Here is a 51552-nt window from a genome sequence, read left to right as displayed (position 1 = left end):
GAAGGCTATCCGCAAAATGACAGTTTTATGCATAAAGTTCGGGGAAATTTTAGCTTATATCTCCTACACCTCTACGATGACATCAATTTTTTGTTTTGAAATTGGTTTATTGAACAAGTTTTGAATGCGAAAAAGATCCCACGAACTCTTGGTTTTGAGATAGATGAAGATAATCTATGCACAATTTCGCGGAAATTTTCACAACTGCAGGAAAAAATCAGATCATTCTGACTCAAAATTTCGTTAGCCCGTCTTTAGGATACTATAATCCTGGTTATAAAAATTTGTTTTAATAATATTTCTTTTTTTTAATTCTAAAATTACTTGCTTAAAATAATTCTTTGTTGTGCAAGAAATGCAAAATGTCCGATCCATAGTTTTTCAAAAATTTTTCTCAGAGAAAGGCCTCGAACAAGCTTTTTCGACAATTTAAAAAGAAGGAATTGCGAAAAATTCGAAGGGAAACTGCAGAACGAGGAAAAATTCCTATAACATTTTTGACTGATTTTTTGTTTGCTTCCAATTATCCCTTGACATGACCTAAAAAAGGTCACCTTTGATCACTAAAAACTACATCCACCTAAATGTATGACCCTTGGAATAGTCATTGAATAAACTTAGAACGCTCGTATGCACCTACTTACATTTGCATTACTATCAAAGTTCACCATTGTCTGCCATGTGATGGAAAAGGAGTTTGGACCAACTGTCTTAAAAAACAGACTCTGTAAACACTACGACTAGAATGACCAAAACTCTAGGGAAATTTACCAAGCTATTCTTTTTCAAATTTTAGAAATCAGTCAAATTTGAACTAATTTTTTCATTTTAGCTTGTGTGAAAAAAAAATTCTCCATGAAAAAAGTTGCCGTCAGCAGCAAAGTCCCCAGCAGAAAAAGTTTCCCTCACCCCAAACTCTCCCAAGTAAGCTTCGCGGGGTGGTTTGCCTGTGAAAGCAGCCCAGTCTGTCCTCCCAAGTTTTCTGGGTCCCCCCAAGTTTTCTTTCCCCCCAAGTTTCCATCGTCTTAATTTCTTATTAAGTGGCAAAACAACATACACCAGCAAACTAACAATCCCCACAGAATTGCACAGATTTTTAACGGCTCTTTCGGTGAGGTTGTCGGAGGAATCGGCCTTCCCCGGGAAAACGCCCCACTAAAGAAAGCAGTCCATGAGGCCAGTGTCTTGCAAATTGCAACAAAAATTGCACCCATTGCTTCAAGTGCGATAATTGGCGACCTGTACTGAATTGACAGAAGAAAACTTTAAGTCCTAGGAAAAATCAATGGTTCCATTTGGGCCTCTGGAAATGGGCGAAGCGACGTAAAGACAACGCTAAGCGAAAATATATTTCACGAAAAAATTGAGAACCTCAAACGATTTGAAATCTCAAATTGATAAATTGATATTTTGAGACAAAAAAAGATTTCCCACAATATGAAAGATCTGAACAATAATTTGCAATCCAAAACAAATATTCAACAGAAAACTATCTCAACTTCAGACAGTAACAAATATGACAACTCTAAAACAATGCGAGAGGTAAATAAGCTAATTGTAACTGGTTAAACGGAAAAATAGACCACTAATAAGAGCCCATCCATTGATTTTGTTGACAGATACCAAAATGACAAACTAAGAGTTCCAATAATGGCAGAAACATTTTGAAAAAATGTTGCAATACAAGACGCTTTTTGTCTAGGCCAATACAGCAGCAATAATCCAAAAGAACGGCCGCTTGTTATAAATATTGCAAAGCACTGGAACTATCGCGTTTCAACGACGAACAACAACGAACATTGACGACAAACAAAAAATTGAAAGACAGTCATATTTTTGCCAAAAATTTTTTGTGCAAAGAATTATGGTTGAATAAAAAACATCTGCCTGATTATCGATACAATATTTTCGATAGTCTAAAAATAAATTGATCAGAAATAGAAATTAGACAAGGAAAATTTTTATCATAAACAGCAAGCCATTGATCTGGCTCCAGGATAAATAGTGTCTTCTCAACACTGCAGAATCCACAAATTAGACAATCATCTTAATGAGAACCATGTGATGTGATATGAAATGCAGCAATAAATTGTAGATCACATCTGATAAGGCAGAGACGAATGAAATTAGATATTCTACTAAGGAAAGTTGTTTTGGACATCATTTGTTAAACTGAAATCTGGTTTGATTCAAATGTTAACGGCAGTGAGATCTTTCTATATAGCAACTATCAATTGCAGAGAAGGACTGATAGGACGAAGTAAAAATAATCGATACTACCGAGAATTTTGTTTCAACATGCGGTTATGGTTTCAGAGATATCCTGGTCACATTGATTACAATATCCAATCCTCAAGTCAAAAGTAGCTATAGAAAAGAATTTAGTAAACGGTCTGAAACAATTGACTTTCTGATTCGGAAAATTGACCAATTTGTTGCGCAAAAAGCAAAAGTGAACCGTCTGGATGTAACTGGTGACATTAAATTCTGCAATACAAATTGGAATCAACTAACTAGCAGTAAATTCAGTGAGAAACTATTGCTCCAGAAGTTTACTCAATTAAAATCAGTGTCACTTCAAAAATAAGCTCATCGCTTGATATTTCTCTCTGCAAGAACTTGAGTACATTGAGTATGTGCTCTGAGTTCTCGGAAGAAAAAGCCTTCTCTAATCATAAACTACTCCTTGAAAAATTATGATTCAGTTTTATAAGAACGAAGCTTTATCTGTGTTTAGAAGGCTAAGTCTATAAAATTCCTATTGGAAAAATTTCAAGGAACAATTTTCCTATCCACTGAATGCAAATTCTAGTGTAAAAAAGCAACGTGAAAATTTCACAATAGTGTTTTTATCGGCGAGTAAGTCTAAAATACCGTTCAAAACTCGTCGTAGAAGTCTGGCACCTCTTTATGTGTTTTCTCAGTCCATTCAATTAGAAAACAAAATTCTGATGCCAGGCAACAATGAAACGCTATGAAACAAGGAAAAGGTAACACTTTAGCAATTTAACTCGATAGTTCTCATGAGATAGATAAACAAAATTTCGCTGAAGGATCGAAAACTTGGAATCTAAATGAAGCTTACCAAGTCTTTAGGAGCATTTCCAAGGAAAACTTAATCCCAGCAGATATAATGCATAATGAAAAACAAGTCAATTGACTCCAAAACATATGTGGAGATTTCAACGACCATTTCTCATCCGTTTGCATTCGAGATGAATCGGTACTTGAAGTCCTTAAAAAGTCGAAAAATTTAAAATCCGCGTTTGATATCAATTTTGCAAAAAGGAGGTCTAAATCGAATTGAAATTCATGACACCAGGTTTCCTCAAAAGTGCTGCACCTTCCCGAAAATCCATAGTTTTTTCTTTTTCAGTTGTTCGATGAACAAACACCAGTTCCCAGACGTATAGAAAAAAGTTCATGTAAAACCTGATTTTAAGAGTAGTAGCAAACTTAATATAAAAAACTAACAACCATTGCGATGCTTAAGTCTTTGTCATTACTGTTTGAAAGACTGGTGTATAAACGTATTAACAACTGATTCAAAACCACCTCTGCAACGAACAGCATGTTTTTTTGCATTGTTCGATCAAACCTAACTCAATCCCATGTTTATTGCGACAAACTGTTTTCTGAGCCAGAGGCCAAAGAGAAACCAATCTCTGTTTTCCTTGATTTAGCAAAAGCGTTCGACACAATTAGCTTCAAAATTATCATCCTTAAACTTTCTCAATTTGTTTTTGATGAAAATTTCCTCCCGCTTTTCAAATCGTACATTTTAGGCAGGCAACAACAATTAGTTATTTCAGACTCTGCTTCGAATTATGTGAACGTAACCAGTGGAGCACCACAAGGGACAATTTTGCAGTGTTTCTGTTCTCGGTTTATATAAATGATATACCAAAAGTTTTCTTTAATTAAAGATTTTATTTGCGGACGACACAACTTTTGTTTGTTCAGAAACTCATCAACCAGTTTTAGAAAATGCTATTTATAGTGCTGTCACGTGGAGGAAAAATACTATTTGGATTTTAATTTCACGCAGTTCAAATCTTTGAAAATTTCTTTACAAAATCGCTTTGATCAAGAAGAGCAAAAAAGCATTCATTTTCCAAGCAAGAGAAAATCAGATTGAAGGGGTCAAGTCGATAAGAGGTCTTAACATAAATTGCTCTCAAAACTTTTCTTGGGAGTTTCTCTTGGACGTTACTCCAAAAAAGGTCTTCAGAAGCCAGCTCATATTCGACGATTTTTGTCTGCTGAAACAAAAGCGAATGTTAAGTGTGTTCTGGTTAAAAGTTTTGTACTTTTTGTTTTGTACTATGGATCAAAAATTTGAGTCCCCAATAATGTTAAACTACAGCGTGTGGAGAAAGTTCAGAGCAGCTGTGTTAAGTGGATCTGTAGAAAATGGACTTTCGCCGATTCAGACTATGTATTAAGTCTGATTAGCCAAGGTCTTGTGCCCCCTCGGATCTCCTTCTTTTGAACAAAATACGTGTTGGACAGACAATTATGAATCCATGATTTCTGGGAGATCAAATCACACGACTGCAATAGAAGGTTCAGTTGCAAAGTATTGATTTATGCTAAAGAAATGAGTCAGAAGCGGTGCGAAGAATATTTTTTTGTTCCTGTAGCTAAGTATAACATTGCGCTTTCATTCACCTACAATCTTTCCCTGTACACGCCTCTGATGAATCCCAAAACTTTGCAAAGAGAAATGGCAAAATTCTTTTAGGCGGACGCAATATCTAAATTCGGTTACTACTGCTATCCTTCTGGATGGAATTAAACAGAAAACTTTAATCAAAATTGAACCTCACCTAAGTGGAGCAAAACCAAGATGCTGGAGACCATGTTTGGTTTGAATTCATTTTTTTTAATAGTAGTTTTAGTTGAAAAGTTCAGATTTCTCTGATTAGAATTATTATCTATTTGATTTCGACAGAGGTAGAGAAAGAAAAAAAATAGGAGCATAAAATAGTTCAGCAAATACGTAATTAGAGCCATCAATATCCCAAAAAAACAGTTCTTCAACTGTTGACTCAGTTAAAACAGTTGACTCCAAAGATTGGAAATTCATTTACATTCCAAGGAAGCAGTACTCTTTTATTTGTACAAAAAGAATAGCGCGACGCCCTCCAATTTGGAAAAAGGCAGATCTATGTCTACTGCATGAACTTGGCACAATAGGCATGAAAAAACTCCATCACTGCTGTATGCTCTTGTAGAACTAGGCTTAGGATGCACCAAAATTAATACCGCGCTGTTAATAAAGACTGTTTATCTCAACCACAGAGCACTAAAAACTGGAAAAAATTGTTGCCATGCGCAAATGATTTGTTTTGTTCTCTGTTTGGGCGGCTAAACTTCTATTGCCGGATGGCGTTTTACCTGACAAAAGAGACATGAAGAAAAAACTTAGAAGAGTATATTCCAGGGATAAGAGCCTGTGCTACAGACTCAAGATTGTAGCAGTCTAGCCTACAAATTTGAAAAATTAATTATTCCAATTAATTAAAATCTTTAAAAAAAATTTAATGCTGTTGGTCTCTCGACCTACATGACCTACACGTCCCTCGCGAAATGTACCACAATTGCACTCCAACTGATCAGTCTAGGTGCGCCGTGAGGAGTACAGCAAAACTTGTTAAAGCGGCTTACATGGTTCTTTTTTGGGTCGCATTTTTTGGAATGCTTCTCTTACTGAAACGATAAAATTAAAATGAGGGCTTCGACTTATCGCAGCAGGGGAAGTTTATTGCCATTCGTTAGGAAACTTCATTGTATAGGAAGCCAGTTCACAAGCTGCTGAATGGTTCTCGGTACAATACTTTGTGCGCCGTTAAGGGTGAGCCAAAAAGTATTGTGGATACCACCAAAATTACCTCTGAGAAAATTTGAGGCTCCAGAGGAACTTCGAATAAACTTCGACTAAACACCTAAAGTTGAGCAGAGACTTCAGGAAAGCATTCAATTGTATCAAGAGAAGCAAAACGTTCACCGCAAAAATGCCTTTAAGCCCCGTTTAGCTGCCCTTAAAAGATTTTTACAATCTCAGCAATTTCTTTTGTACTTCGAAAAGTTTGCTTTGAGTAGCCAGCCTTGAGTTCACCAACGCGATTTTATGGGCTTTCTTCCAACTGAAGAAAATTTTTGGACTTCTGTTTAATATTGTTGGTAGCTGGATAACGTTATAGTTGCAGGAACATAGTCAGGGTTACTTGAAACTTTGGAAAAATTAACAAATTAAGACTAGACTTGTTTCTTGGATTTAAGGATCGATGTAGGTGACCAGTGGACAAGAACAATTTAAAGCTACAGAGAAAAATATTAAAAAACAGAGAGCAACTGAGGCATTTGGGTACTCAACGCTGCAAAAAGGTGCCATACCTTTAAAAAAGTGTCCGAAAACCGGAAAAAAAAACTGTTGCCATGTGCAAATGATTTTTTGTTCTCCGTTTGGGCAGCTAAACTTCTTTTCCTGGATAATGTTTTGCCTGATAATAGAGAGATGAACAAAGAACTTAAGAAGTTGTATTCCAGGGCAAAAGAGCCTGTGCTACAGTCTCAAGTTTGTAGCAGTCTAGCCTACCAATTCAAAAAAGTATTTGTACCCAGTCAACTAAAATCATTCTCAATTTTTCATGCTCTAGGTCCCTCGAAAGTGTACCACAGTTGCTGCTCAATTGATCAGTCTAGGCGCGCCAGGAGCAGTACCACAAAAATTGTAAAAGCGCTCATAGGTTTTTTTTGGCTCCCGTTTTTGGAGTGCATCTCTTACTGAAACGATAAAGTTAAAAGGAGCGCTTCAACTTGTCGCAGTAGAGGAAGTGTATTGCCATTCAATAGCAAAGTCCATTGAAAAGGAAGGCTGTTCAGAAGCTTTCGAATGATCTCGCTAAAAATTTTTGGTGCGTCGTTAAAATTGAGGCAAAAAGTATTGTGGATACCACCAAAATTAGCTATGAGAAAATTAAGAGGTCTTAACATAAATTGCTCTCAAAACTTTTCTTGGGAGTTTCTCTTGGACGTTACTCCAAAAAAGGTCTTCAGAAGCCAGCTCATATTCGACGATTTTTGTCTGCTGAAACAAAAGCGAATGTTAAGTGTGTTCTGGTTAAAAGTTTTGTACTTTTTGTTTTGTACTATGGATCAAAAATTTGAGTCCCCAATAATGTTAAACTACAGCGTGTGGAGAAAGTTCAGAGCAGCTGTGTTAAGTGGATCTGTAGAAAATGGACTTTCGCCGATTCAGACTATGTATTAAGTCTGATTAGCCAAGGTCTTGTGCCCTCTCGGATCTCCTTCTTTTGAACAAAATACGTGTTGGACAGACAATTATGAATCCATGATTTCTGGGAGATCAAATCACACGACTGCAATAGAAGGTTCAGTTGCAAAGTATTGATTTATGCTAAAGAAATGAGTCAGAAGCGGTGCGAAGAATATTTTTTTGTTCCTGTAGCTAAGTATAACATTGCGCTTTCATTCACCTACAATCTTTCCCTGTACACGCCTCTGATGAATCCCAAAACTTTGCAAAGAGAAATGGCAAAATTCTTTTAGGCGGACGCAATATCTAAATTCGGTTACTACTGCTATCCTTCTGGATGGAATTAAACAGAAAACTTTAATCAAAATTGAACCTCACCTAAGTGGAGCAAAACCAAGATGCTGGAGACCATGTTTGGTTTGAATTCATTTTTTTATAATAGTAGTTTTAGTTGAAAAGTTCAGATTTCTCTGATTAGAATTATTATCTATTTGATTTCGACAGAGGTAGAGAAAGAAAAAAAATAGGAGCATAAAATAGTTCAGCAAATACGTAATTAGAGCCATCAATATCCCAAAAAAACAGTTCTTCAACTGTTGACTCAGTTAAAACAGTTGACTCCAAAGATTGGAAATTCATTTACATTCCAATGGAAGCAGTACTCTTTTATTTGTACAAAAAGAATAGCGCGACGCCCTCCAATTTGGAAAAAGGCAGATCTATGTCTACTGCATGAACTTGGCACAATAGGCATGAAAAAACTCCATCACTGCTGTATGCTCTTGTAGAACTAGGCTTAGGATGCACCAAAATTAATACCGCGCTGTTAATAAAGACTGTTTATCTCAACCACAGAGCACTAAAAACTGGAAAAAATTGTTGCCATGCGCAAATGATTTGTTTTGTTCTCTGTTTGGGCGGCTAAACTTCTATTGCCGGATGGCGTTTTACCTGACAAAAGAGACATGAAGAAAAAACTTAGAAGAGTATATTCCAGGGATAAGAGCCTGTGCTACAGACTCAAGATTGTAGCAGTCTAGCCTACAAATTTGAAAAATTAATTATTCCAATTAATTAAAATCTTTAAAAAAAATTTAATGCTGTTGGTCTCTCGACCTACATGACCTACACGTCCCTCGCGAAATGTACCACAATTGCACTCCAACTGATCAGTCTAGGTGCGCCGTGAGGAGTACAGCAAAACTTGTTAAAGCGGCTTCCATGGTTCTTTTTTGGGTCGCATTTTTTGGAATGCTTCTCTTACTGAAACGATAAAATTAAAATGAGGGCTTCGACTTATCGCAGCAGGGGAAGTTTATTGCCATTCGTTAGGAAACTTCATTGTATAGGAAGCCAGTTCACAAGCTGCTGAATGGTTCTCGGTACAATACTTTGTGCGCCGTTAAGGGTGAGCCAAAAAGTATTGTGGATACCACCAAAATTACCTCTGAGAAAATTTGAGGCTCCAGAGGAACTTCGAATAAACTTCGACTAAACACCTAAAGTTGAGCAGAGACTTCAGGAAAGCATTCAATTGTATCAAGAGAAGCAAAACGTTCACCGCAAAAATGCCTTTAAGCCCCGTTTAGCTGCCCTTAAAAGATTTTTACAATCTCAGCAATTTCTTTTGTACTTCGAAAAGTTTGCTTTGAGTAGCCAGCCTTGAGTTCACCAACGCGATTTTATGGGCTTTCTTCCAACTGAAGAAAATTTTTGGACTTCTGTTTAATATTGTTGGTAGCTGGATAACGTTATAGTTGCAGGAACATAGTCAGGGTTACTTGAAACTTTGGAAAAATTAACAAATTAAGACTAGACTTGTTTCTTGGATTTAAGGATCGATGTAGGTGACCAGTGGACAAGAACAATTTAAAGCTACAGAGAAAAATATTAAAAAACAGAGAGCAACTGAGGCATTTGGGTACTCAACGCTGCAAAAAGGTGCCATACCTTTAAAAAAGTGTCCGAAAACCGGAAAAAAAAACTGTTGCCATGTGCAAATGATTTTTTGTTCTCCGTTTGGGCAGCTAAACTTCTTTTCCTGGATAATGTTTTGCCTGATAATAGAGAGATGAACAAAGAACTTAAGAAGTTGTATTCCAGGGCAAAAGAGCCTGTGCTACAGTCTCAAGTTTGTAGCAGTCTAGCCTACCAATTCAAAAAAGTATTTGTACCCAGTCAACTAAAATCATTCTCAATTTTTCATGCTCTAGGTCCCTCGAAAGTGTACCACAGTTGCTGCTCAATTGATCAGTCTAGGCGCGCCAGGAGCAGTACCACAAAAATTGTAAAAGCGCTCATAGGTTTTTTTTGGCTCCCGTTTTTGGAGTGCATCTCTTACTGAAACGATAAAGTTAAAAGGAGCGCTTCAACTTGTCGCAGTAGAGGAAGTGTATTGCCATTCAATAGCAAAGTCCATTGAAAAGGAAGGCTGTTCAGAAGCTTTCGAATGATCTCGCTAAAAATTTTTGGTGCGTCGTTAAAATTGAGGCAAAAAGTATTGTGGATACCACCAAAATTAGCTATGAGAAAATTTGCAGCTCAAGAGGAACTTCGAAGAAACCTTCAAGAAACACAGGAAGTTGAGAAAGTAATTCAGACAAGCATTCAATTGTATCAAGAGGAGTAAAATTCTCAGCTCAGCAAACACCGTTAAGCCCCGTTCAGCTCGCCTTAGAAGTTCTTTACACTGTCAGCGAATTCCTTAATGTTTCATAAAGTGTGCTTTGAATAGCCAGTCCTGGGTTCACCAAAGAAATTTTATGGGCCTTTTTTCCAGCTGAAGAAAAATTGTCAAATTCTGCTGGATATTGTTGGTAGCTGGATAACGATATAGTTGCAGAAACATAGTCAAATTAATTTGAAACTTTGGAAATAATAACAAATTAAGGCCATACTTGTTTCTTGGAGTTAAAGCTGAATGAATGTGATCGCTGATCAAAGACAAACCTTGATGCTGGAGATAAAAGTGTTTAAAGAGATAGCAAATGAGGCATTGAAGTATTCACCGCTGCGAAAAGGCGCCATATCATTAAAAAAATAGTCCGACAACCGGGAAAAAACTGTCGCCATGTGAAAATGGTTTTTCTGTCCTCTGTTTGAGCAGCTGAAATTCTCATACCGCATGTTGTTTAACTGGTTTATGGAAACATTAATAAAGAACTCAAAAAGCAATATCCTAAGGCAAAAGAGCCTGTGGTACGTTCTCCAGATTGTAGCGGTCTGGCCTGCCAATTCGAAAAACTAGTTGTTTCCAGTGAACTAAAATGATTCTCAAACTTAATGCTGTGCGTCCTGAGAAAAAAGAAACTTTTACCTGAGAGAGAGAAGGAGTTTACATGAATTTGTTGTTAAAGTAAAATGCAGATTGAAGAAAAGTTCAACATCTGAACAAATCGTTTTTTTTTAAAAAGCAACTCACTATTACAATTTGCTACTACCCAATTGCATGTTGCAATGTTGCATTTTGTGCTACAAAGTGGTTTTCATGTGTGTACTTAAAAGCAACAAAAACCAATTAAAATTGTGAAGCTAGCTCTCCAATTCACTTAATTGAACTTATTTTTAGAATTGCGCAAACCAGAAATATTGCCATCTCCAGAAGTTTCACCTTTCCTAAAAGATCCAACAGATTTGTACATAGCCAACTTCAATTGTAGATAAAAAGATTTGCAGATTTCCGAAAATGTTTTTAGTGCTAACCAATTTCTGTATTTTAATGAAATTGGAATTTAAACTGTATTAAAAAACGTGCTTTCCAGATTCTTCAGTGTAAAAACTTTTGTACCTGATTTCTGCCACAATGGTCGTATTAAAAAAACGTACGAGTTTCCTAGAAACTATGATTGTCTCGTAGAACTCATCAGTTGTAAATCCAAGCTCAGCGAGAAAACAAGAACTTATATACTATTGGTAAGCAAACACAAATTCGTACAGCAATTCTTCACCTATCGGGATCTTGCAAGTCAGGGCGATAGCTTGGAAGGTTTTTGTAATCACATTTGAGCTAATTTTTTTTGCCGAGGCAACGTATGGCCCATGAATAAAAAATAAAATACGACATTGACCACATTGAAGCAAAGCAATAATTGACATATCAAACTTAAGAAATCTTTCAGTTTTTCCATCCAAACTCAACACCGGTAGATAAGCACAGTCAATATATTTATATATTTTTATATGTTTAGAGTTGATAGTCTGAATGGATTTTGACACTTAAGACTATTTGTTAGTCAGAAAATTTAGCCAGCAGGAACAGATGATTTTCACGAGTCTTGCTAAAACAGATGATTTTTACGATTTGCTAAAACCCAATTGCATGTTGCAATGTTGCATTTTGTGCTACAAAGTGGTTTTCATTTGTGTACTTAAAAGCAACAAAAACCAATTAAAATTGTAAAGCTAGCTCTCCAATTCACTTAATTGAACTTATTTAGAGAATTGGACAAACCAAAAAAATTGTCATCTCCAGAATTTTCATCTTTCCTAACAGATCCATCAGGTTTGTACATCGCCAACTTCAATTCTAGATAAAAAAGATTTTCAGATTTCAAAAATTGTTTTTAGTACTAACCAACTTCTGTATTTTAATGAAATTGGAATTTAAACTGTATTAAAAAACGTGCTTTCCAGATTTTTCAATGTAAAAACTTTTTGTAACTGATTTTCTGCCTCAATGGTCGTATTAAAAAAAAACGTACGAGTTTCCTACAAACTATGATTTTCTCGTAGAACTCATCAGTTGTAAATCCAAGCTCAGCGAGTAAACAAGAACTTATATACTATTGGTAAGCAAACACAAATGCGTACAGCAATTCTTCACCTATCAGGGTCTTGCAAGTCAGGGTGATAGCTTGGAAGGTTTCTGTAATCCCATTTGGGCTAATTTTTTTGCCGAGACAACATATGACCCATGAATAAAAATTAAAATACTACATTGACCACATTGAAGCAAAGCAATAATTGACATATCAAACTTAAGAAATCTTTCATTTTTTTCATCAAAACTCAACACCGGTAGTTAAGGACAGCCAATATATTTTTATATGTTTTGAGTTGATAGTCTGAATGGATTTTGACACTTAAGACTATTTGCTAGTCCGGAAAGTTAGCCAGCAGGAACAGATGATTTTCACGAGACTTATTATAGAAGAAAAATTCAGCATCAAAAGAAATTTTACTAGGATATGAAGTTGTTAATTGCTAAACAAAAAATTCTGTATGCCGTGTGAAAATGATTTTTCTGTTCTCTGTTTGAGCAGCTGAAATTCTCATACCGAATGTTGTTTAATTGGTTTTTTGGCGACATTAACAAAGAACTCAAAAAGCAATATCTTTAGGCAGAAGAGCCTATGGTACGTTCTCAAGATTGTAGCGGTCTGGTCTGTCAATTCGAAAAACTATTTGTTTCCAGTGAACTAACGTCATTCTCAAACTTTACTGCTGAGAACAAAGAAACTTTTATCTGACAAGAGAAGGAGTTTACATGAATTTGTTTTAACGTAAAATGCAGATTGAAGAAAAGTTCAACAACTGAACAAATCGGTTTTTTTTAAATAACAACTCACTATTACGATTTGCTACAACCCAATGGCATGTTGCAATGTTGCATTTTATGCTACAAAGTGGTTTTTTTGTGTACTTAAAAGCAACAAAAACCAATAAAAATTGTAAAGCTAGCTCTCCAATTCACTTAATTGAACTTATTTAGAGATTGGACAAACCAAAAATATTGTCATCTCCAGAATTTTCATCTTTCCTAACAGATCCATCAGGTTTGTACATCGCCAACTTCAATTCTAGATAAAAAAAGATTTTCAGATTTCAAAAATTGTTTTTAGTACTAACCAACTTCTGTATTTTAATGAAATTGGAATTTAAACTTATTAAAAAACGTGCTTTCCAGATTGTTCAGTGTAAAAACTTTTTGTACCTGACTTTCTGCATCAATGGTCGTATTAAAAAAACGTACGAGTTTCCTAGAAACTGTGATTTTCTCGCAGAACTCATCAGTTGTAAATCCAAGCTCGGCGAGAAGACAACAACTTATATACTATTGGTAAGCAAACACAAATTCGTACAGCAATTCTTCACCTATCGGGATCTTGCAAGTCAGGGCGATAGCTTGGAAGGTTTTTGTAATCACATTTGGGCTAATTTTTTTTGCCGAGGCAACGTATGGCTTATGAGTAAAAATTAAAATACGACATTGACCACATTGAAGCAAAGCAATAATTGACATATCAATTTTTAGAAATCTTTCAGTTTTTCCATCCAAACTCAACACCGGTAGGTAAGCACAGTCAATATATTTTCATATGTTTAGAGATGATAGTCTGAATGGATTTGGACACTTACGACAATTTGTTAGTCAGGAAATTTAGCTAACAGGAACAGATGATTTTCACGAGACTTATTATAGAAGAAAAATTCAGCATCAAAAGAAATTTTACTTGGATATGAAGTTAAACAAAAAATTTTGCATGCCGTGTGAAAATGATTTTTCTGTTCTCTGTTTGAGCAGCTGAAATTCTCATACCGCATGTTGTTTAAGTGGTTTATAGAGACATTAACAAAGAATTCAAAAAGCAATATCTTAAGGCAAAAGAGCCTACGGTAACTTCGCAAGATTGTAGCGGTCTGGCCTGCCAATTCGAAAAACTAGTTGTTTCTAGTCAACTAAATTGATTCTCAATTTTAATGCTGTGCGTCCTGAGAAAAAGAGAAACTTTTACCTGAGAGAGAGAGAAGGTGTTTACATGAATTTGTTGTTAAAGTAAAATGCAGATCGAAGAAAAGTTCAACATCTGAACAAATCGGTTTTTTTAACAAATAATTCACTATTACGATTTGCTACTAACCAATTGCATGTTGCAATGTTGCATTTTGTGCTACAAACTGGTTTTCATTTGTTTATTTAAACGCAACAAAAACCAATTAAAATTGTGAAGCTAGCTCTCCAATTCACTTAATTGAACTTATTTTTAGAATTGGACAAACCAGAAATATTGCTATCTCCAGAAGTTTCAACTTTCCTAAAAGATCCATCAGGTTTGTACATCGCCAACTTGATTTCTAGACAAAAAGATTTCCAGATTGCAAAAATTTGTTTTTATTGCTAACCAAGTTCTGTATTTTAATGAAATTGGAATTTAAACTGTATTAAAAAACGTGCTTTCCAGATTCTTCAGTGTAAAAAGTTTTTGTACCTGATTTACTGCCTCAATGGTCGTATTGAAAAAACGTACGAGTTTCCTAGAAACCATGATTTTCTCGTAGAACTCATCAGTTATCAGTTGTAAACCCAAGCTCGGCGAGAAAACAAGAACTTATATACTATTGGTAAGCAAACACAAATTCGTACAGCAATTCTTCACCTATCAGGATCTTGCAAGTCAGGGCGATAGCTTGGAAGGTTTTTGTAATCACATTTGGGCTAATTTTTTTGCCGAGGCAACGTATGGCCCATGAATAAAAATTAAAATACGACATTGACCACATTGAAGCAAAGCAATAATTGACATATCAATTTTTAGAAATCTTTCAGTTTTTCCATCCTAACTCAACACCGGTAGGTAAGCACAGTCAATATATTTTTATATGTTTAAAGTTGATAGTCTGAATGGATTTTGAAACTTACGACAATCTGTTAGTCAAGAAATTTAGCTAACAGGAACAGATGATTTTCACTAGACTTATTATAGAAGAAAAATTCAGCATCAAAAGAAATTTTACTTGGATATGAAGTTGTTAATTGCTAAACAAAAAATTCTGTATGCCGTGTGAAAACAATTTTTCTGTTCTCTTTTTGAGCAGCTGAAATTCCCATACCGCATGTTGTTTAACTGGTTTATGGAGACATTAACAAAGAACGCAAAAAGCAATATCTTAAGGCAAAAGAGCCTATGGTACATTCTCAAGGTGGTAGCGGTCTGGCCTGCCAATTCGAAAAACTAGTTGTTTCTAGTCAACTAAATTGATTCTCAAACTTAATGCTGTGCGTCCTGAGAAATAGAGAAACTTTTACCTGAGAGAGAGAGAGAGAGAAGGTGTTTACTTGAATTTGTTGTTAAAGTAAAATGCAGATTGAAGAAAAGTTCAGCATCTGAACAAATCGGTTTTTTTAACATATAACTCACTATTACGATATGCTACTAACGAATTGCATGTTGAAATGTTGAATTTTGTGCTACAAACTGGTTTTCATTTGTTTACTTAAACGCAACAAAACCCAATTAAAATTGTGAAGCTAGCTCTCCAATTCACTTAATTGAACTTATTTTTAGAATTGAACAAACCAGAAATATTGCCATCTCCAGAAGTTTCACCTTTCCTAAATGATCCATCAGGTTTGTACATCACCAACTTCATTTCTAGATAAAAGGATTTCCAGATTGCAAAAATTTGTTTTTATTGCTAACCAATTTCTGTATTTTAATGAAATTGGAATTTAAACTGTATTAAAAAACGTGCTTTCCAGATTTTTCAGTGTAAAAATTTTTTGTACCTGATTTTCTGCCTCAATGGTCGTATTAAAAAAACGTACCAGTTTCCTAGAAACTATGATTTTCTCGTAGAACTCATCAGTTGTAAATCCAAGCTCGGCGAGAAAACAAGAACTTATATACTATTGGTAAGCAAACACAAATTCGTACAGCAATTCTTCACCTATCAGGATCTTGCAAGTCAGGGCGATAGCTTGGAAGGTTTTTGTAATCACATTTGGGCTAATTTTTTTTGCCGAGGCAACGTATGGCTTATGAGTAAAAATTAAAATACGACATTGACCACATTGAAGCAAAGCAATAATTGACATATCAATTTTTAGAAATCTTTCAATTTTTCCATCCAAACTCAACACCAGTAGGTAAGCTTAGTCAATATTTTTTTAGATGTTTGGAGTTGATAGTCTGAATGGATTTTGACACTTACGACAATTTGGTAATCATGAAATTTAGCTAACAGGAACAGATGATTTTCACTAGACTTATTATAGAAGAAAAATTCAGCATCAAAAGAAATTTTACTTGGACATGAAGTTGTTAATTGCTAAACAAAGAATTCTGTATTGCGTTTTGTGGCTTTCACTTTGAATCTTGTTTTTTTTGCCCCAATTTGTTTTTCATTTGAGTAATTTTACGCAAAGAAACGTTTTAGACTAAAATTTTTTGCAACTCACATAAAAGAATTTTTTTAGATTGGGTCTCACCAGAAATATTGCCGCCTCCAGAAGTTTCATCTTTGCTGAACGATCACTCGGGTTTGTACATCACCATTTTCAATTCTACGTTGTTATTGCAAACAACAAGATTTTGAGATTGAGAAAAGTTTTTGGACGTAACTCAGTTTTGTTTTTGATTGATATTAGCAATAAGTTTGAGTTTAACTTGCACTTACAAAAATTGCTTTCCAAGATTCATCAATTTAAAACTTAAAGTTTCTACACCTTTTTTTCTGATTGGAAAAGTTGAAAAAACTTTACAAGCCTTTTAGAGAGGATAGTTTTCTTTAAAAGCTTGAATTTTGGAAATCAAAATTAAGTGGTTAACCTCTAAGAAAATAAGAACTTGCACGGAAATTGGTCACGTTATAGGAACCTGCAAGTCCTAGGCATAGCTTGTATGGTTCTTGTAATCACATTAAGGTTAAATTTTTCTGCGAAGCAAAGCGTGGCTCATGTATAGAATTAAAAGGACGACATTTTGTTCTTTAATTTGTAGATATTAGAATTGCATTTGTGTAGATATTAGTTTGCATTTGTGCCTTTGTTTCATTTGTTTAGTTCATTTCATTTGTGTGGTTGGTCACTGGACAGAAATTGTTTCACAAGATATAATGAGGACAATTATGAGACTTTGCAATTTTAAGAGTTTCAAATTATTGTAAAAAAACATTTCGAATTTTTGGTTTTTTTCTCTTTGCTCGGATTTTCTACATTTAAATAATTTGTATTGTTGTTCTATCAGGTGATAGTAGTTTTCTATCATGTGGTTTCTAAATCAAGCTATCGGTGTCAAATGATGTTTTATCAACAATTTTTATGGGTTTGGTAATTGTGAAAATGTTGGATTTTGCTTTTCTCATTTTTTCCTTTGCTGTTCTTTAATGAACAAAACTCAGGAGCACTGAATTAGGTTAAGCATGACAATCATTTTTTCGAAGTCAAAAACTATAATTGTGAGGTAATGTTTCATTGTTTGGTATTGTTTTTGAGGCGTCCCGGGAAAAGTAACTGGAAAATTATGAAACCCTCAGAAGTTACGGGACGTTTCCGAATCGAAACTTTCCATTCAAAAACTTTTATGTTGGTTTTGACTGGGTAATCATTTTACAAATTCTGTCCAATTCTTAGGCACAACTTTCAAATCTTGAATTAAGAATCTCCCAATACTAGAAAACTAAATAAGACGTGGAGTTTGATCCGTGTTTCAACGAAAATGCCATTGAGGGAGAAAACAACATCTGGCTTCCAAATTTTGTTTACTTTTCTCTAGGTTGCAAAGTTACAGAAGACTTAATTTTTTCTTGACATTTTTTCTTGGAGTTCTTTCTATTTTGATAGAAAAGATTCATATGCAGATGACTCAGGTAAAATTTTGTGCTTACAGAATTTTGCAGCAACTATTAATAACTAAAATATTTTTCTGCTTCGCCTGATAGCTATTAGGTATCAGGTTCACTGGTTATACTTTGTGCTGTCATAAAATACTCGCACAAAAGTAGAATCTGAGACCAACTGTTCTCCAGAGCCAACATACGTGATAATGTTTTCAATCAACTCCCGTTTGATAACAACAGGTGCATATTTTTTCAATGCAGTGAACCGCTGACATCCGATGATAACTGGAAATACCGGAAGAGACATCTTAAAATGGCTTTAGAGTTTTCATTGCAATTATTTTGTTAGCATAAACTCAATTTTACGCCACTATTTAATTTCATATCAGCATAAGTCTGCAGAAGAAACAGTAGTGACAATCAGTTTGAAATTTTTTGTGTGTTCATTAGCCGTTAAGTTTTATTCAATTGTTAAGTTAAACTTTTCAGGGCTTCTTCTGGCTGCCGCTGCAGATGGTGACATAAATAGAGGTCAGTTAAATGGTTCACTACTTTTATTAAACAAAATGAAAATATTTAGCTGCGGCTAAAATTTTCAAATTTTTTTAGCTACATCTGAAATCTATTATTTTTCAAAACTCATTATACTGAAACTTATTGCTTTCAATACGACTCTAATGGTAACTTTTCTGCTGCAAATCTTATGGTTGCTTGACCATACGTAAAATTTTTTCAGTGGCAATGGGAGAAGCACACGAGTAAACAGTAAAGCAAAAAATTTTCAGCGTACAAATGCAAATTTTGATTCCCAAAAGCATAATCGACATCTTTTAGAATCCATTTTCCATCGACTGTTCCATAAAAAAAAGTTTCAACTGATCACTCAAAATAAAATGATGCTTGAAACAACCAAAAATTTTTTATAACAATTCAAAGCTTTTTAGATAATAAAAGGAAGTCAAGTTTTGTTACAAAAGTGAAAACACTTGCAAAATCATTTCTTGATTTGAGAAAAAGAAGTAATCATAAACTTTTGGTGATGATAGATCAGCTGAAGTTTTTAAAGAATCAATTAAGATTCGTTCAGCCTGTGAAACAAAAGGGAACGATTGAAACTTTTCAGAGAAAAGCCAACAAAAACGAACCACAGATATCTCGTACATTACGAAGCAAAGCATTTTTTTCAGAGTAAAAAAAATCTTTAAACGTTTCTTGTAAAGACTAGATGTCACGTTTATGTTTCTGCAGATGACGTTTTGGTTTGATTTTTCTGGGTTTTTATTGCCAAACTTTTCCGTTCTTACTTTTGCGTGTATATTTATTTTCATATTTGCAGGATAACACCACACATTCATAAACTATAATAAACAATGGTTCTGACCTACACGGATCTTGTAGCTACGCATAATACAATATTCCTAAACAGTTTTCTCAAATGCTAGTTGAACGCGAGAAAATACAACAGAGGTTAACCCATTTGATTGGAATTTTTATTTGATTAGGCTAACAAAATTTAAAAATATTGAACAAAAATAAAATTTCATTATCTTCATTTTCAGAACTTGTGATTGTGAAACAATAAAACTCAACATATCCTCTGTCACCGCATAAAGAAGGATAGAAATCAAAAACCGGACAAATTCAAAAATTTCTATGCTTCGTAAAATTTGTAATAGCAAAAACGAACTTATATACAATTTCTTGACAAATATTTTCACCGGAAAAATATTCTGTAATGAAACAAACAGACTAAATAGGCAGGAATTTTCAAAAACAGAATAAAAATAATAAAAGATCCAAATATAAAAAAAATTGTGAGGAGGTGACATGAAGTTGTTAAATCGGACTAATTGTCTACACACAAAAAGGGAAACATAAAGCGAGGGCCGTAAACACGTGCATAATTTTTTGTCTGATATACCATCATGATCAAAACTTTCCCTTTATACTGCTTGATAAGTCAACTGTCCAAGAAAACCACAGGCAGCAAAAGATTGAAGTAAAATGGAGCAGAGAATGACATGTACGCTGAAAAATTAAGTACATTAGACAGCTACTAAATTTAAATAATGGTTTTTTATGCTTCCATTTCACTCTATAGAGTACTCTTTTCAGTGCAATACTTTTGATTAAAATCAGCACTGCATTTTTTTCCATTGGATGGTGAGCTCATAAAGACACTAGTGAGCTCATAAAAACGATCCAAATTCTTTGGCCTGTACAATTTGTCGGGCAAACTATAAGTTAGCATTTTGTAATTTAATGGAAATAGTTAATTGCAGTGTGAAGAAAATGGGCCTAAAAACTGATGAGGCGCTTTTCTCATGATAGAAGGCTGACATTTCAATATTAGTTGAAAAAGTTGGATAAAACAATTGAGTAACCCTTTTCTTTCTTCAAGTCAAAACCACTAATGCTATTGTGACAAACTTGAACATATTTTATCAAACTCTATGACAATTCGATTAAAACGTATGAAAAAAATGAATAAGAACAGCGGAAATCATAAAAGACTACTGAATTTTAAAATCTCAGCCAAAATCTTATTGGAAGAGGTAGGATCAAACAATTCAGCAGCCGTCTTCTTTCTTGTAGTCAAAACCAATGACGCTATTGTTAATAGTCTTAAAAATTTAAAATTTAAAACAAATTGAGAAAAATTTACGGAAAAAGTGAACAACAAAACATTGGAAATCAGTTCAATGTTCTGAAAAACTTAAACCTCGATTTAAAACCTCGCAAAGAAACAAAATTTGATTGATCTCGAAAAAAAATTATTCTACACTCTACAGGCTTCTAAAGATACCATCACTAATGTCTTCCTACGTCAAAGATATTGATTGGCCAAAATTGACTGAACAAAGAAAACAGCTGATCATATAGTTCCCCTCCCCCTACTAGTGCCGTCGGAACAATAAGGTCTCGAGTGATGATATACTAACTTCCGTTATAATGTTTCAGGTCTTCCCTACCCTCAAGGTGATAAATGGGTAATAAGATTTGAATTGATTGATTACCAAATTAAAATTGGTTAAAAACTGAAGCTGAAAAAATGATCTTATCTATATTGTCGAAAGAAACTTAAAATAAGTCTATTATTGCTGCTGATTCTAACTTAAAGGCTGCAGAAGCTCGGATGAATGAAACAAAAAATTGATCAGGTGATTTTTAGCTTATATATTTTCAGTTCTCTCTATTACTTTGAAATCATGCGCTCTGAAACAGTGCTTGTTCTCTAAAATTTGAAATTGCTGGGTTCTAAAGGCTTGCGTATCTATTTTTTACAGATTGTGAAGAAAGAACTCAATCGATGAGAATAAGAAGACGACAGAAGCTATCCGTGTGTTTCTTTAAATGTAGATCTCAATAACAGTGGATTTCAGAGAACTAAAAAATCAAAAGATAACACTTATTATCTTATGAAATTTGCTTTTGAATAAAATTATTTCAATCATTTTCCTGCATCTGAGATCCTTAGAAAAGTTGAGAGTTTACGTATAAAGAATAAAGAAAACTCGAAAGAAGCAATAGAGTTTGGTAATATTTTTTGCATAAAATCGCGACAACTCTCATTCGAGGGGCTAGGTTTCTATATCAAAGTATAGTAGATTGAAAGTGAAAATAGCAACAAATGATCAAAAATGAGATTATTTTTGTTGCATATTGGCCAGTAAAAATTGAGCACTCGCACTTACACTAAAGCGTTTAGTGTGTTCGGTCGCAATAATATGTTTGGTTCTGATAGCGTTATTCATATCATGTCCCACGGTCCGTTAGGGCTTGGTCATAACCCTCAGTGCACATGCTCAGATGCAATAATTTTATTTATTCTCGCAATTAGCTCTGTATTTCTGCAAAAAATAATAATTGATTTTCGATATTTTTCCCAATTCTTTTGTTTTTAATTTATTGGCCTTTTGATGCGTTGTCCGGATATCTAAAGCGAAAACCCGGACTAGATTGTAAAAAAGTATTCAATTTGCATATTGATCTATCAGATATTCTCAGGTATAATAAAGCGTTCAGCATGATCGCTTCAGACCGGTTGTTCGGTCGAGTTTCATATCAAGTACCATGGGCCGCTAAGGCATGACAATGTCTAACAAGGTATGGCGCATGATGTGCTAGTCTCATTTCAACTCTTACTTTCACAAGATAGAAAAAAAGGTTGATTTTAAATTTCCAGTTCAATTCTTTTTTGTTTTGATCTAGCGTGCTCGCAGTTTTTTTTGTCAAGTCACCATAGGAAAAGAAGTGTTAGGACAAAATAAGCAATGCGGCGAAACACCCAGAATACACCGACACTTTATATTAGTGTTCAGACTACCAGAACAAATATTTAGCATAGTATTTAGCCAGGCCATTGTTAGCCGTGCCTCAGCGGCCCGTAGGACTTGTTGTGAAGCTATCACAACCAAACATTGCTTTAAAGTATCAACTTAATTATGAGAAAATATGCTCGCAATACCGAGTGCTCTTTTGTAATCGAATTATTGAAAAAATAGACTAGAAGGGAAAAAATGGAGCGCATAAAGGCATTGTATATATTATTGACACATTGGGTATTTTGGCATTGCGCATATTGTTTTGTAACCAGCAAAAATATCAATTTTTTTTATCAATCTCTTTTAGAAAATTGAGCAGAAAACGCAAAACTTTAGCATGCCCACCCTTGTTTAATCGAAGTGAAAAAGTCAGAATCTTTTGGGTCTTTCCCATTATAGCCCTCCCCCGCTTAGTGGTCAGATAACATATAGCTACCCCAATCAGGTTAAATATACCATAAAGGGGGTTTCAATTTCATGGGGGCTATAATACGAAAGACTCAAGATTTTCAAGCAGACGTTTCAACAGCAAGAGCACTGTCTAAAAGACACACTTGCTCACCCGTGTCGAAATTTCCACCTTGATTACGCCCAAACTGATGTAAGAGTTTGGGGTAATCGTCTATGGGGACCAAAACGATGTAAGATGGGGGTGTAGGGGGGGGGGGGTTTAGAATTTACCCCTAACAATTACCCCCAAAAAGATTAATATTAGGGAGTAATTTAAGGGGGTATAACGACTTAAGATTATGGGGTAAATTATGGGATTAACTGTTAGCGTTTTGCTGAGAAATCATCATTCAGCACAAACAGTATTGGTTTAGGAGTTTCTTTTTTAAATATACGTCAAAACATTGAAGAAAGCATACTGTGATTAATGTGATTTATATGATTGATAGGATGAATATCCAAAGTAACCATATCAGTATTCAACATATCAGTATTCACATTGGAAAACATTTTTATGAAACTGCACGTTAATTTGTTGTAGTGGTTCAAGATTTTTCAAATTTAAGGTTATATCAAGTCGACAAAAAAAGGCTAAACCTACAGAAAAATATTATGGTATTATCTTCGCCCAGCACTTCATATGAAACTCTAATAACAGGTACATAATCAGGTTAACATGAAATAGTGAAGCCTAAACACTAACCACTTGAATTGAATATTTTTTAAACAGATTTTGCCTTTATTAGTCGACTTGATATGAAATTAAATTTCAAAATCGTTGAATCATTACAACAAATTCACGTATAAATTTTAGATTCTGATGTTTTCATATACGAATACTGATATGTTTAGATCAAATCGAGTCAACCCCTTTCTTTTTGATTTATGAAAAAAATTTGGTTTTTATCAGGAGTCAACAGCAGCCTATTACTAAAAAAAAGCAGAAATTACCTGTTCTAAACCCAACATTTTTTCAGTGAAAATACAAAACTTTTGAACCTCTATCTAGGGCAGCAGAGTTTAATAATCAAACCGTTTTTTGAACAATCAAAAAGGCTGGGAGAAAGAGAACTTGATACTCAACAAGACCAAAACTCAATATCCAAACAGATGGATTTGGGCTTTCAAATTTTTTGTATGATACTTGTATGTCCAAGAAATCATATATGATCTTTATATGACTACTAAGACATCATACACTTTATATACGACCTAGTAAGATTACTAAGAACCATATATGACCTAGTATGAAATTTTAAAAAAGTTGTTCGATCGGTAATCCGGGGAGTAGAGTTCACTGGTTGTGAGGATAATTTTTTTGGTTAAGCAGTTTGAAGCGTTCCTGTATCTGCACCACGCTAGGGAAATTTTTCTTTGCCGAAATAACGTATAAAAGTTTAATGTCAGCTCTGAGAATCAATGCATCAGAAATTGAACATGCTGAAGCGAGGGAAAGACTTGAGCTGGAAAAGGAAAACAATAGAAAATTATGGCATGATTTGATATGAAGGCGTAGGATGTGTTCAGCAAAATACAAGAATTTGTTTGACCGGGGAAATCACAAGTGTTAATTTTAGGCCGAAAAGCCAAAAGAAAGGCAATGTAGATTCGATTATAGATTTTTTTTTAGAAGAGCAAAGAAGGTCAATTAAAATTTAATGCAAGTGGGAACAAAGAAATGCAAAAATCCTGCGAATAAGATTTTAGAAGAATTATCTAAAAGAATGAGAAAACTTAAGCAGATTATTAAATTTACAGCAGGCGGGAAAAATTTAGACGGGATCAAAGAGATTCTAATAATTTTGATAACAAAAACATAGCAAAACGTAGTGAAGATGTTTTCCTAACGAAGAAAACAATACCTTCAGTTGTTGAACAATGGACAGCCGTTAAAGGGTTGTAGGTTTTAAAAGAATATGAATGAAACAGTGAAACATCGAGTGCAACTATACAACTGTTATAATTGTGAAGAAAAATTTCATCTTGTCACAAATAACAATTATGCGAGCGGCTAAGAATTGGTTCTTAACTAGCAAAGGCTTAGCAAACAACGATAGCAAAATCTGGTGTGCAATGAATTAGATTTTCAATAAAAAATACTTAACAATAGTTTTCATCGGAGTTATATAATTATAAGACTATGTTGAACGTAGAACATCAATGCTTGACAGTTTAATTAGAGATCGGGATAAAATTTGAAAGCATATTGTTTGCACTAAATTATAAATTAATTTTTTTGTGCTTTTGGAGGTCTTTTAACTAGCGGCACCGATTTTTTTGGTGGCCAGTACCATGCAATCTGCCTAATATGTCTGTGTGTGCGTTTATGCCTTTGTGTATCTGTAAATGAACTGCAGCACATTGAATGCCCAGAGTGTCGACTCATTCATTCATTACTCACTCAATTTTTATTGCAAAATTATGCCGTCAAGCTGCCTTTTAAATTATCCGTTGGTAGTTATTTATGTTCAAGCCTCTTTTTCTCTAGACTATAGAAACTGATTGAGCTGTCTTCGTTTCTTTGTCCAACGCATATTGTAAATAACTGTTTATACAAATGTTAATTGATGTACGTATGCTGGAATAAATTATTTAATTTAATTTAGTTTTACTAAATCACCACCTAGTTTTAGTTCGAAGGGAGATCAAAACAGTACAAAAAATTACTTGTTTGCCCCAAGTTTTAATATCAGGCTACGCAGACTATCTATATCCGTGCAAGAAAGTTAGCAGTCTTTGTAGGAGGAACATTTTTTACGTATTGATATCTCTTATTGTTGAGGTAATGAAAATGAAATCCTCATACAAAATTTAAACAAGTTTTGGATCTTTTCCGTTTGTGCCCCCCAGCTTAGTGGATGCATATTGTTTGCACACCCCGACAAACGTGCCAAACTTTTACATAATGATATACTATGTTATGACATGTGCTCTAACGTTTGGGGACGCATAACGAACTGCTGGGGGGCACAAACGGCAAAAATTCTAATTTTTTTAGCACAGTAAATCAGTGGTATTATTTCCTATTACAATATAGTTGCACAGTCGGGGAGTAGAGTTCACTGGTTGTGAGGTTTTTTTATTCGACTCAGCGGTTTGAAGCGCGCCTGCTTCTTCACCACAACAGGGAAGTTATTAATCGAAGAAGCAAAATATAAAATTTATAACGCCAGCTCTGAGAATCAATGCATCAGAAATTGAACATGCAGAAGCGATGGAAAAACTTGAGCTGGAAAAGGAAAACAGTAGATAATTACGGGATGATTTGATATGAAGGCGTAGGATGTGTTCAGCAAAATACAAGAATTTGTTTGGCCGCGAAAATAACAAGTGTTAACTTCAGGCCGAAAAGCCTAAAGAAAGGCAATGTAGATTCGATTATAGATTTTTTTAGAAGAGCAAAGAAGGTCAATTAAAATTTAATTCAAGTGGGAACAAAGAAATGCAAAAATCCTGCTAATAAGAGTTTAGAAGAATTATCTAAAACGATGAGAAAACTTAAGCAGATTAACAAATTTACAGCAGGCGGGAAAAAAGTAAACGGGATCAAAGAGATTCTATTAATTTTGATAACAAAAACATAGCAAAACGTAATGAAAATGTTTTCCTAACGAATAAAACAAAACCTTCAGTTGTTAAACAATGGACAGCCGTTAAAGAGTTGTAAGTTTTAAAAGAATATGAATGAAACAGTGAAACATCGAGTGCAACTATACAACTGTTATAATTGTGAAGAAAAATTTCATCTTGTCACAAATAACAATTATGCAAGCGGCTAAGAATTGGTTCTTAACTAGCAAAGGCTTAGCAAACAACGATAGCAAAATCTGGTGTGCAATGAATTAGATTTTCAGTAAAAAATACTTAACAATAGTTTTCATCGGAGTTATATAATTATAAGACTATGTTGAACGTAAAACACCAATGATTGACAGTTTAATTTAGAGATCGGGATGAAAATTGAAATCACATTGTTTTCACTAAATTATAAAATATTTTTTTTGTGCTTTTGGAGGTCTTTTAACTAGCGGCACCGATTTTTTTGGTGGCCAGTGCTATGCAATCTACCTAATATGTCTGTGTGTGCGTTTATGGTTTTGTGTATCTGTAAATGATCTGCAACACATTGAATGCCCAGAGTGTCGATTCATTCATTCATTACTCACTCAATTTTTATTGCAAAATTTTGCTGTCAGGCTGCCTTTTAAATTATCCGTTGGTGGTTATTTATGTTCAAGACTCTTATTCTCTTGACTAGATAAACTGATTGAGCTGTTTTTGTTTCTTTTTCCAATGCATATTGTCATTAATTGTTTATACAAATGTTAGTTGATGTACGTATGCTGGAATAAATTATTTAATTTAATTTAGTTTTATTAAATTACCACCTATATTTAGTTCGAAAAGAGATCAAAACAGTACAATAAATTACTTGTTTGACCCAAATTATAATATCAGGCTACGCAGACTATCTATATCCGTGCAAGAAAGTTAGCAGTCTTTGTAGGAGGAACATTTTTTACGTATTGATATCTCTTATTGTTGAGGTAATGAAAATGAAATCCTCATACAAAATTTTATCAAGTTTTGGATCTTTTCCGTTTGTGCACCCCAGGATAGTGGATGCATATTATTTGAACCCCCAGACGAACGTGCTAAACTTTTACAGAGTGATATACTATGTTATGACACGTTCTCTGACGTTTGGGGACGCATAACGAACTGGTGGGGGGCACAAACGGCAAAAATTCTAATTTTTTTTAGCACAGTAAATCAGTGGTATTATTTCCTATTACAATATAGTTGCACAGTCGGGGAGTAGAGTTCACTGGTTGTGAGGGTTTTTTATTTGGCTCAGCGGTTTGAAGCGCGCCTGCTTCTTCACCACAACAGGGAAGTTATTAATCGAAGAAGCAACATATAAAATTTATAATGCCAACTCTGAGAATCAATGCATCAGAAACGCAACACACCGAACCGAGGAAAAAACTAGAACTAAAAAATGAAAACAATGGAAAACTTTGGCGTGATTTGGTATGAAGGCGTGGGGTGTGTTCATCAAACAACAAGAATTTGTTCAGCCATGGAAATCACATGGGTTATGTTCAAGGGTTAATTTCTTAACAAGCCTATAGAAGGGCAATGTAGATTCGATCATAGATTTCCCTAGAGTAGCAGAGAAGATAATTAAATATTTGATTCCAGTGGGAACAACGCACTGCAAAAAATTCTGTCGAATAATTTAAAGATTTTAGAAGAATTATCTAAAAAATGAGAAAAACTTACGCAGATTAATAAATTTAGAACAGGCGGGAAAATTTTAGACGCGATCAAAGAGATTCTATTTATATTGAACATAGCCGGCAGATTGCCGGCAAATAGACGCCGTTGACGCGCTTGATGCACATCGGGATTGAAACACAAAAAAAAGAAGAGATAAATTGACCGAATTTTTTTTCTGTTTTAATTTCAGTGTCAAAAAATGTTCGAATTTGGGTGCAGTTTTAATTGGATTCTAAAACTATACTTAATTGAGCTTCTAAACTGAAAGATAGTGAGCTTGACACCAATGTCCGCTAGCAAACACTCTAATGAACTTTGACAACATAATTCTCAGTGACTTAATGCCCGGGCTTTATCGGTTTATCCCGTCTCTTTTGATTGTGATCTTTTGATTTTGACTGTATTCAACACTTTGCGTGAAATTGAATGCGTGAAAAAATTAAAGATCGTGATCGATGGAAATCGTGACTTATGTGAAACGAAAAACGCGATCAATAGTTAAAACGATTTAAAAAACATAGCAGGATAAGTCCTGACGTGCAATTCAAAGAATTCTCATCGGCTACACAGAAGACTAAACCTTGTACAGACTATGAGTGAGGTAAGTCACCCAATTGACCCAAAAGCAGAAATGACGTCAAGTACACAAATTTTAACTGCAAAGCATTAGAAATCACTGAAGTCATTGAAAAAGTCAATTGCAAGAGGTCAGGTACTAAGAAGCATCGATGGAGACGACGAATTAAAAAAACATAGCCTGAAAAGTCCCGTTTAGGTCTAGTTAAATGACTAAACAATTAACTAGGCCTAGAACGGACTATGAGTGAATTGGGAAAACCATTTCTAAAAAAATCAGATCAAAAACTTTAAAAAAACAGAAAATCAAAGTCAAAATGCGGCGTGAAAACAAACAAACCACTAGTGATAAATGGAAATTTGGTTCCAACAAAAAAAATAAGCCTAGAATGATTTATGAATGGATTGGGAAAACCATTAAGAAAAAATCCGCTCCAAAAAAATCGAAAAAAGTAAAGATTGAAATGAAACTGCCGCATGTGAACAAAAAACCACTAGCGAGAAAGCGAATTTTTGTTCAAACACCGTTTTCTAACTCTACTTTAAAATTAAAGTGAAAAATTGCGTGCTGCAAAACCCATCGCTTTTTTGCTCCAGTTCTTGTTTCGGCGTGACCAAAATCACTACTCCAATTTGACTTAAAAAATCGTAGGACAATTGTATTAATTTATGACCTGACAATCATTTACTCCACATTAAAAGGCAAATGAGAGCTGTTAGTAATGAGAATAAGAAATAAAACAACACAAAAAAGCAAAAACCAGCAAGACTAAAAATTCAAATTTTATATTTTGATAAGACAGGATCAACATCAATATACAACTGCTATGAACTCAAACTGCCAACTATAATTCTCTACTTCTTTTTAGCAGCCTGTCAATAAATGTCGATGAGTCCTCTCCTTAAACATAGCCGGCAGATTGCCGCAAAATAGCCGCCGTTGACGCGCTCGATGCACATTGATTGAAACACATCTAATTTACTAGCTAGTTTTAACTCATTGTGATATCAAAATAGTACCCTAAATTAAAATATTTTTATACCTCAAATTATGCTATCTATTTACGTGCAAGACGGTTAGCAGTCTTTATAGGAGGAACATTTTTCAGTGATGACATTGATTTTAATTTTTAACAATCGCATTTTTCCGATTGTTATCTTGAATGTTAGTGTTTTTGGCTATTAACACAAAAGGCAGTCGTTGAGATTGGATACACTTCAATTTACAGCTTATAGAAAGAGTACAATTGTGTTCAATTTTATATTTTTGCTGGCTCTCAAAAGACACACAGGGATGCATGTATACAAAGCAGGCAAATACATAAAATGTTACAGCTGTTTCTTTTAGATTGACAAGATGTAATACCAGATGGTTAAATTTTTACATCTTCTATGATAAATTGAACTATAATCATTACGCCATCAAACGTGCTCAAAAACCAAATGTCGGTGTTAGTTTTTTATGGCCATTGTTTTAATATTAGAGTTATGGGAGAGCGTGGAAAACAGTGACAGCAAGCAAATTTAGTTCAAATTTGAGAAAGTTTAAAGATATCCGTCCTGTTTTCCCATGATTTGTCTTTTTGAGCTATTGTGGAAAGTAGTGACAAGTTTTCGTTAGTGTTATCTATGGTTTTTGTCACTGTTATGTTAGTAAAATTAAATTCGTCATTTTGAGAAAAATTCACAGCTGAAGTTTTTGATAATAGACTGACGTCCTCGTAAACATGTCCTTCATTGTTTACTTGTCCGAGGATAAGATCACAGCAAGATATTTGCTCACAGAAAAGGTTTCGTATCTAGAACAGAAGAGGTTGATATGATGTGAAAAAAATGTATCGGATAAAAAAAAACTTTATTTTAATTACTCACCGAATAAGCAGGTCTCCAGCTCCTAGAATACATTGGCATTAAGTATGTTTTAATGAAGCAGAAAGTGATGGAAGCTGTAAGATTTTATCAAGATTATAAAAGAATATCATTTTCTATGAGGTTTTAATTGGAGGAAAGAACATTCCTTTGGTTCAATTTATATGATTATCCGTTGAAATTCTAATTTTGATTGACTGCCTTTTAAAAATGTTTGTAGTAAATTGATAATCGGATTTATCAGATAATCAATTTACTACAAACATTTTAAAAAGGCAATCAATCAAAATTAGAATTTCAACGGGTAATCAGATAAGAAATTGAACCAAAGGAATGTTCTTTCCTCCAATGAAAACCTCATGAAAAACATATTCTTTCAATTTTTGAATGTGCATGAAATGCGATCTTTTGTTATTCTAAAAAGTCTAAAACTTATTGAGTTGATAAAATATTCTTTTCTCCGTTTTGAGTATTTTTTTGTTTTTTACACACATTTAAACTTTCTCTTCATTGAAATTGACCAAAACTGAATGTTTCCGGTCGAGAATTTTTCTGAAAATTGTGAAAGAAATGCGCCGAACTGCGCCGCATGATTTTTCGAAAAATTCAGCTCACAAACGACACATAATAATGCACTGAAAAGCCCTGGGAAAACGCTGAAACAGCATGCAACCCGGGTCAATTGAGTAAATTGAAACTTATTGGTAAGAGATTAAATGACTCAAAATCACCGGTATAAGATTAAGGATTCTAACCGTTTCTCCTTCTGCTACAAACTCGACAGAGTCGCTCATTTTCCATGGAAAACACCACATAACAGCGTTACTGTCAGTATATGCTGAGTATCCCATTAGAGCTGCTCCATGTTCTTCGAACAAAAGTTTGATGCAGCGACCTTTTTGAATCAGTTTCATTCCATCTTCTGTGGCTAAAAAATTATTTTTTTTGGGTTCAGGTGTGAAAAGTTGTTACATATGTTCGGGAAACAATGCAATACATATGAAAATTATCAGACTGGCTGATTGATTGATTTACGTTATTTAGATCATCTGAAAGAAAAGGGAAGTCTAATGCCTGTCTAAATGCAAAAGAAATTTCCTAACAAAATAAGATAAATTAGATAAGAAATTTGATAGTACTTTCGAAATGGTTAAATATTGCTAACTTAATGACATCCATTTGTTTCGTTTTTATTTTAGAATAAAAACTATTAAAATTTTACATTTCGCAGTGCGAGTAAAAATTAGGCGTTATAGCACATTCTTCGGATACAAAAGGCCACACAGTTTAGTTTTTAATCAATTGGCTTTCGTTGTAAATTTGCATATTTTTCGGCATAATTATAGTCTGAATTAATTTCCTCCCCAATTGTACAGAGGATGCAGAATCTTAAATGATGAGTTCGAGTGAGCGCCCTGGCCGAGACCGGATGTTAATCTTGCAAGATCTTGCAAGATTCTTGCAAATGGATGTTAATCTTGCAAGATCTTGCAAGAATCTTGCAAGATTAACATCCGAAATTTCAAACTGCGAAAAGTAAATTAAAAGTGTTTAATTTAAACAAAACTCTGTTTCATTTATTCTTAGTTGGAATCTTTCTGGCTAAACGTTATTTGGATTGACCTAAACAGTAAGTTTCATCTGTACTTTACAGGTGATAACGTATTTAAAACACTGGTTTTCAAAAAAATTAAGCAAAAATTTTTAATTTGATTTTCAAACAAGGATTACTAGATCAGTAGGCACCATATAACGTGATCTATTTGTTGCTCTTCTTGTGATGCTCTTTTATCATTTTTGTATATTCAACATTTAGAGGTTTTCGTTTTTGCATAGAATAGGTTTCTAAGCTCTATAGGATAGGTTTCTAGGCTCTATTGCGCTATTTTGGAGTCTCAAGAGCTATTATTTAGCATTTTTTTAACGTTTTTTCCCCGATTTTTTAGACGTTTTTTTTTGGCTTCTTTTGGATGGTTTTTGGATGTTAATCTTGCAAAAATCTTTTAAGTTTTGGATGTTAATCTTGCAAGAATCTTGCAATCTTTTCTTGCAAGATTATTGCAGGATTAACATCCGAACCCGACTCGGGCGATTTCAGATTTTACTAGATAGTTTTTTTGCTACGTCTTGAGATTCATCCAAAATTTTAAAAAAGAATATTTTGTGGATTAGGTTTCCTTGGTTTGGTTCTATGATTACAAAATGGATATTAATCTTTGATTACAAAATTTTTGATGTTAATCTTGCAAGAATCTTGCAAGACGGATGTAAAACTTGCAAGATTCTTGCAAGACGATGTTAATCTTGCAAGATCTTGCAGGGAAATCTTGCAAGATTATGCATAATCTTGCAAGATTCTTGCAAGATCTTGCAAGATTAACATCCGAACCCTACTCGGGCGATTTCAGATTTTACTAGATAGTTATTTTGCTACGTCTTGAGATTCGTCCAATATTTAAAAAAGGAGTATTTTTTGGAATAGGTTTCCTTGGTTTGGTTCTTTAATTCGTAATAACTCATTAACTCAAAATGAAAAAATAATCAAAATAACCATACTTTCTTCCATAAGTAGAAAAAATTTATCTTAAAAAATATTGGAGTTATCTCAAGTGGCGTAAAGTACATGAAACATTGATTATCCTTATAATTTTTTTCAAATGATGAAAACATTTAAACTATACAGATTAAAATCTAGAGGGTTGTTAACCTTTGGTTATATTTGGGGAAATATATATCTGCATTTCACGAACACAACCAAACAGTAAACAATTAAATTTAATAAGACTGATCAGTCTCAAATGTGTTATGTCCACAGCTCTGAATCAGTACTGATTCCTAGACTACCCATTAGACTTGCCCACTACTGATATTGTCTTGGTGTTAAGTACGGGTTCTCAAATTTTAAGAAAAATATCAGGAGAATATTGCTATAAAGTAAAAAACAACCTTTTCATAAAGTAAAGTAAGTTAAGTAAAAACATCGTTTTTCGAGGTCTCCAGACTATGTATTTTTGAACAAACGACCCCCCCCCCGTACCCCGTGCGTTCAACTTCGGTCTGGACATGGTTGTTTTTATCTGGGACTTTAACCTGGGCAAATTTGATTTGCAAAAGTTATACCTATATAGGGTGAATTTTATAGAAGAAATGGTACCTGCTGATGAGGGCCGGATTCCTCTCATCCAGACACCTGGCACTTCGGGCGCATAGAGGTTGCTGGGACACATGTTACGGCCTAAAAAGGATGCACGGAAAAAATTTCAAATGCCATTGATTTACTGTGCGTCATGAAAGTCCTGAGAGCTAGTTTATAAATCCATAAATCAAAAGACATGAAAACTAGACTGAAGATTTACAACCATGGAATGAAAAAAAAACAAAAATTAGAAAGAAAAGCCAAATTGAGAACATAAACGCTCAAGATTCCTGCAAATGGCGCCTATCTTGAAGTCCTTCATAATCTTTCCAGCTATGCGTTTCTTAAATATCTGATCACATACTTTTTGTTTTATGGATGTTAAAGCAAACTCAAAATTATGTAAAGAGAGATATTTATTTTATTTTTTTATTAATTTCTTAATCAATTTTTTTCCAATTAGTTTTCAAAGCCCATTGTTAGACAATTTGCAGTCCAATGTTTTGGCTTTGCTATTTCAAATTTTGTGATTTGAAAATCATGACTTATTATATCAAGTTTTTATTCGTACAAAAATAAATTGTGTTAACGATTTCTTTAATTGTGAAATTTATCAGAGAATTAAATGAAACTATTTCAGCAATGTACAAAGCTCAATGAATTGTATTTTTTTAAAAAAACAATCACTAATAATCGCTTGAGATTATATTCAAACTGACATAATGTGAAATTATCACTTTTCTGGTGGAGCACTGATTCCGAGCTTGCGCTTTCTGTGCATGACTATAGATATTAAAGTCTATTGCTGATGCGAGAAAAACTACAATTAGAAAAAAAAATGCTAGAGCTACAGATCAGACAAGTTTCAACTATGAGAACTTTACTGAAAAAGCTTCCCGAGAAGCCTCAACCAAACAATTGACTTCGTACTGCGTGAAACTCATTAACAAAAGGTTTGCAGACAAAATTAAATTATTGGAATAAGATTTCTCACAAGTTACTTTCTCACAAAGAATTCGATACAAACAGAAAATGAATTATAATACTAAATGAAACTTAAAACACTCATGTGCACATTTTAAAATGGCGAAAGTCTGCAGTGCCAGAAGTTATAATGCCATAAGTTGGTACTTAGCCAGAAGTTGAATTTCGTTGACTGTCGTCAATTTAAAACGTGTGCATTTCGTGTTTTAAGCATGGTTAAGTGACTCTGCAGAAGTCACTTCGAAAATCTGACTTATTATCTCGAAACGCTTCGCAGTTCACAGTGACTTCAGGCAGAGTCACTTAACCATTATATAAACAGATTTTGACTTAAAAAAAACTAACAGGCTTCACAACTTTCTGAAAAAATCGAAGCAGTACACAGAATTGGTAACACTATGATGGACTCGAGGCATCTCAAAGACGGTTAACTGCTTCTTGACTTCTGGAGAATGACCTTTGATTTGGTATAATTATCACAGATTGAGGTTCCAAACTGAGTTTCAAGATAGAGTTTCCAGTATGATTAGACAATGCTTGACAGATGTTTCGTATGAACAGGCTTTGGACCAAACTTAAACGCTATGTTCAACTTTGGCTCAACCGAAAACTACCATCCTCGACTTAAGCTTTAGAGTAAAGAGTGTGCTCGAATTAACTCGACAACAAAGAGTGTATAATAATCAAATTTAACCGTAAATGACAACCTCAACAGAAATTCAACACTGACAAAGCAAGATTTTTCCTTGCGTGGTGCATCGATTCACCTAAATCTCATTGGGATTGCCTAAATATTAGCTATACTTAGTTGTCCGACTTTTTTCGAACTTGTAAAGTTAATACGTAACTTAAATTAACAACTCGGTAATTGTTTTATGTTAGAAATTTATAAATAAAAAATGTCTATATTATAATTCATAACAAAATGAGGTTAGGATTTCTTGAAATAATTGAATAAATAAGGTATTTGACGCCAGCAAACCCTCTGTCTGTTTGACTCTATCGTGTCATTTAAGCATTTTTGCTATAACTTTTCGTCTCAATTTGGTCTTCGACATTTCTTTTCTATCTGTAATTGGAAGTGTGAATCCAATTTCGAAAAAAAAATTCGGGCAGTTGGACCATTAGTCCATTTTGACTTGCACTTCAATTCTAAGAAAACATCTTGAGTTCGTTGGTTTACAATAATTCGCAAGTTATCTTAAATGCGGAAATGTTTATGAGAGCTGTTTTTTGTTTGTTGAAGAATAACCGTAAGCACATTTAATGACACTCATCTTAATCGGAAGAAGTTTGGTCTTTAGCAGTAGATATCTGGCAGTATCGTATTTGGTTTTCAGAAACCAAATGTTTTTGCCCAGTTAATCTGTTTGTTAATTTTGTTGATATAAGATGCTAAATATTTTTTAAAAATTCACACTAAAATCTAAATGACACAGTACAAGTGATTTAAAAAAATGTACTCTTGTTTATATAGGTATAAATTGGGATCTTGTTTTAAATTGGGAAAAAGTAATGTTTGTGCTATGAAAAAATTTAAGTATGATCACGTCTTTTATTTCTATAGTATGCACTTAAAATCATTGTTTACAACTTCCAGCACCGAGGATTTTTTGGTCGTTAGAGTTGGTCAAGCTCCATTCTACTGAACATCCAGACCAGCCAGGCAAAATGGGCCTTTTTCTATGCCATCTTCTACATAATTAACGTGCTTGTATTGAAGTTTTAGGGCTATCAAGAGCTTTCTACCTCAAGATTAGCGTTGAACCTAAATATGTTTTAGCGTACTCACCGAAACTGTTGAAAAAATTCAACGCAACGATAATGGCTCAAACCTTTGACCTCTGTCTTAGTAGTCACAGTTTCGTTGTCTGCATCTCATTTTCTCATTTCACATGTTTTCTGTATTCAAATCAGGTTACAAAAAAACATCAGGTTAAGAGAAATGTCAAAATACGCAATGAGTCGGAACACACAATGCCATTACATCAATTTAATTCCCCCTGATCTTGTCTTTCATTAATCTCATTACAATTAAGTGGTACACCCTTGAAGCATGCTTTGACACAGTTAAGCGGAATTGATGCTGGGTTTGCTTGTGATACACGTTTTTGTCAACTCCCCACATAGTCCATTGAGGCATGTCCTTGGCCCGCAAAGCATGTCGAATTAGACTTAAATTTTGAACTTGGGGAAAATATTTTGTTGCATTATATAAATTATCTCAAGGCATTGTTATGCTAACTAGTCTTTCTGGTAATTAGTTTAAATTATCAAAAGTTATCAAAAGATTATGATACTGGGCAAAATTCGGATATTTTAGCTGATTGGGTTTAATTCGGCTTTAAGTATTTTTTGAAACCATAAAACACAATCATTCTGCTTTATGGCAATATGCATGCATTCTGCATTTTTTAGCGGTGCTTTTTTAGAAAAATTTTCCTGATTTTTGGTTGGTATCGTTGAATGTTTTTTTCGCACCTACCAAACGAAAGTGAAATTAACATTTCCTTGCTCAAAACTGCAGATGTTAGAAAGTTTTACCGGTAAATAATTACGCTTATTTTAGCGGCAAGTTTTTAATCACTTGCATTCAGCGCTAATGACATCAATTTTAAGCGTCCAATCACAACATTTAGCGCAAATTTTACCTTCTTAGCAACTTTTAGCAATGACACCTCGACCCGGGGCGCGCTTTTGAAAAGCAAGTACTCCTTTTTGTGTAGGAGCGTCCTTTGGGAGTGAGTCTTTTTATAAAACGAGATTTTTCACTAAGAGTTGCTTTTTAAAATCCTGACTTTTAATTGGCTTTTTTCACTTAGTCTCTACGCTTTAAAAGTTGTTTCGAAAACTTATCTTCGTCGTTCTGCTAAGGAATAGCCCTCAGTGAGGCCCTGGCCAAAATGAGCCAACTGAGCGCTCTCCTATCAGAAGCAAGAGCAACCGCTGATGATACTTCACAGGATGAACAAGATTTTATTCAAGTTCAAAACAAACGTAAGCGTTTTCGAAACCAAAACGAGAGGAGTTTGATATCAGAGACAGTTAGACCAATAGTTATAACAATCAATCCGAGACCAACTCAAGTGAAATGTGCCCGAGCTATGAAGACAAAATTCCCACAAATGAAAATACCAAGAATTAGAGAATTGCCAAACTCTTCCGACTTCTTTATCCAACCGGAAAACAAAGCCTCCAGAGATAGTCTTATGTCAAATACAAACCTGCAAAAAGTATTCCCCAACGCTAATGTGAACACGAGAAACACACTGCCAAAAAACAAGTCCAAGCCAAGGTTTGTTATAGTCAATGTGCATCAAAGCATCCAAGAAAAAGAAATAAAAGAGGAACTCTTGAGCAATAACGGAATGAAAGTAGTAAAATTGTCAAGGATTATAAGCCGAGCAAGTGGCAAACCTACAAAGCTTATCAGGGTAATAACAGATTCAACAAATCATGTTTTAGCAGCACAAAAGCACGGTGTAAAGATTGGTTGGCTAATCTACAGATGTGAACCAAGCACAGAGCCGCCACATGTAAAACAATGCTTCAAGTGTCAGAAAAATGGGCACTCCGCCATTTAGTGTAGATAACGAGCAGCGTTGCCTGTGATGCCAAATGCGCAAATTGTGCTGGATCGCACGCGTCTGTGTACAAAAGATGCTCCTCCTATCAAAACGCAGTTGTTGAAGCGACAGAGGGAAAACAAGATATCAAGTACTCAGCAGTGGCAAAAAGACAAACCGAAATGTTACAAACAAACTCAACTGTCTCAGCAATAAACATAAATGTTCTGGTTGCTGAAGTACTCAGCAAAATCCGTTGAACCTTCAATACAATGTCTTACAGTGATATCATCAATGCTGTCAGTATTAGTGCAAGCAGAATTTTCGGTGATAAAATAGAAGGTCAAAAAGTTCATGATAGCATCAAAAATGCTAACAACAATTTCATGAATATTCCAACGCAATTAATTTCAACAAATAGCCATCAATTCAGTCAACATGGATAAAAATAAAATATTGAAATGGAACTGCCGAGGCTTATCCAACAAAATTTTAGAACTTCTCGGATTTTTGGAGGAAAAAGATATATTGATATTGTGTGCCTGAATGAATTCAAGAGCCTGCAAAAAGAAAATCTAACCGATGATTATTTCGTAGTTACGGAAACGAGAGCAAGTAAGTCACATGGGTCAATCATTTTAGCAAAGAAGGGAACGACAATAATAGAAGTTAAACCAGAAAAGTTTGATAGAAATGAGCGAGGAAAAATGTTCGATATAATAAAGGCATGCTTTGAAGTAACTGTTACAGGTCATCTCGGGGTTATAGCACTTTACAACTCACCAGGTCGCGATTTAAATCTATCAGAAATTTTTGAAACTGAAATGAAGAACGTGTTTATCTGTGCAGATTTCAACGCTCCACATCAAGAGCTAAATTGCACATATAACACTGAAAATGGTGATAAAGTAATCGAAACTACTGAAACTGGAAAATTCAAGCTTTTAAATAACGGTTACCACAAATATCAATCAGAGCAGGGAGAATGTAGAAATATGCTTGATCTACATTTCGCCGATCAATCAGTCTTCAAATTTTTTGACACATTTTATGTTTCCGATGACTTTGGTAGTGACCACAGCTCAACAATTATAACCTTGAATATAATGACTCAAAGCAAATTCGATTTGAAGGCAAAAATCAACTTGAAAAAAGCAACCAGATTGTCAGACAAGAATAGAAAAGCTCTGTGATAGATCCACCAGTCTATCCAAAAGCAGAAGAACTAAATCAACTAGATGAATTACTTGTACTGATCATTCAATTCTCGCGACAGAAGTCGTATATCCAACAAAAAAGATTTCCATTTGAACATGAAGCTACTAAAAGAAGAGAGCTGAAAAGAACAAACGGAGAACAGTACAAATTCCTGAAAAAGGAAATGAATTTCCTCCAAAAAGAAATAAAGAGGTCCATGAAAAGATCGGAAAAAATCAAACAATCAAAATTGATCGCAAGTGCTCAAATAAGGGGAGCAAAAGCATTTGGAGAGCAGTTAAAGCTTTATGTGGTGATTCAAAAAAACCAAATGAAACTGAAAAAAGTGCTGAAATCTCATATAAACAACTCAGAGCGAAAACAGACATTGAGAAATGCGAAATCTTCAAAACAAGATCTTCTACAAGATACAATGAAAGATCATATATACGAAAACTTGGAACTAAATGAGCACTTAGAGAAAGTCAAAAACGAAACAAAAATGTTTCTCCAATACAAAAAAACTGAACCAAATAACTACTGAATTAAAAAAGTAGACGATTATGAAGAAATTTTGAAGAAAACAAGAAGATCAAGTCCGGGACCAGAAAATTTCAGCTATAACATCCTGAAAAGGTTACCTAATTGCCTCAAAGCATATATTTGTCTCCTGATAACTAGCTCAATAAACAATTCTTATGTTCCAACTACATGGAAAGAGTCACAAGTCAAAACGTTACCAAAGCCGATCAAAAACAAAAAAGATGCAAAAAATTACCAACCAATCAGCCTAACCAATTGCATTGCAAAAATTTGTGAAACAGAAGTAAAGAATTTTGTTCTAGCGCACTGTGTAGAAAATGGTGTTTTCGGTAAAATGCAAAGTGCGTATAGAAGGAAACGTTGCACAACCGATAATTTGCTCAAACTTACTCAGCACGTAACAGAAGCCTTTCAATGGTCCGAAATGGTCGGATTTGCTTGCCTAGATATTGAAAAAGCGTTTGATGCAGTGTGGAGACTAGGACTTCAAAACAAAATGCTACAAATTGATGTGCATAAACCTCTGATAAAATGGGTTAACTCTTTTCTCTCTCAGAGAAGCATCTTCATGAAAATTAATAACTCAAAAAGTAGCACATTTTCAACACTAGCTGGAGTACCTCAGGGCAGCGTCATTGCACCAATACTCTTCCTGGATTACGTCAGCGCCATTCCTGAAATACCGGCACAAATTTCGCAATTTGCTGATGATTTTGCCCTTTACTACAGGTCGCGCTCCTGTAGAATAATTCAAGAGAAACTTCATTGTTCACCAGACAAATTGATCAAATGGTGCGAAAAACTAAAGATAAGAATAAATCCAGGCAATACAAATTTTAAGCTTTTTAAAAATTCGTCAAAAGGAGTTTCCAGTTTAGAACTTGTTATCAATGGTACAAAAACCGAAGGCGCAAATTCAATCAATTTCTTGGCGTAAACCTTACCCCACATCTAAAATGAAACCAACACTGCAAAAGTTTGATGGCAAGAGCAAACAAAAGAATCTACCAACTATGGTGGCTCAGTCAGATCGACATTGATGAAGAGTGCTTACTGACCTTGTATAATTCATGGTTCGACCTCTATTTCTCTATTCGAATGCCTGCTGGATTGACCAATCTAATTCATTTATCAACAACATACAACTGACCCAAAATAGAGCACTAAGAATTTGTATGAGGAAGACCCGCTGGTACAGTGCCAAAAAACTCCATGAAGAGGCCAATATACCTGCAGTAAGAGATATCCAGATTAGATTAGCAAATGGGTACCTGAAACGGGCAAAAGAAAACAAGATCGAATCAATACCTGAACTGATCCAGAAAAAGAGACAACGTCCAAAAAAACAGTTATCAAAGCACACTGGGCCATCTGTCCTGCTAATGTTCTTTACCAGTTTCTATATCGTAGAAAAGCCAGAACAACCATCATCCAATGACTTAGTGCCAGCCGCTTGCGTAGTTAATCCGGGGCAAAAGTCGAACCAACAACTTCCTAACCGAACAGCTAAGCCAGCCGCTCAGCTAGTAAATTTGGGGCTTAGCTGTGAAAATCACAAGGAAAACAACAGCAATTTACACAGCTTTTGTTACTCGATTAACATCATTTTAAACCTAGAAAATTTTCTCATTTTTTCACATTCACTCCACTGATATCTTTATCAAAGTTAAGTTACGGTTATACAACTAACGACATAACACAGTACTATGCGCGGTTTGGTTCAGTGGATCTAAGGTTTACATTAGCTTAGCACTTTTAACTTATTATTCCTTCTGTATTTTACTTCATTCTTCAAAACGCTTCCTTCCCTCAATTTATTTTAACGCGTCTTAACGCTTGCCTTCATGAACAAAGTTACACCAATTACACTTTTTACGACTAGCGCAGACCTTTAATTCTCTTATCAAATGAGGCTCAGTAATTCATTCCCTGACGCGAGCGCAGCCCAATTTTTATTTGTTTATTTATTTTTTTAACTACTTTTCCCACTCTCAATATTTATTGCTTCTTGAATAATTTTTCTTAATAAACGACTTTTTTTTTACTTTGAATAAACAATTTATTGATATCTTACCACGCATTGAAATACAACGAACTAATCAACTTCTACGAGGCTAGCCAGGAACACCAAGAAAAAGAGTAAAAGCAAGCAGAGCCAGCAGAAACTCTTCCCGGCGCTTGAAATTGCTACCAGCATCAAGAGCAATCAATTGGTTTTAAAGGAAAAAACTCTGAAAAAACAGGAGCATAAACTCATCTTTCCGAAATTTCGAACTTTCTATTTTAATGATTGATGCCTTTTAAATTGATTGAACTTGATTGTACATACATTAATAATAATAGTTTAAGCATTTATTTTACGCACATGTGTTAAGATCAGGAAGCTAAACGAGCGCAAAAAAATGCGTTACGCTTAAAGTTTGGTATATAGGTTGGTTGTCGCCGATTTTCGCTGTTCTATTGGCGCTAGAATTCACTACCGGAATTAGCGACGAAGGAACGCCAATTTGGTCGGTGATTTTGACATTGTCGCTGATTTTTGGCAAATTTGCTAAAATACGAAAAAAAACCAACGAAATGTTTGCGGGTTCAAAAGTTTCTATGTCCAGACTGGTGCCTGTTCCGAACCAAATCAATGCGCTCCGAAATCAAACTTTTCCGTATAGTACCCGTACCTTTTAGAAAGCAAGTCATGAATCCAGTGTGTGGAACAACGTGAACAGGTGTGTCGTCATCAGGAGGGCGAACTTTATCGCAAGTAGGTGGGGGAGCAGATATTAAGACCGGCTCATAAGGGCTCGTCATCACAGTAGCAAAAACGTTGTCGTCAAGAAGCGCTTGTTCAGCACAATCAAGCATAACGTTGTAGTTGCCAAGGAATTGCATATTGGAGTTCGAACTGACGTCAATTGTGATACCAGCCAGGTAGCCGTAAACACAGGGCGTGTCTGAAAACATAGTTGCACAGGTGCTAGAATAATAGATCGAAAGACAACAGATCGAAAGCGAAAATTGGGACAATAGATCGAAAATTAAATTATTCAAGTTGCGTATTGACCAATCAGATTTGAGCGCTCACTTACTATACAGCATAACATGTTCTGTTGTGATATTTTGTTCGGTTGTGATAGATTCATATCAAGTCCCACCGGCCGGTAAGGCATGGCCATGGCTCGCGAGGCATGGCCATAATGTGGTAAATATATTGCAGCTCGCAAATAATGCTTAATTTGAACCAATAAGAATAGAGATTAATTTTCGATCTATTGTCCCAATTTTTCTGTTTTCGATCTGTTGTCCTTTCGATCTATTGTCCGGTCACCAGTTGCACACAGGTTAGCCCAGGACAAGTTTAAATCACTTCGCTCATATTGAAGAAACCGGTTTAATTTGAGGTTAATATCTATTTTGAGTTCGCAATAGAAATGAAATCTGTCAAAAATTGATTTGATTTTTTAATCCTAAATTTTAATTGGAAGCTCTCATTAAAGATGCAGGGAGATTTCCTCGGTTCTACTTCTTTTCACCCCGATTCATTCAACCCCGCATATTTTAACCCCGTATCTTTTAACCTCTCTATCATTTCACCCCTCTATCATTTCTACCCGCCAACTAGGAGTCGACATTAAAGGCATATTTTGTCATAATTAAGTTGATAACTTAATCCCATTTTCGGTTGTGATAGTTTCATATCAAGTCCCACGGGCCGCTAAGGCATGGCCATGGCCCGCGAGGCATGGCCAAATGACTATATTGCTAACTAAATAGTCCTTATTTTACAGAAGATTAAAATCGGGGTGAAATGATAGAGGGGTTAAATGATAGAGGGGTTAAATAAACAGGGGTGAAAAAGTGGGACACCGGTTTTCTCATACCATAATGGGTGGCTATAATTTAGTGGGGGATATAATGAGGAATACCTAATTTTCTTATTCAAAGTAGGGATAGAGTGTTCTTTCCAAAGTCCATTTTTGCTACAGTTCAAAATCAATTGAAAAGGTTCAATGCGGTGGTTACAGAGTCCCTTTTTGAAAATTGGGATCTTTTCCGATTGTGCCCCCCCAGTACGTTATGCATCCCCCCGCGCCATTACATACTAAATCATTATGCAAAAATATGGCACGTGAGCCTGGGGCGCGCAAATATGGGGGGCGCAAACGTAAAAAAAACCGAAAATCGTTAGCCCATGTTGTAAAATGTGACGAGGGATTTGACTACGGATTTGAGATTTTTTCATCAGCTTAACAAGTTAATCAGTTTATCAATTTTTTCCATAAACTTCGAAGTCCACTTAGCAAATGGGAAATTGCTTGTACCCTAGTGGTCTATGTCAGTAAAAAAGCAGGCGTTTTCTCACTTTATTGTGATGAATCAACTGTGATGATTATATTTCACCACCTGTTTGCTTTGTGAAGAATTCCGACTCCTTTCCCTATTTTCTGTCCAAATTATGGACAAAATTGTCGTCAACATTAGTGAACGGTTTGTCTCTTGCTATAAGTTTCAACCGCTAGAACTTTTTTTCTCAGTACCTTTGTATGCATCAGTACAAACCTTACTCTTGATAGAGAATTGGCCAAGAAAAAAAGTTTCCATTTGCCTAGGTTCTGCCTAGGTAAGAAAAGTTTCCATTACAGAAGCCACAAAATTGTGGCAAATATGCAATGGTTGGCAACAGCAATGATCTCTTTGTCAATATTGGGTCGAGAGTATAAAAAAAAGTTTACATCGATCATAAAAATCGGCCTGCACGTGAATTTGATGGTAATTGAATCGACAAGGAAACTTTTTTCATTATTTTCAATTAAGTGACCAATAGAGAAACGCACGAGCAATAGAACGCATCAATTAGCAAGAAACCACCAGATCAATTTGACGCAAAATAGTTATTATTCGATTTTTTTTTCATTTTTAGGGTTTTGATTCTGTTGCTGGTGTTGTCAGAAGTTTTAGGGGTTGGCTTGCAATATTCTGAAACTCTTCCGTTTTTGTTTTGAAACTGTTGCCTGTGAAACTTAAAGACACTGCAAATTTCGCGGAAAACGGTGCAAAAGTGGTTTAGGATAGTAGGGGAATCCCGTAGTCTAATCGACCAAAAGTTCTAATTTAGAAATAAATATGTTAGTTATCGCACTAGTGCGATTTAAAATTAGACGGATAAAAAATTGTTGCTCAAAGAATTTACTTTTTTGAGAAAATTAAAAAAGAAATTGTTGCCGTACACAATCCAATCCTTGACTCCATTAGTTTCTGAAAGATATTAGCGTTTCTAGTTTAATGTTCGAGGTCAGCTCAAAGAGGTCAAATCAACTTCACAACAAACATAATACTCTTATATAATTTGTTTATCCCTATGTTTAAAAATAACATTTTCGTTATTTTCTGTACGTTCCTGATCTCAGTCTTCATTTCCTTAATTTTTCTTATTCCTAGCAAACATGCGAATCTCGATTTTGTCTGGGTGAAGCCTTTGCTTTCCTCACTTCAAAACATGTTAAATACAAGCAGCGCGTTTCAGTATCCAATATGAATACGCTTGTGTCTGTTTGTGCCCCACTCACCAAGTACCTTATGCACACTACAGATACAGAGCGCGCGCCCTTACATAATTTCCTTATTTAATCATTTTGTACGTGCGTCGTGGCAATGCAAATGACATGCACCCACTAAGCGGGAGTTGAGGGGCACAAACAAAAAAAATCTGATGATCGATAGCCCTTGTTGTTAAATGCATAGAGGATTTAGACTAAGAATTTAATTTTTTTCATCTGCTTAACAAGTTTTTATCAATCTTTTCCATATACTTCGAAGCATGATTAGCAAACGAGAAACTGTTTGAACCCTAGTGGTCTATGTCAGTAAAAAAGTAGGCGACTTTCTCACTTTATTGTGATGAATCAGCTGTGATGATTATTTTTCACCACTTGTTTGCTTTGTAAAGAATTCTGACTCTTTTCCCTAGTTTCTGTCCAAATGATGGACAATATTTGTCATCAACATTAGTGAAGGGTTTGTGTCTTGCTATAAGTTTCAATCGCAAAGGATTCAGTCTCTTTTCGTTATTTTCTGTCCGAATAATCGACGACGTTGACATAAACATTAGAATAACCAAAACACCAAAAACCAAAATCATCCGAAGTGTGTTGTGTGTCTTTTTCTATAATTTTAAACACTAGAATTTTTTTCTCAGCATCTCTATAAGCAGCAGTACAAACCTTAGTCGTGATAGAGAAGTGGCCAGAAATTCGAAAAACAGACGGAGAAGTGGACAGAAGTATCAAATTTTTAAGCAAAATTGAAATGGTTGGCAAGAGATGATCTATTTGTCAATGCTGGGTCAAGTGTATTAAAAAAATTTGGATATTGATCAGAGAAAATTGTCAGCACATGTCAAAATTTTCATCAAATTGTTGATAATTTTTTTCAAACAGGAAAACTTTTTCATTTTGTCTTTTGAGTGATCAATACAGAAACGCAAGAGCAATAGAAAGCAACAATTAAAAAGAAGCAACCAGATCATTTTGTGAAAACATTTATTTTCGCTTTTTTAAAGGTTTTGAGACCGGTGCTGGTGTTGCCAAAGTTATTAAGGTTTCGCTTGAAGTTATCTGAAAGGTCTTTGCTGTTTGGAACTGATGCCTTAGAAACTTGAAAGCACTGAAGACTTTGCAGAAAGCGGAGCAAAAGCGGTATTGAAGATTAGATGAATTCATTAGTCTAATCGGCCAAACAATCTTATTTTGAAAAAAAATTGAAAACCGCACTAGTGCGTTATAAATTCAGACGCAAAATAATTGGTTACTCGAAAAATCTGTATCTTTGAGATGTTTGTGGAAGAATAAGTGTTGCCATTTTCATTTCTGTTAGTTTAATTCCAACCCTCGACTTCATTAGTATTTGTAATTCAAGTTCAAAGTTTACGTTGACGTAAACATACGAATAACCGAAATTCCAAAATAAAAATTATCGGAATTGTGTTGTGTGCCTTTTTCAATAATTTTTGAAGGCTAGAATTTTTTTCTCAGCATCTCTATATGCAGCAGTACAAACCTTAGTCGTGATAGAGAAGTGCCCAGAAATCCGAAAACTGGACGGAGAAGTGGAGAGAAGCCTCAATTTTTAAAGCATAAATGAAATGGTTGGCAAGAGCAATGATCTATATGTCAATGCTGGGTCAGGAGTATTAAAAAATTGGATTTTGATCATAAAAATTTGTCTGCACAGGTCAAGGTTTTCATCAAGCTGATGGTATTTTTTTTAAACGGGAAAACTTTGTCATTTTTGTCAGTTGAGTGACCAATACAGAAACGCAAGGGCAATAGAAAGCAACAATTAAAAGGAAGCAACCAAATCATTCTGTGAAAATATTTTTTTTCGCTTTATTTTGTTTTTATGGTTTTGAAACCGGTGCTGGTGTTGTCAAATTTATTAAGGTTTTGCTTGAAGTTTTCTGAAACTATTATTTTGCTGTTTGGAAACTGATGCCTGATATAGTTCAAAACACTGCAAAACTTTGCGCAAAGCGGAGCAAAAGCGGTATCGAAGATTAGCTGAACTTAGTAGTGGAATTGGCCAAACAGTGTCATTTAAAAAAAAATTAAAACCACACTAGTGCGTTATAAATTCAGACGCATAATAATTGGTTACTCAAGGAACCTAGATCTTTGAGAAATTTTTGCCATATCCATTTCTAATAGTTTAATTCCAACCCTTGACTCCATTAGTATTTGTGTGATAATAGCATTTCTAGTTCAAAGTTGGTCCTCAGCTCAAAGAGGTCTAGTCAACTTCACACCAAAAAAAATTTCTTTTGCGTTTTTTTGTATGCTATGTTTAAATTTAAGGTTTTCACCATTTTCTGTACTTTTCTGCAATTTGATTTTGACTCGGTGGTGGTTTTATTATCCTCACTTCAAAAAAACCTGTTAAATACAAGCCGTGCGTTTAGTATCCAGTATAATTTTGGTTACCCCGCACAGATGCCAATGAAGTCATTCAGAGAAATATTTCTGAGTCGTTTTAAAAAATTATTACATTTATTTTAACCGTTTTTGTTGAAAAGAGTGCTTCAGACGAAGAAAAAAGTTTTAATTTTCAGGCTTGTTTTTTTCATTTGAAATAATTTTTAGACTTGAGTTTTACGAGGGGCCAGAATCAATTCAAGCAGTTTTGCAAGGATTCCGGCTTGAAAATTTGAAATATTAAAGGAAATAGAGAATCGATGCTATGAAAGGCAAATCGGTTTTTCAATTATAAAAAGATCAAGTATAAATTCATATCTCACTTTTTTATCTGAAACCAGTTGTTCTTCGGCGAAAATGTAGGGGTACCAAAACACGATCTGTCCGAATTTGCAACAAATGAGGAAAAGACGCTGGGATCATAATTTTTTTAGTTCATGATGACTTTTGTTTACTGCCATTGTTTTGAGATCTTTACTCATAATTGAAACAAAATAACATCGTGCTGAAATGATGAAAATGAAACAGAAAATTTCAAAACTTTTTTATTGGCAGCCAAAAACTGGAAAGAAATGAGATAAAACTTTTTTATAAAAGTTAATGTAAGAACTCTGAATCATACCACCTACATCAAAAGTCCTTACAGCTTTTTTAAAATCTTTTGGCGCTTCAACTTACCTATCAAACAATTCAAAAGCCTAACCGTGCAATGAATAATCAGACCTCACAATAATGATTAAGCAAAGTGAAAAATGGCCAACAATTACAAGGCTAGAATGATAGAAAATTGATGAATGAGGCTGACAACTCAGGACTTCATCGCAAAGCATATAGTTCTGAGCAAAGCCAGAAAGAGCATGAATGACATTACCAAATCCGATTCTATAATTGAAAGTTTTGCCACTTTTGGTACGCGAAATCACGCAATTCGTGGTGACTGAAAGTGCCCCCAAACACCGCAGTGTTCCTCCAACGAATCAACCCCCAGTGCATTAGCAGTAGCGACCTTCAACAAACTGCTGACGTAATCAAACTAATTGTTCATTTCATTACCCGTACTTGGCCTTCAATTATACCAACAATGGTATTGGGAAGTAGAAAGTAGTCAATATTTTGAATAAGTGTGTTACTTGACTGGAAACTGAACTTTCTTTGTCAGTGAACTTGGATATGAAAGGGATTGACAATTGAAGGTTGAGGGGGAAGCAGAAGTTGTTGCTGGGACGCATGATGAGTTCAAAAGGACAATGGCACAGATGCACCATCTTGGCAGACTAACTTAATCAATCAAAAATTGTGAACGCTAGTGAACGAATTTAAGAGGCTTAATGGTTGACAAAAAAGGAAATTCATTAGTTACGAATACTCCTGAAACATTTGAATTTCTTATAGAAAGATAGCAATACGTGCTAATGGTGTCGTTTCCACATGACATAACCAAACACGAAGTATCCAAACTCCAAAACATATCTATGTACTAATGAAATCCAATAGATAATCAGATAATTGATAAAAAATATTGTAAATGTTTTCATGAACATCTTAGAGGTTCTGATTAACTGTATTGATTAACTGCATTTTAAAGGTTTTGATTTGCTTTATCTACAATACAAGTGGCTGTTGTTATCATCCTTTATCTTGACCATCTTATGTCCTAGATTTTGGCCATCTATAATTGAGTTTATTCTGTATTATGGTATTTATGATTGTTGTGGCTATATCAACCTCTTCCTAAAAATTTTTAAAAATACTATAATACTATATAAACCACCATCAACGCTAAAATAAATAAACTGATAAAACTGTGCAACATTTGCTTTGTTAAAAAAAGTGATTTTCTATGATAAGCGTTTAGGTGTGTCCCGTTTTCACTTTACGGGCCAAGCGGTGATGATGTTTTTACTTTTCGGCTTCCTTTTCTTTTCTTGATGCCAAAATATGTGTACATTCATATCTTGCAACGTCTTAAATTTTTCTCCGAGTATAGGTCATAAGAATAGGTGCCGGAGGCGGAAAACCAGTTTTAAAATCAAAAAAGGCTATCTTGTAAGATTCTTGAAAGAAAAAGTGTATCTTGTAAGATTCTTGTAAGAAAAAGTGTATCTTGTAATTTTCTTGAAATAAAAACTGTATCTTGTAAGATTCTTTTAAGAAAAAAGTTTATCTAGTAAGATTCTGTCAGAACCTTGCAAGATCTTACAAGATAAACTTTTTTCCGACTAGGGTACTCACCAATAACACACAATTCTTCCACAGAAACCTCTCGAAAGCCAACCTGTTCGACTGTTCCTGTTTGTACCAGGCAATTTTCTCCCGCAACCGCCCATTTGTTCGCATGAATATCCAGTCCCAAAATGTCCTCCATTGTGCATTTTACGACACTAATCAGAGCTGTTTCCCTTGCTTTTACTTCTCTTCGACCCTTTATCTGTTAAACCCGGAAATTTTTGAACCTTTTTGCAAAAATCTAATTTTACGTGTTGATGCCAAAAATCTTTACTCAATCCATACGTATTATTTATTTTTCCGTTAATTTGAACTAAAAATAAAAAACCGTGTGAAATAGAGGGTTGAAAAATCTGGGTTATGTTAGGCAACTGAAAAGAAAGGGGGTCAGAAAAAACAAGACACCGTTTCCTTGGTATGAGAACCTCGCAGGAAACTGCGATTCCGAATCAAACAAAGCTGAAAGACTGCGGAATCGACTCAAAGCAGAAGCTGACTTGGGACAATATAAACGAAGCTCATTTAAATTATTGTAAGCAGGCCGATGAATCATTCGAATATGTCCTGGATGATTAAGCAAATTTGTCCGAAAAATACAATTAATAAACATAACCGACGGACGTTGGGTGAATTGCTCTCAAAGACAGACGAGTGGTTGCCTTCGTCAGTAGCTAGCCACAAGAGGCTTGCTTTAAATTAATTGAGGGGGCGTGAGGTGAGCGCAGTGGTGGGTGGGCTAAGTTGGGGGGGGGGGGGGGGGTGGGGGGTTTTGTTGTGGTGGGGGGGGATGTTCAACCTCTAAGAACCATCCTTCACACCACAAGTATTAGTCTCCAAAACAGTTTCTGTGGATACTTGGAGACTAGCGAGCTGAAATGCTCTAAGAGAACTTAATGCCCGCTGGGCGCTATTTATCCAGTTTTTGAAAGAAAAAGTCAAATGGGTCAGAAAAAAATCGGTCAAACAAAAAATTGAAAATAAAAAACATAGTCGGTAGAATACCGGAAACGACTCGAAGCGTCCTGAAAACAATCTTTAAACTAAATTTTTCAAACTCGAAAACTCAAAAAAAGTTGGACAAAAAAGTTAATATAAAAGAACTGTAGTGTTTCAAAGAATTCGGCTCTAATGTTTAGTTCAAAAAGGGTGCTCTTTGAAGAGGGGGAGGGGGTGTTAGGTGGGAGGGGTTTGAGGGGGTAGAGGATCGTGGGAGGTAGGTTGACGGGGGGCATGTGTGTGTGTGTGGGCGGGGGGGGGGGAGCTGGGGAAGCAGTAGTTTGGGGAGGGGTGCAAGGTGGTTAAATGGGGTCAAAATTTGACCTCTTCACCTTGAATATTACCAGTAGCTCCTAATTGCTATAGATTGCAAACAACTATTGTTGAAGTCCTATGTTCAATAACAGAAGTCAACAATCAAAAAACGGAGGTAATGGCTCAAATAGAAAGAAGTCAAAATTCAAGACATGAACAAAATTGCGTCGCCAAAAAATTGTAAAATCCCAAAGCTTCTCTTCGAGTCATAAAAAAAGACCAACGGCGCTATTATAATTGCTACAGAGTTCGTTAAGGAGCAATTAAACATAAAAACAAAGAGAGA

At 34.9% G+C, this 51552-nt stretch overlaps 1 protein-coding gene across 1 annotated transcript; it reads right to left on the bottom strand.

Moving 5' to 3' along the window:
- Positions 1-30156: 30156 nt before the first annotated feature.
- Positions 30157-50094, bottom strand: LOC142350447 (uncharacterized). The gene is made up of 6 exons (XM_075402294.1): positions 49962-50094; positions 42444-42716; positions 33497-33577; positions 31098-31270; positions 30346-30367; positions 30157-30272 (listed from the first exon to the last, which is right to left on the bottom strand). The coding sequence occupies exons 1-6, from the start codon at positions 50092-50094 to the stop codon at positions 30253-30255; spliced, it is 702 nt and encodes a 233-aa protein (XP_075258409.1). The 3' UTR covers positions 30157-30252.
- Positions 50095-51552: the final 1458 nt, after the last annotated feature.

Source organism: Convolutriloba macropyga, chromosome 12 (assembly GCF_964194025.1).
Source record: "Convolutriloba macropyga chromosome 12, txConMacr16.3, whole genome shotgun sequence".
Classification (NCBI taxonomy): Eukaryota; Metazoa; Xenacoelomorpha; order Acoela; family Convolutidae; genus Convolutriloba; species Convolutriloba macropyga.
Note: the sequence above shows the minus strand (reverse complement) of the source record. Positions and strands in the feature narration are given on the sequence as shown.

What these genes read in the sequence shown, in the direction of transcription:
- LOC142350447 (XM_075402294.1), bottom strand. Translation starts at nt 50,094, where the DNA reads ATGGAGGACATTTTGGGACTGGATATTCATGCGAACAAATGGGCGGTT. An exon ending in GGAAGAATTGTGTGTTATTG is followed by an intron (nt 42,717 to 49,961) that starts GTGAGTACCCTA and finishes CTATGTTTTCAG; the next exon opens with ACACGCCCTGTGTTTACGGC. An exon ending in AATCCGGCCCTCATCAGCAG is followed by an intron (nt 31,271 to 33,496) that starts GTACCATTTCTT and finishes ATAATTTTTTAG; the next exon opens with CCACAGAAGATGGAATGAAA.